The 72,089-nt window shown below is 37.2% G+C and overlaps 1 pseudogene; it reads right to left on the minus strand.

Moving 5' to 3' along the window:
* Positions 1 to 22,879: 22,879 nt before the first annotated feature.
* Positions 22,880 to 51,827, minus strand: LOC118009657 (annotated as a pseudogene).
* Between the last annotated feature and the right edge of the window lie 20,262 nt (positions 51,828 to 72,089).

Genomic DNA, 72,089 nt, shown 5'->3' on the forward strand with positions numbered 1-72,089 from the left:
GTTAGCAAGTTGGGTAGCAAGTGTTGACACTCTCAGGTGACCAAGTGTTTAAAATGGGGGGCAGGAAAGAGAAATGTTGCCCGCCAGCTCCTTTGTTCCTGGAGAATTTTCCCAATGATTCCTGCATCTCCAGTACAAACTTCTGTATACCTCAGGCATTTTTCAAACTGTTGCTTCTGTGCTGTATCTCAGTGGGGCTGTTGGTTGTGCTGTTTCTTTAAGGGTGGCTCATTTCCTCTCACCCTGCCAGCTCTCCCAGATTGAGGCTGCTGATTTTTCAAGTTCCAGATTTTAAGTTGGGGATTATAAAAACTTGAAAAATTAGGCCCCTCTGGTTTTCATAGCCAAGTGTTATGGGGATTATTTTTTCCTGTGTGGGCTTACCAGTGTGAGAGTCTGTTTCTTTCCCCTCTCTGGGTCTGCAGCACCCTCCCCACTGTGGAGGGCCCACAGGTCTGTTTGCTCCTGACCACAACTCCATCCTTCCTAGCCTCTTTTGTGTGGCCTCTTCTCTACATTTAGTTGTGGAGTTTATTCTGCCAGTCTTTGGGTCATTTTCTGGGTTAGTTACACTGATTTGGGTGTTATCTAGTTGTGTCTGTGGCATGAGGTGAGTTTAGGATCTTCATGCTCTGCCATCTTCCCCTTACGTCTCCTAATTTGCAAGTCTTTTATCATAATCCCAAACCACTCAAGGTGACAGTAGTTGCCACTTTTGCTAAATTCACATAAGCACATTTTTGTGATGAATTATGCAGTACTTTATGTCATCTTCCATGGGTGTAAGCAGACATTTCTTTTCTTCCTTGCTGGTAAAATCTCAATTTTCTTTAGGCATCTAGCCCTTCCCTAGCAATGATGGTTATCATAGTTCCCTTATCAGGGTTTAATTTAGGATGTGTTACCTGATCCAGTTTTGGTCAGTGAGATGCAAAGGGAAGTCTGTTGGGTGCTTCTGGGAGTGGTTTCTTTGCTGTTAAAAAAGAGACACACAGGAAGAGAAATGCTTTTCTTCCACTGGATATTCTTATGTCTGATTACTGGAGTAATGTCAGCTACCTTATAATCCTGAGGGAGCTATTCTGAGAAGAGCAGAGCAGAGTAGAAAGACAAACTGTTGGGTCCTTGATGACCTACTTAAATGTCCAATCCTGAAACCAACAGACTTACTAATATATGAAATATATCCTTGCTGTGAATTGTACGTTCCATTTTTCTGTTATTTGCTGCTCAAAGCATCCTGATATAGTTATCTATTCCTTTTATCATTTAAACACATTTATATCATAGAATAAACTTGTATTTGTTTTATATTGCCCTTCAAAAATGAGTCCAAGTTTATTATTGTTTTTCATTCTGTGAATTATGCATTCCTTTAGGTAGGTAGATGATAAGATTACATGACCACATTTCTGCTAAGAACAGAAGAAGAAATTAAAATGAGTTAGAGAAATAGGCAAAAATCAAAACATAAGATCTGACATTAAAGGATAGTATAAACTTTATAGTAGTTCATACATTTAGAAAAAGTTAAGTGATATTTGCTCTTTGCAACGATTGGGAAAATTTTCTTAGTAAAATCATTTATTCAATCACTGCCAATTAGCATTTACTGCACATTAGCATTTCTTGTGAATTATCATTTACACTTGGCACTGTGCTCACACCTAGTTTTGTATTTGGTGTCTGCCTGGCAGAGACTGTATAGTTAAGCAGGTGAGGCAAGAGACATGTATTTTGTTCACTTATGTGCAACAAATTACAGCCCCCCCCCCCCCCGCACACACACACAAACTTAGCAGCTTAAAGTAGTTATCTCATAGTTTCTGTGGCTCAGGAATCCAGGCAGAGTTTAGCTAGGTCTTGTGCTTCAGAGTCTCTCACAAGGCTGAAATCAAGGTGTCAGCCAAAGCTTGGTCTCATATGAAGGCTTGTTGGGGAAGGTTCCACTTCCCAGCTTACTCACGTAACTGTTGGCAGGATTCAGTTCCTCTGAGGCTATTGAATTGAAGGCTTCAGTTCCTTGCTGGAGTTGAGCACATCAAAGTGTATAAGCTGAGACGGCAGTAGAGAGATTCTGCTAGCAAGGTGGAAGTCACAGTTCTTTATAATTGAATCAAGAATGGCACCCCTTTATTTTTATTGTATTCTATTTTTAAAAGCAAATCACTATATCTATCCCATACTCAAGGGGAGGGGATTTTACAAGGTCATGTATATTAGGGAGTAGGAATCATTGGAGGCCATTTTCTGATTCTGCCTACCACAATACATATATAAATACTTTCAATATACAGTAATTGGTGATGTGTTCCAAGTGAGTAAGACAAAATAGAAAAACACAAGGGAGAGGAAGCAGTTCTGGCTGGAGGTGTAGAGAGAAGGTAATATTTGAAGAACAGAGTTCTAGTTCCAGACTACGTATTTATTTATGCTCTAGCTTGGATGGCACACACATATGTCACAGTGGAAAATCAATTTGGAAAATCACTGTTCTTGGCCAGAGGGACTCATTGAATCATATGAATAGGGGGGTAACCCCTAGCAGAAGTTCTGTGTGGGATTCATAAGGCAGAATGGAGGGAAGTGTAGAGGTGGAGAGGCCAAGTGAAAAGGGACTGCAGAGTTGAGAATGGAGAATAATAAGTGAAATTGTCTTTGGGTTGAGGGAGTATAAGAAAAGGGTGTGTGAGATGGACAATGAGAAGAAAGAACTGGTCTTGGTAATAACTGAATTGTGAGCTCACTGAAAAGAATAACTTGAAGATAACTCATTTTGACCCTGTAAGCTTGGGCTAATGCTAGTCCTATTAATGAAATAGAGAAATCAGCCAGTTGATTTGGGGTGGGAGGGGGTGAGGTGGGAGGGCTAGGTGGCAATTGGAGTTTGAGGTGCTGCTAGAGAACCTACCAAGTTGCTACTCAGGGTAGGTTTATTTCTTGACCAAACTAATATTAGTGAAAGCTTATTTTAGGCAGATGGGCAAAGACAAACCTAGGAAACCACACCAATATCTGCTCTTCTCGAGGACTGTGAAATGTATTACCATCATCATTGCAGTGCTGAGATTTTGTTTCTCAAATTCCCCAGACTGAATTTCTGCCTAAATAAATAACCATCAGATGACATTATGGGTCAATTTATCATAGGGTATTATAGATAATCAATTTACAAAGCATTTGGGAAAATTTTCCTGTAGCTGTTTTATTGGCTGCTATTAGTGTCACATGTCAACCATCTATTACTTTGGATTTGCAACGGCAGCTACTCTTTTACAAGAAATCTAATCAATTTGATGCATGGAGGTTTATTTTTGAGGTAAAATTCACACAACGAAGAATGCTTCTTTTGTTCCAATGAGACTATACCATGGTTTTAGGTTCCATTAGTGTAGCAATATATAGTTACAGTTGTACATAAGTAGGCAGAATGATTCTGATCGATAAACTATGATGGTTTAATTCAAGAGTACGGTAGAAAATGAAAAAAATAGAGTTTTGGAAAATTGCATTTTGTCCTTACAGTTGTAATACTATACATGGAAACAATCATCTCAGCTTTTTATAAAAGGCAAAACTGTCAGCCAAACTAAATAAACTCCCCAGACTCCAGAGCAGAACCTATGCCAGGGCTAATGTTGAGAGCAAATGTATCCATCTTGTTCCCAGACTGGTAACAGAGTCCATGTGTTTATTGGAACTTTGCCTCAGTCAAAGCCAGGAGTCTCTGGAATCTATAACATGGGCAGTTCTTAAGAGAAGCTTAACAGAATGAAATAAAATGAAACTAATAGGATGACATTTAATTTGTAGTTCTTGTTTTGCTTTTAGTTATGTGAATTAATTGGCATGCAAATAACAAATGGAGGCCAAAAACGTAGGAACAGTCTGGAAAAGTCTCAATCAAGACCTTGGATATAGATGCAGATATGGCTGAAGACAAAGGTTTTTTTTCAGTGTCCTAGGTAAAGAGCCCATACTGTGGCAGTTACTTGGAAGGCTGAAGAAAGCTGACTGGAAACTATTTGCCCGATCAGTTGTGAGGAGACAGGAATTGAGGAGGTGGATATGTGGGGTTACTTGTTGGGGTGATGCAGGGAAGATATGAAACAGTGGAGGGCACTGTGTACACTTGAAGAGTAGATTAGCCTGCGAGGAAGAAGGAAGTGGCTGTGAATACCCATGAGTGTGGGTTGCTGCTTGGAGTCTAGTGTTGACATACTTTTTGCATAAAGCAATGCTCTTTATTCACTTTTGTTCTTGGTTCTCATTTGACCACCCTGGCTCCATCCAGTTCTTGTGAAATTTTCTCTGAAGATGGAAGGATTAGTATTCACCATTTTCTAAAACTTTTCTTAAGGAGAGTGTTTAACAAAATGTGACATCTGGTAGATTTATATTTTCATGCGAGTTTTGCTAAAATATTATCTTACAATTATTTTCTTACAAATAGATCTCACTATTTTTTCTTTCTTCAGAAACTCCCAATTTTTTATAGAATTTGAACTGGTGAAATAGATGTGGAAACAAATGTGTCTAGTGGGTTTGCTGACTATAGTCTTATGTGAGGAGAATCATACATTGAGGTGGCTGGGAGAAACCCCGATGACTAGGAAGTCTCACAACTGTGAACCTTATGCCATATTTTCGTTAAATTTCAGTCCACCCGCCCTCATCCCTGCCATGACATGACATATTTAAAGTACAGCTTCTAGAAATCAAGGACATGTTAAGTTCCAACTGTAAATTGAGACAAAATCCTTAATCCACCAAAATATATTTATACATTTTCAAACTAGAGAGAAAGAGTAAGTTTTTTTCCTTAGAATATTACTTTCACTTTTGAATGATAATTTTTGGTTTATTTTTAATAGGTCTAAGAAATGTAGTCTCACTGTAGAATATTTGAAAAGTATAGAGTGCTGGAAAGAGGATTAAATTTAATCATCCCACCCCTCCTTCATCAGAGATACAGTGTTAGGGCTCTTATGTGTTTTTTCCTAGTCCCTTCTCTGTTACATCAAGTTTCTCAAGAGTTTACAAAGTTAGCTCCATATTTTATAAACATCTTTGTGTCTTACTTGTTTTTCTATAACTTGAAAAAATTCCAATGTCATTATAAAGCTTTAGAATAACCTATTGTATAGAGGTAATATAACTTATTTAATTGTGCCCCTTTTGTTGGGTACTAATTATTTTCCGATTTTTGACACTTAATTTGTAAGTGTAATAAATAATAAATAATAAATAATAAATAAATAAATAAATAAAGCTGCCTATTTTTTCCTCATTGCTAATGTTTCTGATCATAAATTGGAGACAGCATTCTTTCTTTTAGATTTTTTTTTTTTAAATTTGAGTATAGTGGACACACAATGTGAAGTTGATTTTAAGTGTACAACATAGTGATTCAGCGTCTCTATACGTTATGCTCACTCACTTCAAGTGTAACTAACACTTGGCACCATACAGTGCTATTATAATATCATTGACTATATTCCCTATGCTGTGCATTTTATCCCTGTGACTGTACTCATTCCATAAGTGGAAGCCTGTATTTCCCACTTCTTTTCATCCATTTTGCCCAACTTCCTCCCACTCCCCTCCCCTTTGGCAACCATCAGTTTGTTCTCTGTATTTATAGGTCTGATTCTACTTTTTGTTTGTTTATTCATTTGGTTTTTTTCTTTTTTTTTTTTTAGATTCTACATATGAGTAAAATCATATGGTATTTGTATTTCTCAGTCTGACTTATTTCACTTGAGCATAATAGACCGCATTATTTAAGTTAGATTCCTAAAAGTAGATTACTGTACCAAAGGATGGAATCATTTTTAAGGTTCTAGATACCTATTGCCAAATCACTGTCTAGATAAGTTTTATCTATTCTCTTTTGTAGTGCATGAGAATTTTCATCTCACTGCACTTTTCTCAGAATTTGTCATTAAATATTCAAAGAAAATTATATTTATTTGGGTTTTAATTGGTATTTCTTTAATAGCAAGTAAAATTGAACATTTTCTTCTCATAAAAATGTACCATTCGGGTGCCTGGGTGGCTCAGTCAGTTAAGGAGCTGCCTTCGGCTCAGGTCATGATCCCAGGGTCCTGGGATCGAGTCCCACATCAGGCTCCATGCTCAGCAGGGAGCCTGCTTCTCCCTCTCCCTCTGTCTGCCTGCCTGCCTGCCTACTTGTGATCTCTCTCTGTCAAATAAATAAATAAATCTTAAAAAAAAAAATGTACCACTCATATTTCTTCTTTAGCAACTGTTGGTCTTATATACTTATGAAGGCTCTTTCAATCTCCATTTTACTTTTCTGTTCAGAATAGTTGGGAAGCTAAAATCTGTATTTTTCCTAGTCCCTAAATGTGAGTTAGGTTGTACCAATTAGATACAGGGGCATGAGTTTTGAAAGGTGGAAGTGGGGGCTGATGCCACCTTCCTGTAACAAGGCTGGTGAATTAGAGGCCTCCAGGAGGAAGGAATCCAGGAGATCCCACATTCCATTGTTGTTACCACTTTCATGAATGTGGGGCACTTGTGATGTCAGCAGCAAAGTTCCTAGCAGAGCAAAACTTGGATCCTGGCCTCACTAATATGATCTTCAAGGCAGAAGCTGTATTGTGGCTCCCTGTTTCCAATTTCCCTAGCCCTTTAAAATATTTTGAAAGTATCTAGTATCCTCTTAAATTTTTTCTGCTGGAGATATCTCAGATGGTTTCTGTTTCCTGCATTGAGACATGGTTGATACATTGCCTGTTCCTCAAGTCTTCAAGATTCTCTCTTTGTGGCATGTTTATATGGGTCTATGTTCATATTTTACTGAAGACTTTTAGTGAAAGTCTTTTGCAAAATGCTTTTTGCATAGCAATGCAAAAAAAATTGAAATTAAGTATTTAATAACTCTTCATTTTAAGGGTTTTTAGCCACTATACCCTACTGCTAGTATTAGTATATCTATTAGTATTCTTTATTCATTCCCAATTTATTTCTATTTTCTGGATTCCATCTCTTCTTTTTAGGCTGCTCATTAATTCCCTTTATTACTTTTCAAAATTATGAAACAGTGCTTGGCTTTGGCAGCACATATACAAAATTATGAAACATATTTTTGCTTCTGACACATTTAGAAAACATAAAAGTTATAGTCATTTAGATTTTAAATAGTTTTTACTTTTGTCATTATTATGTTTTTATACCTGTCAGAAAAGAGGTCCTTATTTTTCTTTTACTTCTTTTTTAACTCCTTATTTTTCTTTAAAAGTTTTTTTTTTGTATTCATATAATTTATTTTTTTCAGATGAACCTGAGAAATATGTTTTTAAGTTCTCAAAAGTAAGTCATAAGTTAGTTTTAGAATCATTGACCTCTTTATATTGCTGAATCCTTCCATCCATGAATATGGTCCACTTGTCACTTATTCAAATCTTTTCTTCCTGCCTCTCCATAAAATATCATGGTTATAATTTTCTTAAGATATTTGCCTTTCTTAGGATTATTCACAATCTTTTTAACATTATATTTTAAATCAGTTTATTTCTGGCATCTGGGAAAGATTGGCTTTAGTGTATTTACTTACATCTGACTACATTTTTTTCCAGTTGATTCTCTTTATTAGATTAACTTTTTAAAATCTTTAACAAACTTTTTCTGCCTCACACTGGAAAGCCAATTCTTCACATCAAAATGTAGGTATTCTAATAATTTTCCTAAAGAAAAAAGAACCTGAATCCACACTCATTTAAATAAAACCAATGCATACTTACTAAAGTCTACATATGCATGGTTCATTCACTAGTAAATGCTAATGGGAATATAATGAGAATTTTCCAGTCTATACAGGGAAGCAGGGCACAAGTGCATGGACTTTGGAATGGTAGTAGGATATTTAAAAATAGCTGAGGAAAACATCCTAGTAGAGGAAAAACTATGGAGATAGTAAAAAGATCAGTGGTTGCGAGGAGTTTCAGGGGAGGGTAGAGAGGGATGAACAGATGAAGGACAGGGGATTTTTAGGGCAGTAAAGCTCATCTGTATGATAGTGTAATAGTGTTTACATGGCATTATGCAAAACTCATAGAACTGGCTAACAAAGGGTGAGCCTTAATGTAATCTATGGACTTTATTCAATAGTTATGGATCAATATTGTTTCATCACTTGTAACAAATGTACCACACAAATGCAAGATGTTAATAATAAGGGAAACTGAGGGCAGAGGAGACAGAGAGTATATGGGAACTCTCTACTTTCTGCTCAGTTTTTCTCTGGACCTAAAACTGCTCTAAAACGTAAAGTCTGTTAATTAAAAGTAAATTGAAGAAGAACACAGTAGGAAAGATTTCACAGAATAGTGTTGCCAAATGCATAGTTTAGACAAAACTTCAGTAGAAACTCAGAGGAAGGAAGTATTACTTCAAGTGAATGTGGTCAGAAAGGATTGTACAAAATATGTAGTCTGAGTGAGATTTTTGGAAGATTGAGTTAGATTGATGGAGATTTGCTGATGTGGCAGTGCTTGGTATGAGAAAAACATGAAGGTAGAAAGGTGTGAAATTTGAGACAGATGGCTACCAATTTGCCTCAAATACATTTTTTTCTGAGGTGGAAAGTAGGCCTTGTGTGGAGTTTAGGATAATATTTTTGAAGGTCTTAGATGTCAGACTGAAGTGTTTAGACTTGAATCTCTAAGTAACAGGAGCCACAACAGGAAAATAACATGATCAAGGTGACATTTGAGTGTTTAAAAGTAGAATTCTGTAAGGTAATTGCAAAAATTCTATGGAAGTACAAAAGGGGAAAATATCCTTCTCCCATCTCCTGCAACAGGATGATACTTATGGAGTTAGAGACAGAACACCCAGAAATACCGTTGATGCTGGGCCTGGATTTCTTCAGGTCTTTTTTCCTTCTGTGCACACTGGCCCCCAGCTCCTGTGTGCTTTCATTCTGATAGCCTGCCCCTTCAGACCACCTGTAGCCAGCAGCCTGGGGGCTCCTGGAGCTGCTTTGCCTGCACATGTGCAGAGAGCCAGAAGCCTCTGTGAGGTGCTGATTCCTTCTGACCCTCACCAGCCAGACCTTAGTTACACCCCTTACCAGCTTCTGGGAGCATTTCTTTATCACTTGTATATGAAACCTTGTCTCAGAATCTGCTTTTGGGGTCTCTGACCCTGGAAAACTCTCTAGTAACAACTTTTGTGAGAGTTTTCTTTACAACTCTGGAAAAACCTCTCCATCTTTCTGGGCATCCATCTTATCTGCATGATGAGATGGCTGGTCTGTGATTATGATTTCTAAATTTCCCTTCGGCTTTAACATTCTAAGATCCCAGCTCTAACTCTTCTTCTGGGGTTCAGGATGGGGACTGCAGGCCTGAGAAGATAAATCTCCAATCATCCTTTTCCAAGGTTGGCTCCAATTCCAACACCCAATTTTTAGGAATCATCTTTAATACCAGCAGAAATGAGAACAGTCAGTGTGCCAGTGATTAATAATACATTGGCTTTATTAAAACCATTTGTTTAAGCAGTAAAGGTAATTTGTGTGAGAGAAAAAAATATATACAAGTAAATAGGGGATTGTTAAATTAGAGGAGAAGAAGGTGAAGGTGCAGAATTTTCATCATGAGGTGAGGAAAAAGACATCTGAGCAAAATAAATGGAAGCTGGCCTGAAAGATCAAAAGACACATTTAAAACTTAAGCAATAGGGCGCCTGGGTGGCTCAGTTGGTTAAGCGACTGCCTTCGGCTCAGGTCATGATCCCGGAGTCCTGGGATCGAGTCCCACATCGGGCTCCCAGCTCGGCGGGGAGCCTGCTTCTCCCTCTGACCCTATCCCCTCTCATGCTGTTTCTCTCTCTCTCTCTCTCAAATAAATAAATAAAAATTAAAAAAAATAAAATAAAACTTAAGCAATAAACGTTTCAATGGGAAAAGGATGATTGGAGGTCAGTTTTAGTCAACAAATACAACCTACTTTACTGTCACTTTATTTTCCTCAAAAAATGCATTATAAAGTTTCTTAGGATGTAGTTTCTATCAGAACTTAATCTTACTGGAGCTTAGTGACAATAGAAGTGAAAGGAAAAGATAAGGTCCAACATTTGAGAAGCAGGATTACTCTTGGAGAAAAGTGTGAAGAAAGCTGAGAGCCCTGGGTATCCTCCTACCACTTCTTGCAATATTTCTCCTTCACATTCCTTCATGGTATCTGCTCCTCAGATGCCATGGCCAACCAAACATTCTCTCTAAGTGACAGTTTCTCCTTCATACCCCAATGTGGCCTCATCCTATTAGGGTTCTTCCTCTCTCACACACTGTTTTTCCTTCCTCTGGGCCCCACTTTCTGATACGTATTAGTGGGTGGCAGTGGCTTATTAATTACCTTAAGAAATCTATGCTAATGTGTTAGCTAGGTAACTAATTATCTTCTTGCAGAGCAAGTTTTAATCCTTAAAAGTGGATGGTTAGCAATTTAGTCAATTATAGACATGGTTAGGGGAGGGGAATATTTTTGAACAAAAGTGGTATTTTTTTTCTGGCCTTTTTCCCTAAGAGGGACAATGACACAAATCTGTTCAAATAAATTAATGTTGCCTTTTTGATGACTGCCCCATATGGCAGGAAGAGAATTCTATGCCAACATGTAGGCTGACTGATGTGCCCCACCAATCCCTTCATTGTATATTTGTATTAACAGGCATAGAATGGAGTGAATTCATTTTTCTGTTTTTCAGGGTGATATTCACTGACCTATATATCTGCTAATCTGTGTAATACGTTTGTTTAGGAAATTGCAATTGTAGAAGGACCTGCCCCATAGGAAAAGGGGACATTCCAGAAAGGTAACTTCCGATTTACCAAGATGGCCAATGGATTCTTTCAAAGTTCCTCAAATCACACAAATGACTTATTTATTGGTAAGGATGCTCCCCAAAGCTTTGGACAGTATGATGGAAAGCATAGGTGGCAGCACTAAGAACAGTTTTTGTGAAGTTGTGGAAGCAAAGCTCTGATTACAGGAGGCTTAAAAGCAAATAGGAGAATTAGAGGCAATGAGTTTGACAACTTTTTGGAGGAATTCTGCTGTAAATGGGAGGAAAGAAATGGTCACTAGCTGGAGAGTAAAGTGAGATCATGAGGGAATTGTCTTTATTTTATTGTGGGAAAAATAAAAGTATTTTGTATGTTAGTGGGAGAAATCAGTGAGAATGATAGGTTCACGATGTAAGAGAAAGAGGGGAGAATTGCTGGAGTGCTAATACTGGATAGATGAGAATGGGATCTGGCATGTAAGTCACTGGGAGATTGACTGGCCAATTTAGGGCCATGGAAAGAGCACAGAAATGGGGCAGGAACTGAGGATCTGGGCCCGCATGCAGGAGGGTAAGTAGATGTAATGGCAGGAGGTTGTGGAGTTCTCTAAAATTGCTTCCATTAACAGGGAAATCAAGGTCATTGCAGAGAATAAGGGTGGGGGAAGATCTGGGAAGTATGAGTGGAAGACAAGGTAGGGAAGAACCTTATGTTGATTAGAGTCTTGGGGGATGGACTGGGTATCCTGGGACTGGCATAATATGACTGTCCTGATGATCAGTTAGTGACGTTCAGGTCATTAACTGTGGCCAGGCTGTGAATGTTGGGCATGAGGGTTTTCTAGAGTTTTACATGTCTATCATGATCTTTGCTAATGGAGTCTTGAGGGTGTCAGACAGATGGATTACATTCAGTGCACAGACTCCTCCTGACTCGTGATCATATGTTACATACAATATCATTTCCCACCAGAATGAGATTAGGTTTGTTGTCCTAATGATTTTTGTTTAGACATACACTGATTCTAGGCTGGTTGTTCTTTGGCTCTTAGAATAGTGATGCAGTTGGGGTTAAATTGAACTTTGAAAAAAGATCTTCCTATTAAATCAGGGCATAGCCACTAAACATATTTTCATTACTTTCAGAAAACTGTAAATATAGATAATTATTTTCATTAATTAGAAAAATAAATTCCATCATCCCAATGGGGGCATATTTGTGGGTACCAGAGGTGGTTCTTCAAGTCATAAATACTCAGTGATTTATGTCCTTAGACTATGTCTTTGATGAAAATCTTTTAGCAGTTTCTTAGCCCATATTGGAAGTACCTTCAGATGAAGGTTGGATGTTTTTTTAAGCTATATGCTTGTGGATTGAGAATGGTCATGGGGAGAACATTTTGAGAGCACTCTTAGACCTGAGAGAATTCAAACCAGAAACAAAGGTAAATAACAACTTTCTCTTAGAAGAGTATCATGGTTTTGTCTTTAAACAGACAGATAACTTCAATCAAGGGTGACTTTTTGGTTGGCTGAGGAATGTCAGTAGCCACTGATTTCACAGAATCCTGAGGAAACTCAGCCTTTGGCTAGAGTAGATGTGAAAGAGTCATGAAAACAAATGCCTTTAGGATGACTTTTCAACACGTGCAGAATTCTTCAAGTGAAGCTGATGTTATTAAACCATCTGCTGTAGGTCATTTAACACATAATCCATCCACTAAAGGAAAGTACTGCCTTTCTAAGCCAAAAACAGGGAGAAATTATGTCTTTATAAGACCATTTCAAATTAATGCTGGCCGCTCCTGTCACTCTGAAGATAAGACAGGATCTAAAATGAACAAACAGGCAAATGCCTCAGAGATAAATTTCCTGAGTTCTCCTAAAAGATAGGGAAGAAAGAAAGATAGAAGTAGCATTAAAAAGGAGTAATGAAGTATGTTCACCCGTTTTGAAACATGGTCAGTCTCTGGGAGCATTTTTGACCTGTTTGTAGGTGAAGAGACTCTGGCAGTGAACATGGGCTGTGTTTACAGCTGCTTTGGAGGCACACAGCCAGGGACTGGGACATGTCATGAGTCTAAAAGATTCTGTACTTTTGTGGAAGGCTTTCCATTTTAACGGGGCTGCCAATATTAATTTTTTGCCTTTCTGAACTTGTGGAAACAAAGTACTACTAGTTGAAATTTTCCAGAGATGTAATAAAATGTTCATGAAACAACTCTTATTAAGAAAGTACTAAGTTACAACTTAGTCTTCATGTATGGTTCTTTCTGGAGTATATTTTAAAGATAAAATAAATGGAAAGTTTAGTCGAAAAAGAACTATACCCTTCCAATTTTAACTTTAAATTACTAGAACTTCAAGTTGATATAAAGCAAAGTAAATATTTGTAAACTATATGTAGGCATTAAGATTTATTTATCACAATAGTTTAGTGTTTTATACTTATTTTACCTGATAGGTAGATGAGTTTAAAGAATCAGCATATGAAGGATGATTGTATCAATTCAGTGGCACATTATCTAATTATATACCCTCAAAATCAAATGATTGTAGTGAAGCAAAAAATTGATTCAAGCACCCTGAATATCTGTGATGGTGATCAGCAAATCATTGTGTGTTTCTTTGTTTCAGTTGCTTATCAAATAGTATTGCACTTGTGCCATTTATTAGGAAGAGTGTAGCAGGAACCAAGGTAGACGTGGTTTCCATGCTCAAAGGTCAGACTAGAGTCAGGTAGACAAATATTAAACAAGAAATTATAACAAAGTATGATGGATCCTGTAATAAAACAGGTATAGTTGTTAGAGGAACATATAGGAAAAAACATATAGGAACATGTAAGGAATAGTCTAGGGGTGGTGGATGGTCACGGAAGCCTTCTCTAGGGAAATAAACATAGGCGACTAGACTGAAGACGGCAGCAGGTACAAAGGACTGCAACCCACACCCTCTCTTTCTATCTTACTGGAGACATTTCTACTCAGAGGCCATTAATGAGTAGTATCACCTAGGGACCAGAGATTTATAACCCTCTGTTCTTTAAATTATAGTCTTTTACCAGAGCTTATTTTTCTTATCTCTGCACATATTGGGGTATATGGCATATAGACATCTTGAAATTCCTGTTCTCTGTCTTGCCAAGTAGAGGAGGAAGTTGGGGTCATTATGGCATCAGCTCGTATTAATGATGGTTTGAGGAAAATGAATCATTATACTGCACTCTATGCATATGAACTCTGGCACTAGATCTTTTGCATATTACAACCATCATAAATTCCTATGTAAGATCAAGATTATCTTCATCTAGCTGCATCCCGAAGAATTGAAGTGTATTTTAATTTCTTTTATTTTGTTGTTTAATGTTAGTGCTGCCTAGGAAGAGCTGTATGCACAGATAAGATGTCTGGAGTAGTGGCTTCTTGAGGGTGTGTGTGATCATCCTGGAGAGGTCAATGGGAGCCTGTGATAAAGATGCTGAAGAAGGTAGTTGGAAAATAAAGGTTTTTCTCTGCAGAAGTGAACAGAGCTTGGGAACAATCAGGAAGACTTGTTCCTGATTGGCAGGATTTGAGCAATCAGCCTATTAGAAAAAATTCTAAAGCAGGAACAGATGTGTAGTGTTCAAGGGACAAAGTCATGAAATGTGGGAATTTGGCTATGATCCCAGAATAGGAGAGGTCAAAGAATTTCATAAGGGGTATCCAGAGAATATTACAGTTTTGGGGTTTGAATGGCTACAGAGGAAATTTCAAATTGAATCTCTTGTGTGAATTTGGGCCTGGGTAGCAAAGGGCATGAAGTCTCACAATGAAAATGGCTGCAAGAAATAGTTCAGCCTTTGACTGTTGGTAGAATTTTAAGGGGACTTATAAGTTAGTCTCATAGACCGAAATGTCACTATAGTTGTTAGTACAGCCATTTTACCAGCTGCATGAGAAAAAGAGTGGCTCAACAAGGCATTTTTTTTTTTTTTTAACTTCTACTAAGCTGAGTAATGTGAAATGGGAAGTTCTAGGAATCCTTGGTCCATGGAGGAGAATTATTTATGAAAATCTAGGTCGTGGCACCAAATAGTTATCCATGTAAGCAGTTTCTCTCTCTGTTATGTTCTGGGACCATATTTCATCTCGACCACCAAGTCCGGTCAGTAGCCACAGTCATTCTAGTTAGCATGGTGCCATGATGACTCCATGGGGTATTTTGAGTCTTTTTGTGCCATGTGAGGAGGCATGTTGGATGGAGGCTTAATGATCCACACTCCATCCTCAAGCCTTGTCTGTTTCTACCAATAGATAGCTGAAAAGTAGAAAATAGAACTTTTTCAAAAAATATTTTATTTATTTGAGAGAGAGAAAGAGTGAGAAAGTGAGAGAGAGAGAGAGAGTGTACACACAGGAGTGGAGGGGAGGGAAGGGGCAGAGGGCAAGGGAAGGGAAGAGGGAAAGAATCCCAAGCACACTCCACGTTGAGCACAGAGCTGGATGCAGGGCTGGATCCCATGACCCTGAGATCATGACCTGAGCTGAAACCAAGAGTCAGACACTTAACCAACTGAGCCACCCAGGTGCCCTGAAAGTACAAATTTTTGATAGCAGGAGACTTTTATAGGAAGGAATCGAGAGTGAGGCCCAGAGGTGTACATTGCTTATGTCTTCCTGAATTTGAATGAGTGAATCTGTGTCACAAATTAAACAAGATGTAAGCTTTCTACTTAATTGAACTTAATTGGGAACAAATTCCCAGGAAGAGGTTTTCATTCCACCAATTCATCTCTTAGGGTAACTTTATAAATTGAGAAGTGCTTTGGGCTCATGGTATCCTCTCTTTGAAGGTGTGTGAGAAGTACCATCTTGGCTTAGTGGAAGGGGATGCTACCTTATATTCTCAGCCAAATGAACGGGGCTTTAAGAGGATCCCCTTTGAGCCTTGAATGCCATACCTTGTGGTTAGGAGATGCAAAGGACTAATGGTAGGCTTAGGACCAAGAAGGCTCAAGTAAGATTGTAGAGTTGGGTGGGTCTGACTGTAGGTTATAGAGTTGGATGGGTCTGTCTGTAGGAGGCAATTGGAGGGTGCCACCAAGAAAAGCTCTGCAGTTAGAGGGTCTCAGTTTGCCCAGAACTGTGGAGAGTCCTGATTTATGGCACTTTCAGTAATAGAACTGGGGTAGTCATGGGCAAACTAGGATGGTTGGTCACCCTGATATTGTGTTAAGATTGATCAGCAACCCTAGAATTTGTGAAGGAAGGGAGACCTGTTTCCTGTAGTCTAGATATGAACCACATGGGAAAGAGCAGGCATGGGGCCATCTTGAGTCTTATCCAGTACGGCCATCTGGAGGGGCAGGAAAATATCAGTAGAAAGCATTTTGGAGCATAGCAAGACCTGAGAAAGGAGCCCAAATGACCTCTTGGAATAGATATTTATTTGGCCTGGGGCAGTACAACGGTAGGCTAGCACAATCTATCGGGGAACCTCTGAAGATCCAGTGAAAGCATATCCTTGGAGAGAAAAAGTCACCTTTATTGATCTGCCACTTGGGGATGCAGCTTTCACCATCTGGCAGGCCCAGAGCATGGGAAGCCACCTCGTCAGGGAAGAACTGGCCCATCTTCATACTCCCTCCTTCATCTCTGGCCAAGAATGAAATAGCAGCTGGAAGTAGGAGCAGAAGTTTGCTGGATGAAATTGAAGAGAAGTACCATGTTCCTTTCCCTTGTAGGAAGGGAAGAAGACATAATAGTAAGTCAAGTGAGGATATAATACTAAGTCAAGTCTGGTGTTTTGATACCTTGGATGGTACATTCTTATTTACTGTGTTTTAAAGTAACCATAGTATACTTATTCCCCAGGAATCAACAATAGTGCCTTGCAACAGACAGAATTTTTTTCCAGAGGTAAAGGAGGATTATGTCCACTGAATGTAGTTAAAAGGGCCCTGGGAGACAACAATCAGGTTATATAATATTTGTAAAACAAAGCAGCTACAGAAGGTAGGCTATTGATGTCCTAATGAAAACACACACACAGTAAATAACAGAAAATGCCAGGCCTATTCTGAGATAGAAAGTCCTAACCATGTCAGCAAGTAACGTATGTTTAGATATCATATGTTTTAGAGCTCTCCTTTCCCAGTTACATGCCAATGAGGAATAAGTATCATATGTTTAGATACTTCTACTTTAGTTTTCTTTTTCCATTTTGGAAGATTCCAGAGTTGATGTCAGTGTGCACTGCTATTTGGGTTCCTTACATTGAGAGAATCTGATACTTTCAAGGCCACGCTTAAACGCAGTCTGTAGGCTTTTAACTTGCCATGGAAGTAAATATGTAGGTATCTGGAAGGCCCACACTATAAGAACAACGCTAAAAATCTTTGCTCTTTCCCAAAAAGAGTCTAGACCATTTATCACAGCCAGAGGCAACGCATGAAAGGATGGTAACAAATAAATGAATGAGTGCCCAATAAATCACAGTAGCCTGATTAATCAATGAAGATATTGATTTTTTTAGTGATATTTCCCATCCCCTCCCCCTCTCTCAACCAAGGGATTTACACAGGCCACTGAAAGATAAATTTCTCTTCCATTCTTGGAGCTTGTATTTGACCTGGTATAATAGGAATTGATCATTATCTAAATGTTGTTTTGGCTGGAACGTTGTAATTCGCTGTATTACAACGTCTAAAGTTGCGGGTACAGGTGCCACCGACTCTAGTTACATCTTTTTATAATACAGACTAATGATTCTTATCAGGAATCCCCTCGGAGCTCTCCTTCCTGAATTATATGCCAATGAGGGATAATAATAATAATAATAATAATAATAATAATAATAGTAATAATGGTAACTTTCTCAACATGTCAGAGAAGACTATTGTTACCAGTGGCTGGTGCTCTCTGTCAGAATCTTATGGAATGAAAAGGCCCATTGCTGGGCTGTGATGCCCAGGGCTTTATCTTCTTCCTGAGGGAGAAAGGTTCCCAGTTCCACAGTGGGAAGCAGGGATTCCTTCTCACACCCCTAGTACTGGGGGTCATGGTTAGGTAGAATGTTGTGCACTTCTCTTGGGGTAGAAGAAAATGGGAGGGCAGTTTGTCATCACTGACACATTCTTAGCACAAATCCCAGCTCCCTTCTGTCTCCACTCTGGCTTCCCTATGAGGAGTATATAGCCTACCTCATAGGACTGAGGCAGCCTCCTCATTTTCTCCTTTGTCCACAGAAACCTTGAAGGACCTAGTAGCAATTCGTCCAAAGTTTGAAGCAGTAAAATGTAAAAGACAAACAACCTAACTATATGATTGTGCTTTTTTTGTGTGGAAAATGGTACTGGATATTTCCTAATGAATACTGATCCCTTATAATGCTGGTTAACATACTTTACATTTTTTTGTTAAATTTTTTTTTATAGTAATTAGTTGGTCTTTTATCTTTGACTATAGATCTACATTCTGGTGTGCCTTTTTTTTTTTTTTTTTAAATTTAAGAACATTTCTTAAATCTCTCCTCAATGTATATTCATTCCTTAGATGGGTGTATCCAATTGCATGATTTAAGTACCATGCATATGCTGGGGACTCCCAATTATATAACAGTTCTTTTATCTAAGCCCCAGACTTACATATCCAGCTGCTAATGTTGCATCTCCACTTAGCTATCTCATAGGCATCTCTACCTTAACATGTACAAGATGGAATAGTTGGTATTCATCTCCTCTAAAACCTGTTCTCACCCATACTTCCCCATTTCAGTAAGTGGCATCACTACTGACTCAGTTTTCTAAGCCAAGAATTACCCAAGTCATCTTCATAGAGTTAACAGTGGGACGTTTTAAAGGGTAAATCTAATTATATCAAATTTAAATTGCTTCAGTGTCTTCCCACAGATCTTAAAAGATAATTAACAATCTTTATTGAGGTTGTCAATGCTGTGCATGGTCTGGGGCCTACCTCTTTTCATTTTGCTGCACTTCAGCTATACTGGACTCCTTTCTTTCCCTGAACACATAATGTTTTTCCTGCCTTGGAATCTTTGCCTTTGTCTTCCTTCTGCCTGGAACTATTACTTCATATTTCTTATCTCAGGTTCAATATCACTTCTTCGGAGATGCAATTTCTAACTCTCCCCACCAAATTATGTCCCTCCGCTGTTATTCACAAAGTATCTTTATTTCCTGCAGTCCAATAATCTCAATATTTAATTATTTTCTTCATGTATTTATTTGTTCATTTAGTGTCTTTGCTTCTCTCAAAAAAAGTTTTTTGAGGCCAGTGACCACATTTCTCTTGTTAATTAATAAATTCTCAGTGCCTAGGCCTATCTCAGCTTCTGGCATCTATAGACATTTAATATATTATTTGTTAAATAACTGAATGCCCAAAATGGTGAGTAAACTTACTGGACAACTGGCCTTCCCTTTTATCAAATCATTACCTATTACTAAATGACTACAATACCTTGTGCTGGTGAAGGTGTGAGGCAATTGCGCTCTCAAGCGTAGTTGATAGAATTATAAATAGTGGAAATTTTCTGGAAGGCAATCTGGTAATAGAAAATATAAAATGTATGTGCTATATAATCCAGCAATCCTACTTTTAGAAAGTAATCACAAAATGGGAAGAGATTTATGCCCAAGGAATAATAGTATAGAGCTATTCATAATAGCACCAAATTGGAAACAGCCCAAACATCCATTAAACAGGTTAAGTAAATTATGGTACATAAGTACAATTGAATAATAGGTGACCATTACAAATGGTATAGATCTATATTATTGACATGGATGAATGTCCTTGACATATTGTTGAATGAAACTCTCAGATTACATATATTATGTACATATATTATGATTTATTTATACGAAGTTGTTAACATTGAACTATATGTATGTGTGTGTGCCTCTTTAGAGAGAAAATGGAAGCATGTTTATCCAAATGTTAGTAGTGGTTATATCTTGGTAATGGAAATTAGAGGGATTTTTGCTTTTCCTGCTATTCTTCAAGGAGAATGTATACCTTTTATACTAACAATAAAACTTGTTATTTATCAGTCAGTACACCAAACTTGCTGCTGGGCTCAAATGGTAATATTTTATTTGGAAATATTTAATATGTATTCACAAATAGGGTTTCTCTGTAGTTCTGTTTTATGGCTGTTTTGTTGGTTTTGGTAGCAGGTTAACTAGTTAAATTAAAAAAAAATTAAAATTATTTTTTTTTGGGGGGGTGCTTCCGAACAGTAACACTATAGGGATGATCACATTTTTAAACCATGAGAATATCCAGGTTAGATGAACAGAAGTGGGGGAGGTGGTAATTCTTTGGCAACTTTTAAAATATCTTCTGTGAATATTGGACTATTCTGAATTACTGCCTGTTTGATTAGTTTTGGTGTTTTATATTTTCCTAGAAGATTTTTTATTTTCAAAGATATTGAGATATGATTTAAATGATTTTATTTCAAAAATAATATAATTCTGATTATATTTCTATTTTCGCACTTTTGCTCAATTAGCCTTACCAAGATTTTATCTATTGTATTGTTTCAAATAACAGCTTTTTGATTAATTGATTTTTACTGAATTCCTACTTTCTAACTAATTTAGTTGTTTTTAATCTTTATTAATGACATCATTTTAGTTTTCTTTTTTTTTTTAAAGATTTTATTTATTTATTTGAGAGAGAGAATGAGAGAGAGCAAGCACATGAGAGGGGGGAGGGTCAAAGGGAGAAGCAGACTCCCCGCCGAGCAGGGAGCCCGATGCGGGACTCGATCCAGGGACTCCAGGATCATGACCTGAGCCGAAGGCAGTCGCCCAACCAACTGAGCCACCCAGGCGCCCTCATTTTAGTTTTCTCAAGTTCCTTTCTACATTTTTGAAGTAAATATTTTGTTCATTTATCTTCATCTTTATTTAATATCAAAAGAGCAATTGAATCTAATTTGGGGAAGTAAAAGTCAGTAAATCTCATTTCCCATTTTCCATTACATGAACTCTCATTGGTAAGGGTGATCAAACAGAGGAAAACAAAGAGGCAAATGAAGATTTTGTAACTTAAAACACAGGGGTCTGATAAAATTTGGATAAATGATAATTTATTAATAAAGAAATGAGAATAAACATTTATAATACTTTATTTTCTCAGTGAGATTTAAGAAGACATTGTTCTCCTAAAACTATAGCTGATGACATAACAAGGGAGCAATGTAAGACCAAGAAAGATTTCTTAGTGTGTTTGTCCATTTAAAAGAGCAACAGTGAATTGTAGATTCCATCCAATGAAAAGCAAATTGCTTTATTAAAAGTTATACTCAAAACCAGTACATGGAAATTCAAGAAAATAGACATGATGAATATATATCAACTATGCCTATAATAAAATTTGTATGAGTGAACAGGAAAAATGAAATAGAAATTGTCAAAGAAATTAAAAACAATGCTGAAGGTTCAAATATAAAGCAGAATGATGAAACCTAACTTACATTTAGATAAAGGTTGTTGACATTTTTGGGTTATAAGGATAAATAAGAAATCTGTAGTTATTTAGGCAGAACAATCAGATGGCTTATGAAGGTTGAAGCAGAAAGGCAAAATTTCTCCCTGTATCTCTTATCAGTTGAGGGCCCTTCCTAACTCTTTTGTGGGTAACTTCCTTCTCCAATAGGTAAAAACACCCGTATTAAGGAATAGTAATGTTCCCTGCTTGCTCAACTCACTATTACGCTCATGCCACGTTGGAAGTCAGCGATGTTCAGCAGGATCTGTGTGAATTCTGGAATCTGGCCACTTCCTGAGTATTAGTGTGACTGATTAAATTATTAATCCCTTCTAGGACCTGATAGCCCTCTTTCTCTGCTGTTTGAGTTGAGGAGTGGGGAGGGGGGTTCATTAAGTTACATTGGAAAATTCTTTCAAGTACTTCTTAGACAGCCTTTTTCATTGTCTCTAGTGGTTGTAGTTTGGGAGGTCTTTACCTCAATCTTGTTTAATCTTCATTGTATCTTATGGGAAGTCCTTAAAGTTTTCTAGAATGTGGGTGGCACTCTTATCTAATTTCCAATGATAATTGCTGATTATATTTCTTTAGATATTTAAATGGGATAATTTGAGAGGGGCTAGAATTAAAGATGTGGATTTAGATTGTTATCTTGGACCAAAAGTCTTCAAGATTACTTCATGTGAGACACTTGTTCCTGTCTATCTGGGCCCCATCTGTCTTACTTGGGAGACGTTTGGAGAGGGAAAGGGCAGCTTTTGATTTGGAAGTATGTCCCTGAGATTTTTTTTTTTCAGTGATATTACCTACTGATTTAGTTTCTACAATAAGTGCTATAAAATATAATTTATGTATTTAAGAATTTAGGAAAACTAAGTACTTTCTAGAACTTAAAAATAGTTCATTAATCAATGTTTATTTAATTGTGGATCATTTATAAACTATCCTTACTTAAGTCACTTTTCCCCCTTAATCCCAAGTTTTTCACTGTGTGTGTGTGTGTGTGTGTGTGTGTGGTACTATTTAGTTTTTGTTAAAAAATAGAGGTGAGGTTTATGTAGCAAAGTCAGCAGAAATTTTCATGCTTCACAATTTCGTCACTGGAAGATCCCCAAATTTCTTGAACCCTTGGGAGGATTTCTCAATGTGCATATTAAAGAGCAAGAAAAGAAAACAGTATTTTTTTTTTAATGCTAAAAAGCATTACTGTGTCTTTAGAATACCATTTGTAAAACAACAACATGCTTATCTATGCCCTCAATGTAGATTTGGAACGGTTTGAGAAGACACAAATTGTTTTCTTTCATACAGTTTGAGGCATGAAATCTACCATGATATTGGGCAAATATATGTTGTATTTTGGGAGAGAAATATTAGAAACTGTAAATAAGAGACACAGGTGCTGTATTTAGTATTCTAAAGATGTGCTTCAGGTGGTACAATAATGATTCTGATGAGACCAACTGTTTACACACATCACACACACGGATTCTAGTGGTTTTAGAAAAGCAAATTTGTGACTTTGCAGAAGTGAATGTGGTACATTTTCAGCATCATTATGACCATTGACTCTGATTGCTCAGTCCACACATCTGTTGCAGTTGCCTTCTATGGTGATACTGCTTTTCTGTCCCTCCAAACTGAAAAATACTGGGACAGTTAAGTAAAGTCTGAATTGTTGCACAAAGGACCATTTGCTCATCAGATCCCATTGATTTCTTCTGTGTCTGTGTTCTGGGAAAACTTCTGGTTGAAACTTTATCAATCTGATTCAAAGTTTTATGAGGAATGAATTCCCATTAACATTACACTGGTTTGATGTATCCATTTCTATTTTCTGTGTGAATCTCTTTTGATTTCTAGATTATAGGAATTAATAAAATCCAATAGCTAGTAGCTCAAAACCAGCAAGAAACATATGTAAAGATTGTTTCTTCATCGAACCTACTCTTTTTCATTAATTGTAACTGTTTGATCAAAGGTAGCATCTTGGAATACATTGCCATTCAAATATTTGAATTTAGGTTTATGAGTAGATCACAGGGTCAACCACCCATGGACTCTCAAAGAGGAATGAAGGGGTCTCTCAGTTGCCTGTTTCTGAAATGGCCCTACAGTGTTTAGATGAAGAATTGTGATATTCTGGATATAAAACTGGTGATCCTGAGGATAATGAAACAAAACGTCTCATTAACAACAAAAGTTCTGTACCCTGTGTATCAAGTCTATAAGGAACTTCACAATGCCAGTCTCTTTTCTCCTTTTATAAATATGGTAGAAGAAGAGGGAAAGAATCCCAAGCAGATTACTTCATGTGAGACACTTGTTCCTGTCTAGCTGGTTCCCCAAATACATCTTCTTCCTTCAAAAAATCTGTGGCTTCATCTCTTTTAACCCTCCACTTCTTCATTTTTATTATTGAATCTTTCACTTGTTCTTCATCCACTCTAAGATATTGAACCACTGGCAACTACTTTCCAGGCCCCTCTCCAAGCAAGAGGGTGGCACACAAGACTACCAAGAGTGGTAGAAGAAGGTGAAAGAAGAGTCTCACTGTGTGGCCAGTTGAGTGTCCAGTCCCTGTCCATGGTTTGGGGGTTCTGGCAATGTTAGCAGCATTATACTTCATCTAGGCTTTGTGGTTATAGTTCTCTGTGTAAGAGTTAAACTATGAGGTGCCTGGGTGGCTCAGTTGGTTAAGCGACTGACTCTTGATTTCCACTCAGGTTATGATCTCATGGTTATGAGATGGAGGTTCACACTTGGCGTGGAATCTGCTTGGGATTCTTTCCCTCTTCCTCTTCCTCCCCCTCTGTCCCTTGCCCAGCTTGCACTGTTTCTCTCTCTCTCAAAATAAATAAATAAAATCTTTTTTTCAAAAAGGAGTTACACAATGATCAGCTTGGAAGGAATAAAAATCATGGTCATTTGGGACTCTACTGATTAAATAACATGTCTTTTGTACCTATAGACCAAATCATTTATATTACAACCATTTTGTTTTGGTGGAGTTTTAAGTTACATTTAGCTACTCTTTTATTCAAAAATATTTTTTAATCACTTCTAAAGTGGGAGTGAAGTAAAGTAGTCTTTAGAATTCCTACTATTCACAACAAACCGCAATGATTTTTCTTCCAAATGCTAATATTTAATTCATTTATTAAGTACCTTTTTATCAGAAAGTGTTTGTTCCTTAGGCTTTGCCCAAGGGTTTGGCACTCTTTGGATCTTGATATCATGGCCAGTGAAATACAGACCACGAAAGCCAAACATCCTAAGTTTCAAAGTTTTGGGAGCATGGACTGAATTCCCTGCAGAGACTTTGGACTAGATGTGACACTAATTTGGTCTCTCACATAAGCAAGTTGATTTCCTGGCCATAAAGTCAGTGGGATGTCAAATGGAACCAAGCTTTGCCTTCCTTAATCCCATCTGCCTCAACTATAGCTTAAGTATCTCTAGAGAAAAAGAGGAGTCTCCAAACATAACGTTGACTTTTATGACACTATTAATCCAAACCAGGGTAAGATGCATTAGATTCTTCCCACCCAATTAAAACAAATACATCTTTTTGTTTCTTTTTTTATTAAGTTTTTAGATTTTAATTCCAGTATAATTAACATACAGTGTTATTTAGTTTCAGGTGTACAATATAGTGATTCAACACTTCCATACATCACCCTACACTCATCACAACAAGTGCACTCCTTAATTTCCATCACCTGTTTCCCCCATCTCCCTCCCACCTCCCCTCTGGTAACCATCAGTTGTTTTCTATAGTTAAGAGTCTGTTTCTTGGTTTGTCTCTCTCTCTTTTTTTCCCTTTGTTTGTTTTGTTTCTTAAATTCCACATATGAGTAAAATCATATGGTATTTGTCTTTCTCTGATTTAGTTTACTTAGCATAATACTCTCTAGCTCCATCCATGTCATTGCAAATGACAAGATTTCATTCTATTTTATGGTTAAATATTATTCCATTATATATATATTATTCCATTATATATATTATATACAATTCCATGATATATATATATCCTTTTCTTTATCCATTCATTCATCAGTGGACACTTGGGTTGCTTCCATAATTTGGCTATTATAAATAATGCTGCTGTAAACATAGAGGTGCATGTATCCCTTTGAATTAATGTTTTTGACAAATGCATTCTTTATTTCCATTTGTAAACTATAAATCTCTAATTGAAAAACCTGGTTAAAGTTCCAAAATCTTGGAATGAATCTTGCAGAGTTAAAGCCTGGTTGAGTTAATGCACAGTGAGTTAATTCTAGAATGATTTCCCAGTCTCCGGGATCAGCCCTTATGGTGGGTGTTGAAATGAACCTTACTTCTCTGCATTCAGGCTGCTTGGTTGGTTTTTTTTAAGCCATGGTAATCTGATCGATATCTCCTCAGTCTCTTGCAGAAGTCCTCATTCTTACATATGGCCTCAGAACTGTTGTCAGTTTCCTTCCAGTGCCCATTTGCTTTTAGTCTTCATCTGATTCTTGAGACCACTGGTCAGCTTTCTCTGTCATCCTCTGAGTGCTAGCAGGCTGACCTTTATGGATGGATGGTCTGGCCTCCCATTTGAGGTTGGACTGTGGGATTCCATTGGAGGTTGGACTGTGGGAGGCACTGGCAGAAATTGGAGGGTGGGATAAGAGAGAGGTTGGGGTACTTATTTCCCAGACTCTCTTTTTGTTTGGTCATCTCTTGGTAGTGGCCATGTTCTACTACCGTATGTGGTAAGTGGTTATAAACCACATATTCTGTCAGATGTTTTTTCCCTATTGCTTTAGGTCTCCCTGGGTTCTCGTTACAGCTCCAGACGCTCCTTGTGGCAGGGTGAATAGTGGCCCCCCATGATATTTAGATCCTAATCCCTGGAACACATGAATATTACCTCATATGAAAAAGGGTCTTTGCAGATGTGATTAAGTTAAGGATCTTGAGATGGAGAGATTATCCTGGGTTATCCAAGGGGGCCCTAAATATAGTTAAAAGTATTTTTTTTTAAGAAAAGATTTTATTTATTTATTTGAGAGAGAGAATGCCAGCAAGCACGGTGAGGGGAAGGGCAAAGAGAGAGAAAGAATCCTAAGCAGACTCCTTGCTGAGCACAGAGCTCAGTTTCATGACCCATGAGATCATGACCTGAGCAGAAACCAAGAGTCAGATGCTTAACTGACTGAGCCACCCAGGCGCACCCCCCCATTAAAAGATTTTATTTAGTTATTTATTTGAGAGAGAGAGAGTTTGCATGTGTGCAAATGGGGGAGGGGTAGAGAGGGAGAGAGTGGGAGAGGGAGAGAATCTCAAGCAGACTCCCCCGCTGAACCACAAAGCCTGACATGGGGCTCCATCTCATGACCCAGAGGTCATGACCTCAGCTGAAACCAAGAATTCGACGCTTAACCAACTGAGCCACCCAGGTGCCCCTAGTTAAAAATATTCTTAAAAGAGGAAGATATAGGGAGATTTGACTACATATAGATAGGGGGGAAAACTGTGATAGAAGCAAAGTCAGAAGGAGTAAATGCTACACTCTTAGCTTGAAAGATGAAGGGACCACAAGCCTAGGAATGCAAGGAATGCAGATCGAGATCCTGGAAAACACAAGAAAATAGATTCTTCAGTACTGCCTCGTGAGGAAGAGTGGCTCTGCCAGCCAACACCTTGATTTTAGCTCAGTAGGACTGATTTTGGACTTTTGGCCTCCAGAAGTATAAGAGAAAAATTTCTGTTGTTTTAAGTCACTAAGTTTGTGGTAAATTTTTTCAGCAGCAATAGGAAATTAACACACTCCCCTTGGCATTGTAAGCATAGTGGAAATTGTTCTTGCTGTTGCCAGCTCCAGGTTGCTGCACCACCCCGTCCCTTGGTCTCCTTTAACCTGCCCCCACCTTCATAAGATGTCCCATTCCTTACACTCTGTTGAGTTACCTTTGAGACAATGCCACTTATTTCTTTCTGGGTCCCTGACTGATAGACTTTGCTTCCTCTGCCTAAGGCCAAAAGAACTAAGACCCATGACAGGGAATTCTCATTTAATTTTCAATGAGTTCCATGAGGAAAGGACAATAGGTTTTGCTTTGTTATGCTTGTTTTAATAAGTGGATTAATTAGTTTAGGAACACTGTCAGCCTGTATTTGGGAAGAGTACCAGTGGAGCAAGAAACAAAGGATCCTAAAATGATGTCATTTACATTTATGCAAATATACCATATGATGTGAGCTACACATGATGTTATTAGTCTTTCATAAATAGTCTTTTTATTGTCAAAGCAAGGGTTTACCTTGCCAACCACAATATGAAATGAAGTAACTCTTATTGAAAGAATTCATTTTTAAAATGTTTCAAATGTTATGTATACTTTTGAACACAGGCTTTCTGAAAAATCTCTTCTTTTTTGTTGCTGGCTCATAAGTATTCGTCCGGAAAGTGAGGATTGTCAGATGTTATTACATACACACACAAAGTCTAACAGTTTATTTTGTGGTATTTTATTCCCACTGAAGACATTAAAAGTAAATTTGTGGTTTGCAACTGTAGAACATAAATATATTAAGTGAAAGTAAGCTGAGGTCCAGAATTAGTCTGTAAGCTGGAGAACTTTTACACTTATGCCCTTATAGAATAACAAAACATATTATTCTCTAGAGAACTGATTTAATAGCTTTTTATAGATCTGAACCAAGCAATTATTCCAAATCCTCAGTTATTTGACCTTTCCCATCATTGTTGTTACTGCTATAAAAAGCATTATGTATGTAGTGCTGGGCACTGAGCAGGAATCTTGAGCATGCACTATCCCTAACTCTAAGCTTTAATCTTTTGCTATAGCTCTTCTGTTCCAAAGAGAAATGTTTGCTCAGAGAAACTAAAAGCAGCAGACAGGCCTTTGAAAGCATGTAAAAGGGTGCTTTATAAGTGTTCAGTGAAATACTTATCTTTTTTTTTTTATGGACCCCCAATTGATCGATTGTCTGCAGTCCTCCAAATAACCTAATTTCCACTCCTTACATGAGCAGTTGACTTCCATTCAACACTCTTCCTGGATATATTTTTTTCTTTATAACACTCATTACTTGCAAAATTATTCTGTTTAATGGATGTGTTTAATGTATTTTATCCTGTTTAATATATATATCCCGTGTAATGTTTTATGTACTTAATGTATCCTGTTTAATGTAATACAATAATGTATTAATGTAAAATTATTTGTTTTTTGAAGGCTGCCTTCTCCACAAGATTATAAACCCCATGAGGATTGGTACCCACTAGATCCCTAGATCTTTGCACATACTTAACATGTATTAGGGATACAAAAAAATATTTGTTAAATGAATGATGATGCTATCAGCTTTGAGCCTTTAGGTGGTCAAGTTGACTGTGTCACAGGTTACGTGGTGCAGCTATGTTTATAACACTACGTATTTTCTCTGAAAAGAAATTCATTGGAAAAAAACCACCTTAGTATGTTGGACCAAGAAGTATGTCCCATACAGATTTCATCATCAAAGTAGGCCTAGAGTTCAAGCCATGCCCCATCCATCCAGAGATGTTCCATTGCTCAGGAGTCAGGGAGAAGCCCTTGTTACCATTGATGCTTTACTTTAAACAATTTAAAAACATGCTGTAACTCCCACTCCTGTACTCCCAGAGTAGGAACAAGGATTAAAAGGCTCCAAGAGTTTCCAATCTCAGTGGAAAATTGGCTGTCACATGGAACGAGATATATACTAACTGATTTTGCCATGCAATTGGGTTCTTAATGAAAGCAGCGTAAAACAAAACTGCACCCCTCTGTATTTCATTTATGCATCTTGTACCTGGAATAAAATGTAACTTCTGTAAATCTTTAAGTTGGATTCAGTAAAGCAATAATACTCTACTGTGCAAACTGACCATTTAGCTTAATGACTGATTTGTTACACCATTAACTTGTCCCATGCCTTGTCTTAGGGCTCTTTGCTAACTGAGTAGTTGTTAACTATTGTAATGAACAGATTCTTCCAAGGGGAAAAACCTCTTAAACTGGGCAGTTAGTGATATCATTGGCTGATGTATTAAAGGTGGCCATGGAATAATGAATAGATTTTAAGGTTATTAAAGTTTAATCATAGAGGCATTGTAGGATCCTAAAAAATAATTTAGAAATAAAATCAGGGAAAGAAAAAGGCATGTAAAATCTTGTCCAGGTTTTGCAATTTGCACGTTACATGTCAGATTTCTTAGCTGCTACTTTAAAAAATCTCTGTAGTCAAATTACATGGTTTGAAAGTGTAGTACTATTATTAGGAATAGCAGCCATGGTATGCATTCTCTCTTTTTGACGAGTGTACTCTGATGTAAAAATCTCTCTCATGTCCTCTAAAGAAATAGATGAAGTCATGGAGGCAGTCCATTTGGAATTAGAATAAGCTGGTGGGAAGGTGTAGATCTTCAGAAAAGAGTCCTTACAAATGGAGCAGGGAATGGATATGCTTATTAATCACAGGTAGCCTGGCCTGGATATCTACACTGAAGATTATATCTTCTTGTCTTTATAGCAGTCTTAACAACTTTTATAGAAATGTAATCAAATCATTTACTTCACTTCTCCAGTGTCTTCTACTTTGAGTTTTTGTAATATACAAGGGCCCCTTTCTCCTGTGAAGCAGAGTCATCTCAATATTCTTTTACAAAGCAAGCTATCTGGAAGTTTTTGATATGTGATTTTCCAGGACTATGTTAGTATCTATTCTTTCAAAAACATATTAAATGAAAAATAATGAAACCATAAAAGTGTTGGTGGAACCCATGAATATACACATATCACAGGGTAGGAGGGGTATTCTTCATTCTTGAAAGAAAGGCTTTCTCAGCATGGCATCAAAAGCAGAATTCACAGTTGAAATGTTCATACACTTCTACATAAAAATTAAAAATACACTTTTGAATGCAAACTACTATGAAGTTGAAAGGAAAACTAGGAACAGTACTTCTACGTAACAGATTAAATGTTAATTTGCGAAGTGTAAGAAGCAGTCTTATAAATAAATAAGAAGAATTGGAAATAACATAAATACCCAATAATGGGGAATTGACAAAATAAATTATGGGCACTCATAAAGCAAAATAAAAACATGTAGTCATAAAAAATGTTATTTTGTATAGGACTTGACAAGGTATTCATAATATAGCTAAATGAGAGAGGCAGTTACACAGGATATATAGTGTGACAAATGTATTTTTACTTTTACTAAATGTTAAATGACTAGGACAGAATTCTGGAAGGCTTAACAATAAAATATTTATAATGATCATCTCTGGTGGTAATATCTCAGGTGATTTTTAAATGATGTTATTCTAAGTTATCTAAAATGAGCATAAATTGCTTAAGTAAAAGTAAAAAAATACATCAAAACATATTAAATACACTGTGGATATATCATAGGTGTCAGTCTGCTGTTTAAAATATTCTTTCACATTTATTTTATTTTTGATGAATTATCATTGAAAGCTTTTTGAGTCGATGCCTTTGCAAACCATATTGAATCTTCCAGATCCTTGGGGGCATAAGTTGATATTTAAAGTTTTTGTCGATAGGTTACATGATGATCTCATATATAGAATTCTATCATTTTGGAATTTACAAATCAGAGGGAAAATGATGCAGTTACTGCTTGTTTCTGTGCACAACAGAGGAGCACAACCCAGAAGGATGCTGGTCATTACAGCACCATTGCTCATGCTGGTAATAAAGGCTCTGGCCATAAACCCTGCTCCTGCCATGGCTGTGCTAACATAGCTCCGTGCCAGGAACATAGTTAGGGAAATAATTATTGGAAAAATTACATTAAAAATGTGCTGCCACAGTTTGACTACTTTTTCTACGTATCTCATTGTGGTCTACCACTGGTATTCTAAACAGGTACTAAATGGACCAATTCTTGCTTTTACATATTTTTCTCTATCCACGCCCCCCCGCCACCATAGTAGAAGTATGATGCTATGTGTAACTAAACTATTAGTGGGGGCTCCTGAGTCTCTGTTCAAATCCTGCTACTGCCACTTGCTAATGTGTAACCTTGGACAAGTCACTTCACTTCCCTGTTCTTTGGTTTTCAAGTCTTGCTGAACTCGTTTTTGCTCCCTCCACCATACCATATCCATTAAGACTCCCTGCCCAAATCTATACCTATTGTGTACCTATTTCCTTCTCCTCCTCCACGCTCTGTTTTGTCCACTGTAGGACATCCATTGACAGAAACCACCTGCTTACTTGAGCCTCTGCCTAATGGCCATTGGCTCTTTCAATGTACTACTGGCCAAGGCAGATTTTGTTCCTGCTGGAGAATCATTGGATCAACAGCATGCTGTCTGTATTAGCTCTGTTAGGTCTATGGGTCCTTCCAAATCTATCCATCTTGCCAAAAATGAAGCTCCATTTATGGGATCTGTAATCTGTTCATGTCAGAATCCTCTTCTCAATTCCTTTTGTGGCCATTGATGCCAGCAATAAATTAACTCCTCTTCCCCATTCTATGAAGACAGAGGCAGGTGACATCAAATTGGCCTGATTTACCTCCATGTGGGGAGCCTGGGAAATTATTCATACAGAAGATGCTTCTTGCTTTTGAATGGAGGAAGAGGTCAACTGACCATCTCAACTCATGCTCAAAAAGCCAAAATGAGCTCATTTAATCTGAAATAATAAAATTGTTTATAAAATTGTATTGATGTCTTAAGTCTTTAGTGTTTAAACATTTTTCGTCAGCTGTCAAGAGATAAAGATGTCCACAGAAAGCAGAAAATATAAAAGTCAATTCTCTGACTAGAGTGGAAAACTGCTTTATTTGAAATTCTCTTGCTGTCTCCTATAAAACTGAAGACACGTAAAAATAACCTCTTATTTGCATATAAAATAGCTATATAAAATTGGTCTACAGCTTATCTCATGCTGTAAACACAAGGAAAGGAGAAAACACACATTTGTATGTACAGCTTATATTGAAAAGTCTTATTAAACCTAAATTATGCATTTCCATTCAGGAAAAACTTCTCCACTAATAGAAAACTGCAGCCATTTTGCTTGGCAAAACACTCCAAAAGTTCACATGGTAGGAAGTATTTTGCTATGTTTATATAAGCTGTTGGTTTTATTCCAAGGCAAACTATTTGATTAAAATACCATTTGTTAGCCTCCTGTGGAAAATGGCTGCACTACTGAGAAAGTGTCATCATTTTTGAGGTTAGTAAATGTGAGTCATAGGGTAGAGAGAGTAGGAGTAGGCAGAGAGACTGCAATGCAGACCTGATGCCTGGGAGAGCAGAGGAGGAAGGAGATAGGAGGACTGGATAGGAAGACTCTCAGACTAGTGCAGTTCTGAGATAGGCTCAGCTAGGCTGATAAGGAGCTGGAGAGTAGACTGCTCATTAGAAGAGTTCTCTGTTGGGCAAGAGCAGCCTGGAGAGTACATGGCTTCGGCATGAGTGCCTCAGCACATTCTGAAGTGTGAGGGCTGTTAGCTGAGTGCAATCTTTGCAGCATGTTCTCTCTTGAATGGAGACTGGAATGTGTACCTCCATGCTTGTCCTGCTACCATGGTAGCCATTTGCTGCCTCCAAGCAGATGTTCTTACATGCTACCCAGCTTTTCTAGTTGGTACTGGCAGGAAGATTAATCTGATATACTATAATTTCCACAGCCATAAGCAGACTCTTGAATCTTATTTGTTTTAATAAAAAATTTAATTTAGTTTTGGTATCAAGGATTGGTAATCATGAGACATTTCTCTCTGGAAGTTCTTCACAAAATGATATAAACTTAAAGAAGGAGTAAAGACAGTCTTTTATCTGATAAATTGGTTTTCTTCTCTTCTCCCTTACCGGGACAGAGCATTCTCGGTGCCTGCTACCTGACATGTCCTAGTGACTGACTAGAAATGAAACTCCTATGGGGAGAAATAATTGCTATATCATCAAGTCTTTGGTCCTCAAGTATCTTCTTCATTAATTTTTCCTACTTCTGGCCTTCCTATTCCAGTTTGATTTTGCCACTATTGAAGTTACTAATGGCTTTCTAATGACTTGATGGGGTGGGCTGGATGTAAGAAGGTGACGGGCATGTAAGTAATCTCTACTGATAGTAGATTGAATCACTCGAGGCCAAGAATTAATTTTTTAAAATCATTTTTGTTTATAGGGTGAAACACATAACAGGTACTCAATTCTTGAATGACTGAATAATGATGTAGATGTTGGATAGGAGCCGAATGCGGTTCACTTGGAATGCATTTGGTAGTGATAGAAAGATCTTGTGGTGCTCTCGAGACTGTCATTGTCTTCCTCTTGTGAGTTTCTAAGCAGGGAAATTTTGTTATGGTGGCTAGATGCTACCTGAAAGATGCAGAAAGACAATATTAAGTGACAAGAAATAGGGAGGCAAGTTTATAATAACTTTTTTTTTTAAGATTTTATTTATTTATTTATTTATTTGAGAGAGAGAGAATGAGAGAGAGCACATGAGAGGGGGGAGGGGCAGAGGGAGAAGCAGACTTCCTGCCGAGCAGGGAGCCCGATGCGGGACTCGATCCAGGGACTCCAGGATCATGACTTGAGCCGAAGGCAGTCGCTTAACCAACTGAGCCACCCAGGCGCCCCAGGGAGGCAAGTTTAAAGACAGGGAGCATAACTGTAAAAATTATGGAGAGTCAGAGTTGAGTAGTTGCTAAAGCCAAAAACTTTTATTATCAGGCCCTTTACAGAAAATATGATCACTGAAATATAAGCCAAGAGTGGACATGATGAAGACCAACATCATCAATTTAACAATTTTGTCTGGAAGCAGGAAGACTTTTTTAGAGATTTCCATTAATATATTCTCAATATTTTGGCAGCATTGGATCTTACCTCTATTACCTATCTCCTAGATATCTCTCCTTTTCCACACTCTTCACTTTTTCCTTTTTCCTTCTTCATCTCCCCCTTCCACTGCATTTGCTTTCCTCTTCATCTTCTTGTCTCATTTCTTTTCCTTTCCCTTACTATCTTTTCCTTCTTTTCTACCTCAAGAAACTTAATTCCCCAAATTTTCTGCCAAGTTGTTAATAATATATAAATAGGGTTTAAATTATATATTTGATGTACTTAGACTTTAATTTGTCTTCTTTCAGAGGTGGCATTTCTAGTACCATGTTCTCCTAAGGCAGAGCACACCTGTACTCTTCCATGAAGTACAGAATTCCACAGTGGATTTCACACTAAATCCACTCACATCACTGGCTTTAGATGCATCTTGCTTTACCAGTTTATGTGAGTGTCACCACCTGCAGTTTAAATAATGGACAATTTCACTGGCTCCGTATAGCCTCTGGCTCTTATGTCATATTTCTTCCCTACCACCTCTAAAGAAATGCCTATTTTTTTTTCTTCCCCAGTTATTACAAATCTAGTCACTACTACAGAAGCACAGTTTTCTAGTCCCTTCAGTTTTGCTTGTATTGATTTTTAGCTCTATTTTATTTACATTGCTTTTAAAGTAGTATGTGGGCATTTGCATTCATACAGGTGGCTCAATGAAAGAACACTGTGCTCTTTGTACTCAGCAAGCAATTTTTCTCATTTGAGATCCCTTTTTTAAAAATTAAGTAATATAGTAATTTAAGTAGTAAGTGCTTCCTGTAAGAGATTTTATTATTGCATACCTTCTACCATGAATACTATCATTTACCATGAGCAAACCAAAATAAAGAGGATTTGTGAACTATCAATTAAGTTGACCCCAAATCAGTAATACACAACTCCAAATTCCCACACATCTTCGATCTACATTCTATTCAATGGACATCTACCTCCTGCTTAACAAATAGTCAAGAAACCACACAGTATCACAAGATTTTCCTAAATCATTTTTGAAAGGTTAACTTATGAACAAATGAAAGGTAAAAGACATAAAGACATAGTATAAGCAATTAAGTTTTTTTTGCAATTAAGAATTTTAATGCAATTTAAAGTAATGATAACGTAATTATCTGTAGTAGCATGCTCCTGTTAAAATCGCAGAGTAAGCCACATTAAAATGTTAAAGGGGAAATTTTAACTACTTAGGCAACAATGATAGGCAAGATGACTTAATTATTTTTTTGGAAACTGATTTTGAAGATCTTTATGAAGATTTAAATGATGGTGACTCTGATGAGTAAGGAGGCATTAGTTTAGGGTTGTTGCTATTGTGAAGATAGAATTTCATGCAGATTCCAGTTTGAAGGCGGATGGCCCAGAATGGCAATTCAAGATTTCTTCCTTCCTTTTTCTGTGACTTTATGGACCTGCTTTGACTAATTCCCCAAAAAGTGATTTCCACAAAAGAGAAGGTGACAAGAGAGCTTCAGACATCCAGTGTAAACCACTCTTGACCCTGAAAACCCCTTGAAGTCCCTTGAATTAAACAAGGTCACAAAAATATTATTAATATTTATGATTTCTTTCTTTTTTATTTATTTGAGAGAGAGAGAGAGAGAGAGAGCAGGAGCAGTGGGGGGAGGGGCGGGCAGAGAGAGAGAGGGAGAAGCACACTCTTCGCTGAGCAGGTAGCCTGATGTAGGCTTGATCCCAGGACCCTGGGATTGTGACCTGAGCCGAAGGCAAATGCTTAGCCAACTGAGCCACCCAGGCGCCCCAATATTTATGATTTCTAATTTTATATTTAAGTAAGTTTAATGGACATCCTTACATACATTTTTCCTTAGAAAAAATTAATAGAAATGGAAGTTTGGGTCAGACAATAAATATATTTTTGAAGCTTTTGATACTTACTGCAAAAATGCACAGTAGAAAATGTGTAACAATTTACAGTCCACTGACATTGTATGAGCAATCCTATTTCCCACTCCTTACTCTTCATCCAGCCCTCTAAAATTGATTCCTTTTCAAAAGTATTTGTCAGCTTGATAGATAAAAATGGCAATTTATTTTATTAATTTGTGTCTTTTTGACAATAGAAATGTAGACAATTTTTCATATTTTTATAGCACGTAAATATTCCCTACCTCTCTTGTGGTATTTGTTCAATTTGTTTAACTTTTCCATCTTTCTCACATCATTACTCTGTGTCTTCCTGGTCTTAATCTATGTTTAGATAGAAGAACTTATTCCAGCAGATAAGGATAACAGAGCTGTTCAGACCAGCAAAGAAATTTCTAACAGGATACTCATATGTAGAATAGCTTGCCTTTTGAGGCAATGGACTTCTTGCTGGAAGCATCTGTCTTTGGGGATTTCTTCAGTTGCTAGAAGTTTGAAATAGATGAATTTGGCTGTCTATTCAACCTCTGAAACCCTAGGATCCCTTTGAATTTTTGCACTATGGTTCCTAGAGAAATTTTAAAAACCCACAAAACTTTTGTCCCAATAGTTGAGTAGTTAGAAAACACCTGCTCCTTATAGAAAGAGCCAGTAAGGTAACTTTTGAAACTTAAGTGAGCCTCAACTCAACTGTCTACCCACAAAGGACAGGAGGGGCATGTTCTTCTGCAATGAAATCTCAGACAGTGACTCAGCACGTGCAAACTAGGTGTTCATTACACACTGTTTTGAAGGAATACAGTCAGGAAACACCAATAGCAATAATCATCTTGACACAAAATATGACATTAGGTTTTTTTCCGGTTTCAATGTAAACAGTGCATTTATAGTCCACTTAACACTAAAAGGTAATTTTCTCCTAATGAACAGAAGAGTTGTTAAAAAAAAATTATGATATACCAAGAGAGGTGACTATTTTTAATGGAATTATGCATGCTTGATTCTTATTACCATAATTAGCTTTTCCCCTGTTATGTGTTTTGTGGGTTTGTATTCTAGGAGAGTGCTAAATCAATAGCAGCCTCATCAGTGTCTGAAAAAAAGTTCAAGCCAAATGAACTTTCCCATATGGTTGTAAAATAAACTGCCATAAATTAACATGAGGGTTTTTTTTCGTGCTCTTGTAGAGCCTGAAATCACCAAGAATACATCTTTTTTAGACATACAATTATATCACATTTGGGGTGGGGGAAAGGTACCAAAGTAAAAATATGAAAGAATATGCTGTTGTGTCACCTTTTCTTATTTCTTCGCCTATTATTCCTATTTCCTATGAAGTAATCTGGAATCCTTGCTATAATAAGATGAATTATCTTACAAGTTGAGGCAATAAAAAAAGGAAAAAGAAAAGGATACAATACACAGAAACAAAAGATGAGGGCCAGGCTTTGCCTATAACTCTCATTATGTACAGAACCATTGTGAATTATTTTGCAATTATATTTTTAAAAAATTCTCTTAAGGCATTTTCTCCAGTTGGTTAGTTCTTGTAACATCATCATCTCGTACCATTAATATCATCAAACATCACATAAGGTCCCATTCTGCATAAAATACATTAGAATTACTGCAATTTGGAGCTCACGATTTGATGCTGATCCCAATGTTGGTGATAAATGTTTGGCACTTACAGTGTACCAGGGTCCTGGGCTGTGCCCTTTGGAGGTGTTACATTACCTCATTTAATTCTCTTAACAATCTAATGAGGCAGACGCTGTTATTAAAGCCCATTTTAAGATGAGGAAACTGAACCTCAGAAAACTTAAATAACGTAACCAAAGTTGTCTACCTAATAAAAAACAGAACTGAGGAGTTCTGACTCCAGAGCCTACACTCTTCAGCAGTATGATTTGTTAGCTACCCACCAACCATCCCAGAGAGGAAAACTTGAAAATTGACAGACTTAAAGGATATGTGGACAATATAAACTGTGTAGGCTTTTAGAAAGCCAGTGACTAGAACGTGGTGGGGAGCTCTGAGTAGTGAGATGAGGGTGATGATATATTATCACATGGAGTGAGACTCACCACTGGCAGTATTGGGAAGCAGGCTCAGTTTCAGTTTGGATTCCTCCAAAGTTTTCTTTTCCATCTTTTCCCACCTGTTACACTGCTTTGCTTTCATTCTCTATTCTCTTCCTCAGTGAAATGTCTACTAGAGTTCAAAGGTCTTTGCTGAGTTTTAGTGATAAGATTTCAGGTTTGCCTTATGGTAATAACCTTGTTTGTGTATTATTCTTATGGTATATACACAAACTGTAAAGGTTTAGATATGGTAAAACTCAGCTACAATTTTTCAGTCACTTCCTCATGGAAGACTCATGGAAGCTAATTCAAATTTTATAAAATGAGAGAAGTAAGGAACTTGATCAAGGAAGTTTTTAAGAACTCATTAGAGCTCGGGCGCCTGGGTGGCTCAGTTGGTTAAGCGACTGCCTTCGGCTCAGGTCATGATCCCAGGGTCCTGGGATCGAGTCCCACATCGGGCTCCCGGCTCAGCAGGAAGCCTGCTTCTCCCTCTCCCACTCCCCCTGCTTGTGTTCCTGCTCTCGCTGTCTCTGTCTCTGTCAAATAAATAAATAAAATCTTAAAAAAAAAAAAAAAGAACTCATTAGAGCTCAAAGGCATCAACTTTTAGTTCCCTGAAAATGGGCTGTGAACTATACAGGACCCTAAGACCAAAGTAAGAGCTGGAGAGTGAGATTGCAGGGGATGACTTGGGTTAAACGAGGAGAAAGGTTGTTGACAGTTGTTCTTCCAGTAGAGGCCCTGGAATGTGGACAAGGGAGCCCACTTAGGTCTAATTCTGGGTCTGTTAGTGACCACCTGAATTATCTACAGCAAGGTAGTTAAGCTCAGTTTTCTCGTTTGTATCATGGAGTTGAAAGAGCCTTCCTCACTGTAATTGCCTGAGGATTTGATGTTTGAATATCTGTAGAACTTTTAGGACTAAACCATACCTAGCAGATAGTAGATGTTCTACCGAAATGGTAGTTTCCACCTTCCTCCACTCTTCATTCCTTCCTGGTGGTGAAAGTACGATGTTCCCCACAATTGGAGCCTGGTAACTGCTTGTGCCTCAAAGGATTAACCAATTTGTAAAAGATCATTAATAAAATTATAGCTACTATGGACTGAACACATTGTATCCTTCCTGAGCGGATTCTGTGCTAGCTGTTCTTGTGTTATTTCGCAGTTCAACCTTACGATATGCTTGTGAGGTAGATGCAATTATTCTCGTTTATGGAGGAGGAAGCTGAATGTGTAGCTCTTGCCCAAACTCTTGCCACATACTTGCGATTCCCTGGGCCAAATATTATTAAACTCAAAAAACAGTGTTCTTTCCACTCAAATATGTGCTTGCATTAAAGGTCATTTTACTGAAATGATTACTAGGAAATTTATATTGCAAGTCTACATTTTATTCTTTATTCTTAATTGTCCCCTTAACGTTTAATTTTTTAGAAATTTGATTTTGTAATATTTGATTCATATAAGGAAGGATCATATGCATGATACATGAAGGTTATAAAGCAAGATAACATAAACACTTTGAATCCATTCCCAATTTAAGAACTAAGAAGTTTCTAGGCTTTTTGGACTTTCCTATGTGTTCCTTCCAGATCTTTCGTCCTGTTTGCTTTTCCCTTATTTTAGACCAGGAAGGACAAATACCATATGATTTCACTCCTATGTGGAATCTATAAAACAAAACAAATGAATAAACAAATGAACACAAAGCAGAATTAGACCTATAAATACAGGGGACAAACTGATGGTTGCTAGAGGGAAGAGGGATAGGGAGATGAACAAAATAGGTGAAAGGGAAGGGGGGTAGGCTCCCAGTTATGGGATGAATAAGCCATTAGAATAAAGGGTATAGCATAAGGAATATAGTCAATGGTATTATAATAACATTGTATGGTGACAGAGGGCAGCTATACTTGTGGTAAGCATAGCATAACATATAGAGAAGTTGAATCACTATGTTGTACACCTGAAACTAATGTAACATTAATGTAATTAAAAAATTAGTTTCATAACATATGTAAGTATCTCTAGGCAATTCTTAACTTTACTTGTTTTTTAGTTTTTTCAAAATGATTATTAGTTTCATCACATATGTAAGTATCTCTAGGCAATTCTTGTTTTTTAGCTTTTTCAAAATGATTTCATACTATGTTCAGTCTTCTGTTTGATGTTTTGACTTGACATTATGTTTCTAGGATCCTTTCATGTGATAGCTTCTAGTCCTATTCATTTTCATCGTTATATCATATTCCACTGCATTTTTCAAAATTTATTTATCTATTTTCTTTTAGATGGATATGGAAGCTATTTTTTTTAATTTAAAAAATTAGCTGTAAAGCACACTGTTTTTACTGATATTCATGGAAATACCTTCTGATGTACATGGGCAAGAGTTTCTTCCAAGTGTATGCCCAAAAGTGGAAATGCAAAGACAAAGGGTATGCACATATTTATCCATACTAAAATGTGCCAAATTTATTTTTGAAGAGGCTGTATTAATTCATACCCTTACCAGCTGTGTATAAGAATATCCTTTGCTTCATGTTGTCTCCAAGCCTTGTTGGTATCAGACATAACTTTTTCCCAATCTAATGAATGTTAAATACTATCTTGTTGTGGTATCATGTTCATTTCCCTTATTATTAACCAAGTTAGACTTCTTTCTCAGTTTATTGGGCTTTTAGTATTTTCTCTTCCATAAAATTACCTCTTCATAGTTTTGACCATTTTATTTTGAGTTGCCTGACTTAGAAATTTCATTTGAATTAGTTCTTAATATATTTTGGATATTAATGTGTATAAATATCTTTTCCCAGTATTTGATTTACCTTTTCACTTTCTTTAGGATGTTTTGTAATGTATCATTATTCATTTTTATGTAGTAGAATTTATCAACCTTTTATTGTATGGTTAGCATTTTTTAGTTTGATGAAGTCCAATTTATCAATTTTCCCTTTTACGGATTGTGCTTTCCTGTCAAGTTTAAGAAATCTTTGCTTTGTCCTAGATCTTGAAGATTTTCTCTTTTTTCCCTTTAAAGTTTTATAGTTTTATATTTACACAAGTCCAATGGGTCACAATTAAGTTTATGATCCATTTTAAGTTATTTTTTTTTATAAGAAGTAAAGTTTAGGTTGAGATTCACATTTTGTGATTGGAGGCACCATTATTTTCAGCCCCATTTATTGAAAAGGCTCTTCTTCCTCCACTGAATTACTTCTGTACCTTTGTTAAAAATCAGTTGAGCATATTTGTGTGAGTCTATCTCTGGGTTCTCTATTTTATTCCATTGATCTATGATTCTGTCCCTCCACTGACTGTGCTGTCTTGATTATTATAGCTATATAATAAACACTAATATCAGAGTGATTTTTTCCACTATGTTCTTTGTTGTCAAGTTGTTTTAGCTATTCTAAGACCTGTGCCTTTTTTATATGAATTTTTTAAGAAACTTGCTATGCCTACAAAAAATTTTCAATAGGATTTTGATAGGCATAGACATTACATTAAATCTATAGATCTAGTGAAGAATTGATATCTTTACCATGTGGAGTCTTCCAATTTATGAAGACAGTATGTCTCCCCATTTATTTAGGACATGATTCATTTCATCAGTATTTTGTGATTTTCGGTATATAGATCCTGTACATGCTGTGTTTTGAATATACCTAAGTACTTAATTTCCTTTGGAACAATTTTAATCTTGGTTTCTGCATGTTTGTTGTTAGTATGTGGAAATGTGATTGATATTTTATGTTGATTTGTTATCTTTTGACCTTATTGAACAAACTCATTTGTTAGTTCTAGGATTATTTTTGTAGATTTCTTGGGATTCTCTTTGTAGATAACCATGTTACATGCAAAGGGAGACAGTTTTATTTCTTTCTTTCCAATTTATATGCCTTTTATTTTTTTTGCCTTATTGCAGTGGCTAGAATTTCCAGTAGTATATTGAATAAGAGTGGTGAGAGTAGAGGTCAAACATCCTTACCTTGCTGATGTTACAGGGAAAGCATTCAGCCTTTCATCATTAAGTATGATGTTAGCATAGGTTTTTTGTGGATGTTCTTTATCAAGTTGAGGTTAACAACTCTCTATTCCTAACTTACTGAGAGTTTCTATTATGAGTGGTATTGGATTCTGTCAAATGCTTTTTCTATGCCAAATGACACGACCATATAATTTAATTAGCACTTTTTTTTTTTTTTTGTCTTAAGAAGCAAAGGAAAAGAAACAGACTCTGCACTAGGTTCTGGGCTTTTCAGCTGACAATAGTAGTGGTTTATTACAGTTTTTGAACACATTAGGAAGTAAATCTCTATTGTAGATAGCCCTGTAAATCCAAAGCTATAGGAGGTTTAGAAAAATACAGGTTTTAGCAGCAGCTGTAAAATGATGATAGCACTAAAAGTCTAATGTTGGATTTTTCTAAGTCCTTAAACATAACATTGGGCATGAGTCAGTCATACGTTTCAGTCTTCAAAGACATAGAGAAGATATTTTGTCCCTAAATTCTTTCCTATTACTTTGTTTGTACTATGGAATCACGTAGTTGGTAGACTGAGTAAAAAGTAGCATAGACTTTCGTTGCCATCAACTGCTTATAATTCCAATTCACATTCTTAGAAAGATAAGATGCAAAGCAAACTGTTAGCAAAAATCCTCTCAAGTTTGACATGAAATGGGCTGTCCTGTTGGAATTAGACAATGCATGCCAAAGCATTGTCTTCCAGATCAACTTCAAGCCATGAAAGAGCTGCACACAAAGGTCTTCATTTACATTTTCTCTGTGTTATTCATCCCTCTTGTGGACAGGGCTAGGGCTGAGAAGTAGAGAGGATGCAAAGGGAAATGGGTAACGGACCTTGGTACTAAGGAGAAAGACAGACTCATAAACAATTCTGAGGTTATTACGTAAGTATAGCTAAGATATGGATGAAAAGTGACAAAGAAAAGCATCCAAATGCTTCATTTATGTGACAACATAAGCCCATATGTTTGAAATAATTGGTGTGACAATCAGAACCTTTCAGTTTCCATCTGGATATATGTTATATTGTCAACACTGCCCAATTTTGAAGCTAAAGCCTTCATTTGGTTTTGTAGCATGATAGGTTCTTTTTAGCTCATTTGTTTCCTTTCTTATAAAATGTGTTGTTGCAGCTTCAATAATACACTTTTTTTTTTTAATTTTTTTTTTAAAGATTTTATTTATTTATTTGACAGAGAGAGAGACACAGCGAGAGAGGGAACACAAGCAGGGGGAGTGGGAGAGGGAGAAGCAGGCTTCCCGCGGAGCAGGGAGCCCGATGCGGGGCTCGATCCCAGGACCTGGAATCATGACCTGAGCTGAAGGCAGACGCTCAACGACTGAGCCACCCAGGCGCCCCTCAATAATACACTTTTGATGACATCACAGATGATTCATCTGTTAGTCTCATCACTCAACACACTAGGCTACACTGGCAGAAATCCTTCTTGCATTTATGCTACCTAAATTGAAAACTACTGTCAAATACTTCAAGAAAGAGAAAGAAACCCCAAGAGAAATAGGTGATAATATTATTCAGTGATATCTATTGAGAGCATTTACTTAATCAAAATAAAAGATGTGACACCTGCTATAAATCTATCACTCTCCCCAGCTGGTGCAGAGGGAGGCAGACGGCTGGGGCTATGAAATACCTTCCATTGGGTACCTGGTGGCCCAGATGGTTAAGCATCTGCCTTCGGCTCAGGTCATGATCCCAGGGTCCTGGGATCGAGTCCCGCATCGGGCTCCCTGCTCCTTGGGAGCCTGCTTCTCCCTCTGCCTCTCTCTCTCTCTCTCTCTGTCTCTCATGAATAAATAAATAAAATCTTAAAAAAAAAAAAAAAAAAGAAATACCTTCCATTGTGGAGTCTTCCCCTGAGTGGTGGTTTGAGCAAGGAGGTGAGAGGAGAAGGAAGCTGCCCCAGCTTAGTTCAGCAACATCTCCTGACTTCCTGGCAAGTCACTTTGATGTGCTATGCCTTTGAAGTTAAGTCCTTTCATATATTGTACCCCTCTTCCCAATCTCTTTATTAGCCCCTGCAGTTTATCAGAGGGAGAAAAGTCCTCTGATAATTACTTCTTTTAGGGAGTCTGAGAGAAGCAAGGCATAGAAGAAAACAAAGACAGGAAGAGAGAGAGAGAGGGAGCACGAATGCTAGAAGGGGAAATGGGTAGTGAGTGTAAAGCTATTTGTCATTTGAATCTACCTTACCAAATTTTAGTTGAAAAGTATGCCATTAAAATAACCAGGACTTGGGGGCACCTGGGTGGCTCAGTTGGTTAAGCAACTGCCTTCGGCTCAGGCCATGATCCTGGAGTCCCGGGATCGAGTCCCACATCGGGCTCCCTGCTCAGCTGGGGGTCTGCTTCTCCCTCTGACCCTCTTCCCTTTCATGCTCTCTCTCATTCTCTCTCTCTCAAATAAATAAATAAAATCTTTAAAAAAAAAAAAAAACCAGGACTTGGCATTATAACAGCTTTTCTGGGGTATTTTATACTCTGGGCTTCAGATTCTTGGGCCTGTTTTATGCTGATAAGAATGCTGTTTTCCTTTTTGCATTTTAGAATGTTAATTTTTAGAGAAATCAAGAGTCTTCTTGAGTATTTTTATTTCACTGATTTTAGAAACTCTTTTAGAAACTCAAACCACACCACTGCCAATACCCTCATATGTAAAATGAAGTTAATAAGGGTATCTATTTCTTAAAGTTATTAAAGGAGGAAATGAGCTAATATTTGTAAAGGGCTTAGAAATACCTGGCAAAGTAAATGCTATGTAAATGTTTATTAAATAGAACAATAAAAATAGTTTAAAAATAAAATCTATAAAAGGGAATAATGAAATATTGAATAAAATACACTTTTGTAAGTGAGATTGTCAGTCATCATTGTACTTAATCTATGTTAAATTATTTCCAAAATTAGACTGGTAACTCCAGAGAAGTTAATGTTTCTGCCCCCTCTTGCTATATTGGATGATGCTGAAGTTCCATATTGGTGTTACCTTTTATAGGTGACACAGAAAACACTAGTTTTAATTATTTCTAAACTCTTCTGTGATGCTAAGGAGGACACTTGTTCTTAGTTTACTTAGGTTTTGGCAAGATTATTGCACCATTTGGTGGTCTGACTGAGATGTGGCCCAGGGTAGCCAGATGGTAACTGCCTTTATCCAGTAAAAACTTTCTCTGGCTTGAGATGTGATGAGCAACATCATTTGGCCCCTCTTTCAGGAAGAAATTCAAAGTTGTTTCTGCTTCCATGTTTTCCTTCCATGTTTCTGTTGAATCTCTTACCATGTATTTCAGAAGAATTGCCAGAATAAAGCACTTACTTCCTTGACTGATATATTTACATTAATCATCAGCCTTTCAGCAGATGAACCTGACCTAGCATGTCCCAATGACAGATTTCTTGCTGCTGTTTTTGCAACAGGCTCAGAATATTAAGGCTGGAAATCTACCAGGACTGGGGCTATTGATCACACAGTGCTAGTCCCTGGCTATTGCCTGGCATTTTAGTTTATGGCTTGTATTCAGGCTTTAAGGATTGGTGCACTAACCATTCACTATTGTAGATGGGCATTGGCCGAAAGCCTGACTTAAGGTTTGCAAAATAATCACCGTTTCCTGGTTACCAAGCCAACCAGTTTTTAAAGTTTCCAGACAAGATATCTACAGACTCAATTAGGGCCTCAGTGCTGAAGAAACTGTACCAGCTCTGTGCATTCAAAATACCAAGAGTCTGTCCACCTAAAAAATACCTGTGGCCATTTACATTCTTTAGACTCTTATCTTAGGAGCAGAGACAACAGTTGCTTTTTATTTGTAATAGTGAATGGTTAGAGCACCAGTTAAGAGTACCTAGGGACTTAGATTCTCTCCTCTATTCCATGGATGTGTTAACTAAATTGTATTATACCTTTACGGTCTACCTGCTATTTCAAGAACTTGTGGTTGAGAATTACCATAAAATGGGTTTCTGGATTTCAAACCTGGCTAGATGACTGATTCCCCACTTATCCCATTATCTTCTATGAACAATTAAAAGAACAGCTGGAACTACTGCAATGTGTTGAGCGATGGCCATGTGCCTAATAGTGTGCTAAGTATAATCAGTAAGTGTGAAATGAGAGAACACTTACCCCCATGAGCTTGCTATCATTATGTCCATTTTATTGCTGAAGAAATCAGTACTCAGTTGACTTACTTAATCATATAGATAGTAAAGAGATAGAGATGAGATTTGAATCTAGGGTAATCTGAAGACAAAGCCCATACTTTTAGTCATTATGCAAAATTTGCTTCCTCAATGGCAAGATTGCTCATTCTCTTTATTGAAGAGTTAACCAAATCTGTTGGGACATATGACAAGATTAGTGCATCAGTATGTCTGCCGTGACAAGGAATACTGGCCAAGAAGTTAAAAGGAACCTAAATTCCATCTGTCTAGAACTCTTTTAAAATATCCACATCAACATATCAACATTTGCACCTCTGCTTTCTCAAGAACTTGTTAAAACCATTGATTTTCTATGTATATGAATATGTCCATTAATGAAAAGAATCTATTCCAATGACATAACATACACGCAGCATTAATTTTTAACAGACGTGAGAGCAAATAGTCCACACATCAGAAACTTGGCATCATCTTTCAGAAACCAAAGCTTGGCCATGCCTTTCTCCCAACTGTCCTCAGGAAAGCCCCTCATTTTCCCCATCTTATCTTCTCTAGGAGACCATGTGTCATAAATATGTCATTATAATGAGCAATATTAGGGGCACAAAGAATTAAAGACAGTTGAAAAAGAAGTTTTTCCATTAATCTACTATTCATGAATATGTAGCTGGAAAGAGTTAAAAATTATTCAGAACAGGCAGGTATATTAGAAAAAGATGGGGAGAATATAGTAATAGTAATGCAACTATTTAAATGAGAATCTTCTATGTACCTGGGAGAGAATAAAAATGGTAGTAGCAACTATTTAAAGAGAACTTTTATGCACCTTTCTTTTTTTATAGGCACATTATTTCTTTAAATTCTTATCACAACCTTTTGAGCTGGATCTCATTTTGGTAATTTTTTCAAATGGAGGAAATGGAAGTTAAGGGGTTTTTTTTGTATTTTGCCCAATGATAACAAAGCCAGAATTCAATTCTAGGTGTGTCTAACTCAGAAGTTCGGGTTCTTTCAACTAAAGCCTCCATAGTCACATTTAGCTGAACATATAGCACAGTGGTACAGTGATGGTGTTGGGGAGCTCTTGGCTTGATTCAACTGTTCTGTGTGGTCAGTTTGAAAATAATTTTGTTTTATTAATTTTTTTTTAATTTATGAAATTTTTTTTTTTTTTTACCTTTTTTAAGTTTTTATTTTCATTCCAGTTAGTTAACACATAGTGTTATATTAGTTTCCGGTGTACAATATAGAGATTCAACAATTCTATACATCACCTGCTGCTCATCACAAGTGTGCTTCTTAATCCCTGTCACTTGTTTAACTCAAACCATAGGCATAGGAGACAAGCCAAAAGAGTACTGTTGTCCACATTTTAAAAAAAAGATTAACGTATATTTTATATTATTTTAATTTTTCTCCACAATCCCTTTCTCCTTAATCTCTTTCCTTAAGAAAGAGACCATGAAGGAAGACTACTATTAACCTGATGAGAAATGAAGGCTGAAAATTATTTTGTCTAGATGTGAATTTTTCCATAATGAATCTGTAATAGGACTTCCCTGGACATAAAGAAAATTCAATATACAGGAGGAATGTAGTGGAAAGTGGAATTTAAGATTTAATAATGAGGGGAATTAAATTATATTCTCTTCATTCCTAGCATAGAGCATTACAGCCTCAAATACTTAATATGCATTTTCTATTAACAAGAACATTATTCAACATAATATAATAATATAAATATAAATTTATATTCATATATAATATAATATAAATATCAAAATTGAGAAATTAAGATTGGTATTACTATCTAATGCTCAGATCTCATTCAAATTTTGCCAGAATTGCTAATTATAGCCTTTTTAGAAAAGGGATCCAGTTAAGAATCACAGATTACATTTGCTTGTTATGTCCCTTTAGTCTCCTTTAATCTGGAATAGTTTCTCCTCCCTTTTTTAAATTAAATTTTATTTATTTTTTTCTTTTGTGACCCTGACACTTTTGAAGATTACAGAATACCACTCTTTTGAAGAATGCCACTCACTGCAGGATTCTCAGATGTTTCATTATAATCAGATTTGGTGATACAGGTGGTACACAATTTTGCTCACTTTCATCATTTGACTAAAGGTATTATCTGTTAAACTTCTCCATTCTGAAGGTACTTTCTGCACACCTTTGTAATTAATAAGTATTTTGTGGAGAAGTATGTTGAAACTATGCAAATATCCCATTTGTTGTTAAATTTCAAAAAAATTTTTATTTATCTATTTATATCTATATGGACTCATGGTTTCCTATTTAATAAGTTATATTCAATTATTATTATTTTTTTATTTTTATGCTAAGATATTCCTAGATTTTCCAAGGGGGCTTCTGTGTCATTTTGACATGTCCCTATCATTCTATAAGCATATCTTTGCTTTCTGGACAAAATGTTACACATTCATCTTCACTTTCCCTACCTCAGCCTTGTTATCAACTATTTTTCCAAGGATCCCTGGTTCCTTTATTGAGGAATAGTATTTAGAAAGCAAGATCTCGCACTAGGTGTGCTCATTGCTATTGGGATATCACTGTTCTCAGGCCCTCTCAGTGGACATACACACACACAGACACATACATACACACACACATGCATGTATGTTTCTTACTATGTCTCTATCTAGTTAGCCAGCTGTTGAAAACCTGGCCCGATTCTACCTATTTTGATTCAACCCTGTAGATTATATTCTAGTTTTCTCACATTCTGTATTTATAACTCTCTTTTCTTATACTGAAGAAGTTGGCTCCCATTATCTTTGATGTGTTTGTTTGATCACTTCCCCCATATGTAATAAATTTCCAATGGCTCTGTAGCCCCCTTCCCCCCACCCACATGTCCTTCTCACTCTACCCAGGCTCCAACTCCTTGTGCCAGGCTGTTCTCCAATGTGCGTGACCTCCCCCACCCTTCTTGGGTTCTGGTGCCCCATTCCTGGCCAGCTCCTACCCCTCATGGCTGTCTTCCTCAAATTGCCTAGTTCTGTCACACTGTGCTAGGCAGCCTCCCTGGCAGATGTCCTCCTCACCCTGCTTGGTGTTTAATTCACCACACTGGACTTCCTTTCTTTCTGCTTTGCCTCACCTCATCTTGTTTGAACTATGACATCCTATACCAGGTCACCTTCCAGCATGGATGCCCTTCTCACCCTGTTTGTTTCTGAAACTCTAATCTTATCCCTCATCACCCTCCTTAGGCCTTGTCACTCCATGCATTCTACCCCTTTTCCCCAAGTGGATGTTCATCTTGCCTGCCCCATCTAATGTCTTTATGGTTGAATTACTCAGGATGGCAAAGGAAGGAAATGGAGGGAAAAGGAAGGAGAAGAGGAAGTCAAGGAGAAGAATAATGAATACTTTTGAAAGAATATTATTGTCTTAGTCAGTTTGGGCTACTATAACAAATCTCCATAGACTGGGTGACTTAGACAACAAACACATATTTCTCACATTTCTGGAGGCTGAGAAGTCCAAGATCAAGACTCCTGTGGATCTAGTGTTTGGTGAGATACTGCTTGCTGGTTTGCAGATGGCCATCTTCTTGTTATATTCTCACATAGTGGAGAGCAGAGAGCTCTGGTCTCTGAATATCCTTGTAGGGTCACTAATAGTATTCCTGAAGGCTCCACCCTCATGATCACCTCCTGAAGGCCCCACCTCCAAATGCCATGATATAGGGGATTTAAGCTTAAACATATGAATTTTGAAGAAATACAGACATTCAGTCCATAGAAATCATTAAGATTATGCCCTATTTTCTAGTTAAATTTTTCCTTTCTGAAGTGTTTTACTAGAATAGAGTAGCAGGGGCATTTTTTACTCAATTGTCTTTACTAATTAAAATTCCAAAAGATCACAAATAAATGACTGTTATAATACTTTTTAATAATACTTATATAATAATAATTACAAACACATGGGTGGTCTATACAAATGTTAAATATCTGTTAAAAGCCTCAGATTATAATCAAACAGTAATATATGGCTCTGTTTTCTTGTATTTATGTATGTATAAAATGGTGTCGTTAAAATATTTAAAAGTAAGACATCTTGTAATGGGTATCATATCTCTAAGCTGATTGGAGTTTTAATTGGAATCCAGTTAAATTCAAGGCAAAACTTATAGTGCCAACTAAATGAGTTCTTAATTTTTCATTGCCTTTATTTGAAAGGAGACTTCAGAGTCTTGCAAAATTTATCTACAAATGAATGAATGTATTAATTTAAACAAAATAAACACAAGGTTCTACTCCATGCCCATTATGGGTGGTGATATCATCATTGTTTGAAGAGACACTTGTAAGGATGACAAAAGTTGTCTAGGTTTATAACCAGCCTTGAAATTTTACTGCTTTGTACTCAGATAAGTATCTCCTTGGCCTTTAATTTATATATTTTCTTTTCCATATTTTATGATAACTGGGAAACTAAACATAGAAAACTTATTTAATTTTCTCTAGGAAAAAAAATATAAAAATATATTCCTAGATATAGAACAGATGCACAGGACATGCATTGAAAATAGTATGAAAACTGTCATGTCAGCCCTCACCAGCACATTTTTTCACCTGCTTGGGGAATTGTACATCTCTGGCTTGTTGAACACATTCTTGACTGTAAAATTGAAGACTGCCAGATCAAAAATGCTGCCTTAAGCATGTTATTTCTTAGCTTATATTTTATACTGGGAAGGAAAAACCATTAAACTACATACTAAAGCATAATGGAATGGTGTTAAAGAATGGAACTGATTTTAAGGAGACATAAGTTGCAGAGATACCTTTGTAGATCAATCAAGATTAATTTATATAGCACTCTTTAATGTCTAGATTTACTGAACTTGGGCAATCTAAGCCAAACTGCAATACTTAGTCACTTAGACCACAGGCCCCTATAATCCTAAGAATATTTCTAAATTTGAGAAAATACCCACATTAAAATGGTGCAATTTATACTTTAATCCTCAGCCCCTTGAAAAAAAATTTTTGCTAAAAGATGTAATTACCCTTTGTCTCTAAAATTCTGCTTTATTATTACATTAAATGATCAGTAAAATATTTTATAAAATAAAAATAAATATGTTCTATATTCATATATGAAGATAAGCAACCTAAGTTTTTAGATTCTAAAAATGGTTTTTTAGTAAAGCAATCTATAGCTGGCTTTTATTAAGTGCTCATTCTAAGCCAGATATGCTTTATATACATTATCTCATTGAACGATCACCTCCATCCTATGAGGTCGACATTTTTATCATCCCCATTTTTCAGATGAGGAAACTAAGACCTAGAGAGCTTACCTAAAGTCACACAGGTGGCAAATGATGCAGTAGGGATTTGAATTCGGTAGTCTGATGCTATGGTCATGCTTTTAACCTTCATGCAGTAATATATGAGTGAGGGACCAAAAGAAAATGGAATCCATATTTTCAAAATTTTGTTACTTTGTTTATGCTACACTGATTATTCTCTATCAGAGTATGATAAAAAAAAAGTGGCATTTTCCCAAGTTCACTCTTCTATGGAATTCTAGAAGGCAATTAAAGAGACTATAGATGAGATTAGGCTTGAGCAATTCAGAAAAGGGGAGAATGCAAGGGAGAACCCAGTGTTGGTGGCCCCTGCTTCTACCCTGGCTCCAGAGCTGTGCCTGCCCCTCCCACTGACCAGTTCCAGGAAATGCTCACTATAGTTAAGGGTACAGAGTCTGGAGCAGACACAGCTGAATCCTATTCCACCCGCACCATTTATTACCAAGACATTTTGGAAAAATGACAACCTCTCTGAGCTCCACTTTTTCATTTGTGAAAAAAAGGAACAGGATACAATAACACCTTGTAGTCTTGTTTGGGGATTAAAATGAGCTAAAAGTGGCCCAAAAAGTGGCCCATAATATGGTCAGTCTTTCTCGTCCTGCCTCAAATTCCTATTTACATTGCCCTGTTGCTGACCACTGGCTGTCTGAAGACCTTATTTTCTTAGTATTCTACAATGAGGTCTTGCTTGCTGCAAAATCCATTCTCTTCTTCCCATATTCATAGTCATATTTTGTGTGTGAAGGTTGATCTCAGTTTGACTTTGGAAACAAAGCAATTGAATGAGCCTACTGGGCATATTGGCATCTTAAAAGCAAATGTGTTAACTCAGATGGATCTAGCTTGTAGACTGTCGAGCTATGTGACAATATGAAAGTGATTTCAGGCAAGGTAGGAGAGACATTTTTGGTAAGCCTTCTCAAACCAAAACATATTAACCATGATCTATTCTTTCAGAGAAAAGGCTGGCCTCCTCCATATCTGTCCCCCACCTCACCTATGGGTCCTCTTAAAAGCCTGCATATTTTCTTCTCCAGTGCTGGAAAAAGGGGGGTCTGAAGATTAACTGACCTGGTTGTTTTGAAAGGTTCCTGACCTCACTTTAGAGGCACACATGGGGGAATTTTATAGTTTGTTAGTATGCACAGGTGACTCAATAATTATAATAAAATGCTCTTCTGGTTGAGGTGTATAGATGTAATGAAAAATAAAGCAGCAAATCGCTAATGAGTAAAAAAATAATTTCAAAGAAAGGCAGGGCATGGATGGCTTTCTGAAGATGAGAGGCTAAAGGTAGGAGTCCTAAGAATAGGATTCATTTAGCTCAGGTCATGGGATTTATACATGACAGAGTAGTTTATAGTAGCATGAGTGTTGTTACTAGAATCTCAGTGTTAGTCATAATATGAAATATATGATATTATCCCTTCTTGAAGACTCAGCTCTGAAGTACCACTCACAGATACCCATATTTCCAGTGGCATGCATATTGACCATTGACAGCTAACACGGGAGGCTAGGGGAAAAGAGAATCCATCAGCTTCTTCCCACGTATCATTCTTCAGAAAGAAGAATTAGCAGAGCTGAAGCAGAAACCCTCCCTTTTTTTTTCTGGCTAGGACTTATTTCTTTATATTGTTCTCTTTGGTTTTACAAAAAATAACTTAAAGGATAGTTGTCTTAGTTGCCAGACCAGACAGAACTATAACTTCTGAAAATGCAGTGATCATTAGCACATATTGGCCTTTCTCGTAAATTCATCAAAAGCCCCTTCACAATGTAGATTTCCTTGAAGTTTCAGAATTGACTGGGAAGGACCAGCTCCTCCCTGGCCAAGGCTGACAAGGCTGTGACTTGAACCACCAGGTGACGCACCTGATTAGGTCCCTGAAAGAGCAGAGGATAAAGAGATTTTGAAAACCTAAACCCATTGTGGAGAAAGAAGTGCCCCTTTGAGCATGACTGTAGTAAAATAGGGAATAAAGGAATACAAATACTTCAAAAAGTAGTATGAGATCATGCCCTTTTATTTATTTTATTTTTTTAAAGATTTTATTTATTTATTTGACAGAGAGAGGGAGAGAGCACAAGCAGGGGGAGCGGCAAGCAGAGGGAGAGGGAGAAACAAGCTTCTCCCCGAGCGGGGAGCCTGATGTGGGCCTCAATCCCAGGACCCTGGGATCATGACCTGAGCCCAAGGCAGACACTTAACAACTGAGCGCCCCCCACCCCCCGCCCCAGGTGCCCCGAGATCATGCCCTTTTAAAAAACATTTTAAACCTGAAACTTTGTTAATGGACTGTGAGATCAACTACCAGGCCATAACTTCAGTAGGAATAATAAGCATTCAGAAGCAAAAATGAGGAAGAGTCTAGGTACTAGATAGTCTAGGTACTAGATAGTAGTTAAATGAACTACTTTAAACTTATATGAGCATTGTCTTTTTGGAAAGGCTCTGTTGGGGGCATGATCTTTGGCTTTTCTCTATAAGATTTTTTTCTTATTAAAACCTTAGTGAGGGGACAGTTATTTCACATGTGGTTTCAGATTTTGCTTCTCTTATTCCTGATTTGGTCTCTGCTTTGTATGGTCAAGGATTTTATTGTTTAGGATGAGGCATGTTAGTTTGTAGAATTATCTGTCTAATATCCCCATCATTATTCCCTCCTTAGTATTCCTGGCCTTCCTCCCTGTGTTCTGTGAATCATTATCTGATTCTGTTTATGTCACTATCATCTGCACCTCATAATTGTATTTTTGACCTTGGTCATATCACTCATTCTTTCTGTCTCAGTACCCTCCTTTGATAAAGAAGAATGACAGTTACTTTTAAGCTCTTTAGAGAAAGATGTATATCCTTAGTTATTTGTAAAACATTAGAGTCCTAGGAAATGTAAAACTGAGAAGGTACTTAAACAAAAAAATATGGATTTTGGAAAATCTGTTTTTTTGTTATTGTTTCCTTTTCAAAAACTAGGCAGTTAACCCAAGTGTAACACCATTGTAAACAGTCGCTGTATATTTGAACATGTTACTGTGCTAGATCCTACACACTGTAAATAAATCATGGTTCCCTTCCACTTGGATAGTGAGCATGATTTGCTCAGAATATTGATGACATATAAACAAATAAGCTAGATAAAATGCAAGTATTGTCCTAATCACTCCAAATCCAGGGAAGTTAACATATCTTTGAATAAAACATATAGTCAAATCCCAAGATCCATTCAGTAATTTCAACCAATATTTAAGCAAATCCAACCAATATAAATGGGGATCAAATATTTGGGTGCTAGACTCTTTGCTGACCACTAGGATTATAAGAAGATTAAGCTCTCTCTCTTTTTTTTAAAGATTTAATTTATTTATTTGAGAGAGAGAGTGCGAGAGCACATGAGTCAGAGGAGATGGGTAAAGGGAGAGGGGCAGAGGGAGAGGGACAAGCAGACTCCTTGCTGAGCAGGGAGCCCAAGGCGGGGTTCAATCCCAGGACCCCGAGATCATTACCAAGATCATGACCTGAGCTGAAGGCAGATGCTTAACGTACTGAGCCACCCAGGTGCCCCAAGAAGATTAAGCTCTTATTGAGTTTATAGACTAATAGGAGAGATAGATATTGTCCTAAAGGAAAAGAGGAGTCGTTAAACATCTTAAAGCAGTTAATGGTTTATATAGCTTTGTATTTTAGAAATATTACTCTGAGTTTCCTGTGAAGAACAATTGGCGAGTGGGGAATCAAAGCAAAACTGGAAAGAAGACCAATTTGTAGGCCATGGCAATATGAAATGCTGACAACATGCAAGATTCTCTGTTAAGCACTGAAAATTCTAGAATAATATATATGACAGATGGGTTTGCCTCCAAGGTAATTAGAGTATAATTAGAGATATATGGCTTAAAACCAAATGAAAATAAATAATAATACTGGCCTTGTTTTTCTTGGAAGCATGGGGTATTTTTATTTGTCTTTGTATTTCATATCTGAAACAGAGCTCTTGTTCAGTAGATGTTTGAAGGAATGAATGAGTTGAAAGACTATCTAACAAACATATGACATATAATTTTAAAAAGACTGAGAATTTCATATAAGGAAATAATTACTGTGGAGTGTGATGAGTTCAGGTACAGGGACAAACAGCAGAGAAGACAAAGTAATTAACTCCCTTCACATCAGACAGGACATCTGATCTGAAATAGATTTTCAGAGGTAAAATTGTTTTCCAGGAGGGTACAAGGGTGAAGGATAATTTACAGAGAAAAGCACGTGCAAAGGTATGAGAGTTGTGAAAGTATTTGAAATTCTCTGCCATCCTGTGTATTAATCTGTTTGGAGTATAAAGAGGAAGGGATTGAGGCTAAAAAAGAAGAGGAATTAGGTTGACAGAGAACACATCTTAAGAAACTTCAAATATCACACAAAGTAACTAAGATCATACCTTGTAGCCTTTTAAGAAATTTTGAGCCAAGGGCCGAACTGATCCATTGTTTTGCTAGTTTATCCCAGCAGCATTATGGAGGATGCATTGGGGGACCTGGGTCTAAATCAGGAAGGTCAGTTAAATAGTTAGTGGGAAGCTTCCACTGAAGTCAAGTTAAGATAATCGTTTTTTCTTTCTCCTTTCAAAATTCACTTGAAACAACTTAGATTCTACTCTTGACAAAGAAACTAGAAGGTCTGTAACTCTGAGCCACCATGTATGAGGGCAATGAATACTGTTATGGAAGACACCAAGAAAGGATCCCCTTGACTGAATATTTCAGACACCACAGCAGAACACTGCCAAAGAAGTGGAACACTCTGAGAAAATGTTACAGATAGCTCTCAAGAAAAAAAATGTACTCTGGACTCCAGTGGTCATTTCACCTCCTCCAGGGCAGAATGAATAAATGTCCAAGAGAACCTAAGAGTTACGCAAATGGAATTCTCTCCAAAAGCAAAGGAACATGAGTGATGGGTAAAATGGTTCTTCTGACAAATACGGATGAAAAAGGACTTCCACTGTACCACAGAATTGTAAAAATTTATATTGCAAGGAAAAAAAGAATTACTTAAAAATTGATATATAATATAAAATTCACCCTTTTAAAGTGTACAATTCGGGGTTTTAGTATATTCACAGACTTATGCGATAATCACAGTTACCTCATTTTAGAAAATTTTTATCAACTTTCAAATATTTATTTATTTATTTATTTATTTATTTATTTATTTATTTATTTATTTTAGAGAGAGAGAGCAGACAAGCAGGGGGAGGGAAAGGGACAAGGAAACTCTGCACTGAGCACTGAGCCTGACACGGGGCTTGATCTTATGACCCTGAGATGATGACCTGAGCCAAAACCAAGAGTGGATAGATAACCAGCTGAGCCATTCAGGTTCCCCGGTTTTTATCAACTTTAAAAGAAGTGCTGTACACATTAACAGTTACTTTCCATTCTTCTTTCCTCTAACTCCTAGCTACTACTGGTCAACTTTCTATCTCTGTGGATTGTTCATTCTGCGTATTTTATAAAAATTGAATCATACAATAAGTGGCTTATTTTGTCTGGCTTCTTTCACTTAACATATTTTCAAGGTTTATCCATGCATGTATCAGAAATCTACTCCTTTAAGTGGCTGAATATTCTTTTGTATTGGTATACCACATTTTTTGTTTCTTTGTTTAGTCATTCATCAATTGATGGACCTTTGGGTTATTTCCACTTTCTGGCTATTGTGAAACATGCTGCCATGAACATTAATGTACAATCTTATGTGTGAACATATTTGTTTTACTTCTATTCATTATATATTTAATAATAGAAATGCTAGGTTATATGGTAACTCTATGTTTAATTTTTGAGTAACTGCAAACTGCTTTTGAAGTGGCTGCCCTGTTTTACATTCCCACTGGCAAAGTATGATGAGGATTCCAATTTCTCCACCTTTATTTACCCAAAATTTGTTTAAAAATGTTTACAATATATAAAGACTGAGGGAAAATTTGATGGTAAGAAAATTTGAGAGAATAAGGCTTGAGTGCTTTGCAAAGATGCTTCTTTCTCTGAGACTGGAAGGAGGGCTGTAAGGCTGGGAATGCATGTAAATAGATTTCTATGAAGAGAGATGAGAAGCTGAGGATATGGTTTTTCTGGCAAACCTCTAGGCTGTGAATGAACCAGGGTTATCTACCATAAAACAAATTGAGTGATTCTTGAGGAGGGAGGTGAAGATTTGGAATAGCTGCTTGTGGGATTGGAAATTAGACCAACAGATATAAAATTAACAAGTGGTGCTGAAGAGTCAAACAATATTTAAGTCACTATGAATTATGGTTATGCCCACCATCCCTGAAATCACTATCAGGGAATCCTCCTTTCTGAACAGAACAGTAGCACTTAGTGGTCTGGGTGGGAGAGTGGCAAAGAGGGTTATTTATTAGGATCAGGGCTGAGAAGTTTAGAGTTGATTTGGATGAAAGGACACTGTTGAAGGTGTTAGAAAAAGACGAGCCTAAGTGGCTATGATTGGAGAGGGAAGGAAATGAGGTTGGGAAAATAGAGTGTTCAGGACAATAAAATAGTATCCATGAGATTGAAGAAAAGTTTTAGTGAGAAAAAGGGATTTTGAAAATTTATAAACAAAAAATGTTGATATGTAAATTTTTAGTCAAGCAAATATTGCCTTGTCCAGTCCCTCAAGCTTTGTTGTGTCTTTATTTAAATAATTATATCATCTGTAAAGACAAGGTATAAACATATTTAGAATGGGGAATGATGTATTGTAAGTTGAATATGAGGACAAATGGCCTTTCTGTCTTTAAAGGTGAGGGAGAATTTCTTAAGGAAATGTGGTTTTAGGAGATTTTGAAAGATGGCAAAGGAAGAACTTCTGAAAAGGTGAGGTAAAGAGGGCATTACAATTATTGTGCAGGAGGAGCTGACTGAGAGTAGATGAAGAGGATGGTGGGTTTTAATTCTTAACATCCAGGAATGTCTTTCCAAGGAAAATGAGATCCGGATGAGTCTTAACTAGTTATTCAGCATATGCTGAATCTCCCCTTGGGTTAAAGGTCTTCCATGTCACCTCTCCAAGTAAAGTCTGTGAGGTTGTAAGCCCTTGAATGACATATTCATACAGCTAATCAGTTTTATTTCACTCTCTCCTTCCTGCTCAGCTTTCTCAGCCACACCTGCTGCTTTTAGCCACTTCCATTCCCAAAAGGAAGCTGGAGAGTGAGGTGGGGCAGGAAGCAGAGAAAGCATAGCAATGAAAAGGAAAATATAAAGGGATGGAAGATGAACATTTAAAATAAAAAGTGTTCAAGTGGGGATGAGGGATTTGGAAAGAAATGGAGTTTGTGAAAGGAATAAAAATGACATTATAAGAAGAGGAAAAGGTGAGGGCAAACATGAATAGAAAGGATGATAATGCCAGAGAGTTTCTTAATCATTGTGATTGCTTTTTTGCTGGTTTGTTATGAGGAGTAGTAAATATGGAGCCTTTATTAGATCATCAGTTCTTATTATCTTTTTTTTTTTTTCACTGTGAACACACGTGGGAATGGTGGTCACATGCAAGGCACACTCTCATGGATATACCCAGGTTTATTAGCAATTTACAGCATACTAATTTTAATTTCATTCCTTTTTCTTTCAGCTAAGAATGTATATTATAAGCAAATAGGTAAATGTGATCTTGTTACAGAAATAACTAATTTATCCTAAAAATTAAAAACCCTTCAAACATTTTTTTTTTAAGATTTTATTTATTTGACAGAGAGAGACACAGCGAGAGAGGGAACACAAGCAGGGTGAATGGGAGAGGGAGAAGCAGACTCCCCACTGAGCAGGGAGCCCAGTGCGGGGCTCTATCCCAGGACGCTGGGATCATGACCCGAGCCGAAGGCAGACGCTTAACGACTGAGCCACCCAGGCGCCCCCAAAACCCTTCAAACATTTAATTATTATTATACTTTTTAGAATTCTCACAACCAATTAGAGTCCCTAGGTTGAGGACAACTGCAAGTTATTTATGAAGTTTTGTATGCCAGTTTGCTGCAAAATAGAGAATAGTAGCTGGGGTAGTGCAATCAATTCAACATATAAGTTTTGAGTGTCTCTAATGTGCTAGACATATTGATCTTGATCACTTATCATAAGCTCTCCAGGAGCAATATCCTTCTTGATCCTGTTTCTTCTATCCTTCTTCCTCCTCCTCTCCCTTGTACCTCAGTTTCTATTATTTCAGGATGTATACTGCGTGTTCTACAAATAAATGCATGAGTTATGGGTGCTTTGGTGCTTTATAATGAAAATGACATAGAGACTCCCTCTATGTACCATTTTAAACTAAGGGGATGAAAACATGCAATTGAAATTGTGATGTTGTGATTTCTTCATACATGAGCGTTATTAGTTTTTTCCTTGTCCCGTTGCAAAAAATAAAAATCAGACTGGTGAGAAACCAAGTGGCACTTGGAGAAGTAGGAAAACTCGGGTTTATTTTATGCTGGCGGACCTAGACAAGCTTGCAGTCAAAATTCTGGGCCCTGGGTAGCGGGGTTACAGAACTTTTATAGGGTAGTGCGGGGGGAGGTTCCAAGGGCTGTGCTGACTGCTGGTAGGTGGGTTAAAATTGGGGGTGGGGGGAGGTCGATTTAGGTGAGAACAGCAGTTAGGGCAGTGTAGGAAGCTCATGGTGGGAAGCCTGTCTGCAGAAGCAGAAACGGCTTCTTATCTCTTGCTCCTAGCAGGGCTTCTGGTTATCTCTTGCTATTGCTAGTAACTTTCCATCTTCTGGGGCCTGCCAGCCTGGGCCTGCTCTGGGTAATTTTCCTCTTCAGTCCCACGTCTGTATCACTCAACTCCTAGGATGTTTAAGAGTTCTGTCTTTTCCAGGGAAGTTCCAAGTTTTGGGAGACACAGAAATGGGAATATCTGAATACTGATGCAAAAAACAGACAACAGATAAATAAGAGGCTAATTCAATCTAGAAGGTGAAGCAAAAAAAAAAAAAAAAATGCCATGGGTGATGTGTTTTTGAAGTAGTGTTGCTGGGGTCTGGAGCCAAGGGCCAAGAAAGAATTCTCAAGACATCTTTGGTGCAAAAACATGGTTTTATTAAAGCATGGGACAGGACCCATGGGCAGAAAGAGTTGCTGTCCCGGGATTGTGAGGAGCAACTGATGATATACTTTGAGGTTGGAGAAGTAAAGGTAAGGGAAGTTCCAAAAGGATTTTGATATGCTAAAGAAGACCCACAGGATACCAGAGGCCTTGCTATTTGTCAAACCAAGGTTATTTTTAACTCTAGCAAGGCATTAGCATTAAGACAGTTGGGAGCTTCCTGGAGGAACATTATACTCTGCCTGCCTCAAGTATTTGTAAATGGGCTGCAGGTTATAAGGACATTTAATTTTATCTACATTTCCTTCTGCCTTTGTTTCCCACATCATGGGTACTGGGTGAGTGGGAGAGGGTTTAACATGCGAATTATTCTAGAGCAGTTGAAGGTAATGAGAAAGAATTGAGAAATGGCAAAAGAACTTTTTGAGAAGGTTTATTGTGGGTTATAAATTGGATAGCAGATACAAATGGAGAGATGGAATTATATTGTAAATATTTTAATTGTTGGACTGCCTTTTGAATGTACTTCATATAGAGACATGGGATCCCAGCTTTTTGACAGGCTACATTATTATTGAAGACATAAGGCAATTAGTTTTAATGGAGGTAACAATATGATCTGGGGGCCCAGAGCAGAATTCTGATGGGATATTGATATTTAAACAGGTTTTTGAAGGCTATAAGTCCTTAGAGTTGTGTAATGTTTAAACCATGTAAATATCTAAAAGCTTTTTATTTTTCTGTACTTTCTTTTCTTAAAGTAATTTGATTTAAAAAATGCTCTTTACAAACACTTATTGAAAAGGATATATGCACCCCTATGTTTATTGCAGCATTATTTACAGTAGCCAAGATACAGAAGCAATCCAATGTCCATTGATAGATGAATGGATAAAAAAGATATGACACACACACACACATATATATGTAATATATTTTATGCACACACATACAATATTACTCAGCCATAAAAAAAGAATGATATTTTGCCATTCATAATAGTATGAATGGGTCTAGAGGGTATTATACTAAGTTGAAGTAAGTCAGAGGAAGACAAATAACATATGATTTTACTTATACATGAAATCTAAAAAACAAAACACATGAATAAACAAACAAACAAAAAGCAGAAACAGACCCATAAATGCAGAGAACAAACTGATGGTTGACAGAAGGGAGGAGTGGGGGAGAATGGTCAAAATGGGTGGAAGGAAGTGGGAGTACAGGCTTTCAGTTATGGAATGAATAAGTCATGGGAATAAATGGCACAGCATAGGAAATATAGTTAATGGTATTGTAATAGTGATGCATAGTGACAGATGGTAGCTACATTTGTGGTAAGCATACTATAACATATAGACACTGAATCACTCTGTTGTACACCTGAAACTAATGTAACATCACATGTCAACTGCACTTCAATAAAAAAAAGTGTTCTTTACAACAACAACAACAACAACAAGTCCTTAGGGGAAAGGGCAAGACATTCCATGATGAAGATAATGTCTGAAAAAATACCAAGTTGTTTTTTGAAAGTATAAAATCTTATGTGTATTGAAATGTAGATTTTTATAGTAAAATGTGTTAGGAAATGAAGTAAAAAAATTTGTTATAACTACTGTTAATATTGAATGCTTAGTAAACACCAGGTATTGAACAATTATCTTAACCTTTGCAACCAAGTTGTGACTACATTCATCATCATAGTCAAGGTAAATAGTTAGAAGAGGACTGAGAATAGAATCCTAGTGAGTGCTGACACTTAAAGAGAAATATAAGCCTAAAATATGAATGGTTAAGAATAGTAGAGAAAAAAAGAATAGTAGAGACTCAACAGAAATCAGTGTCTCAAATCAGAGGAGAAATGTTCCAAGAAGATGAGTGTGGGCAACAGTGCCGAATTTCAGTAGTATGAGGCCTGAGAGAAAAGAGTAGGAACTAATGTGTAGGCATCACTGTTAACATTTTGGGAGAGCATTTTCAGTAGACTATTGGAAATGGAAATTATATTAGAGGAGGCTTCAATGAATGTATGAGGAAGTAGAAGCAGCAGAGAACCCACTGTTCTTAGGGATTAATGGCCCTCCAATGGTCACAAATGGGAGACTGACGCATGGTATCAACAAGAGCTGAGAATCTTCTATAGATGAAGAAGGAGGAACAACAAAGACAGCAGGCTTGATCTATGGGAGATAAAACATCCCTGATGTGAGCAATAGGAGGGAATGGCTCCAAAGCCAGATGGAAGAGAAGAGTTGTGCTTGGCAGGGAGAGATACCACAGCAAGGCAGAGCTGGATGGAGGGCTTAAATATTGATCTGACTCTACACTGAGTTTTTTTTTTTTTTTTTTTTTACTGTTTTGTACCATATCTCCCTATTTCTATAGGAGCAATTAAGCCAAACCTGATAAGAGGACCACTGTAATAATCACAGTAGCTAGGCACTGTAGGATGCCGAGATTGTTCCCAATGTTTGGTCAGAATCAATGTTTCAGGACTTCTTCATAAAGTAGCTATGGCTTTTCTGAATATAGGAAGTTTTCAAAGCAATGGAGAAGTGGAACCTGTATATCAGGTCAGATTTATTTATATCTAGGTTCAGCATGGACCAGACAGGGCATAGTGTGAAATACAGGCTATGCAGGGACTTAGCTTCCAAACTCTCACCCCCTCTCAGAGAAAACCTTCCTCAGTGGATTCTGTAATTATAATACCAATTACATCCAATGAGATGTTTAGCCATTCAACTATCCCATAATATTTCTGGGGTGTGCAGTTGCTCAGGAGCACAGAATCCTGTCCAAGTACGTTCATGCTGCAGGCAGTGTTAGCTGCACACAATTTATGTTGGACCCGGTTTTGACTTGCTGCCCTTAATATTTTTTTGTTGTTGTTTTTTTAGAGGATAATTTTTTCCTTACTTAATTGACATCTACTCTTTAGGCAAGGTAAAAAGACCCACTAATTTTCAGAACAGATGCTCCGTTAGGTCTGGCTTCATGAATTAGAAACCAAATATAATCACATGGTATGAATCTGAATGCCTTGCTAAGCAGTAGACTGTCTTCTCACACTTACCTGTTGATGTCTAGGGCCTCAAAAATTAGATATTCTAATTTTTTTCTTTGTAGATTTATTTTCTTATTTACCCTATAAGACTGTAAACATTTCTGAGGTGATGGTGACAAAGGAGTCTTAATTATAGTTAACTCTATAGAGGGATTCTTTTACATATGACATTTCTCAAAATATTTCATGTTATGTAATCTGACCTTAAAAAACTCCAAGGAGATAGGAAAGATAACCCCTTCATTTTATAGATGAGGAAACTGAGGTTCAGAGATTAAGTTACAAGCCAATCTTAGGAAGACGTTAAGCTGGAAGGAGAAGGCAGGTCATTGCAGTACTTAGAACCGTCTTATAGAACCCCTTACTTAAGGAAGAAATTAATTGCCTAAGAATCAGGGCATCATGGTCCTAGGAACAAAGACTTTAGCCAGGTTTGAAGCCATGTGCCAAATGTGTCACTGTGTCATATTAAGAATTACCATTTCTCAGGGTGCTTGGGTGGCTCAGTCAGTTAAGCATCCAACTCTTAATTTCAGCTCAGGTCATGATCTCCAGGTCGTGAGATTGAGCCCTGTGTCAGGAGTGTGGAATCTGCTTGAGATTCTCTCTCTCCCTCTCTTTCTGTCCCTCATCCTGCTTACACAGACACACACTCTCTCTCTAAATAAATAAATAAAATCTTTTTAAAAAAGTTACCATTTCTTGAGCACCTACTGTGTGCCAGTCACTTATCAATCATACCCATTACTGCAAGGTTAGTAGTATTATCCACATTTTAATAAATACAAAGCTGTCACTTAAAATGATTAATTGGCTGGTGATGGGCCAGATAATAATATGTGATAGAGTCAGGATTTGAACCCTAGTCTGTCTGGTTTACTCTGTGCTGTCTCATTGGAGTTCACAGCTTATATGCCATGTGACCATTGCAGTTTCAGTTTCCTTATCTTTAAAAATGGATAGACTGTACATACCTTGCAGGGTGTTTTGACAATCACATCAGAACACAAGGGAAATATCTAATAAAATACCGTTGGCTGTTTCAACAGCAGTGATGGGTGCTATTTGTCACTCTAAGTTAGTCGGTTACTGTTGGAGCTGGAGCTGTGCTCTACATTTTCTGATTTCCAGCTCTCTCTCACAAGCCATGTGATGCTGAGGGAAGGGTCTTGTGAGGCAGACAAAGAAACACGAGGAGGAAGAGGAAATAGGACAGAGAGTGGAGACAATCAGCAGTGACAGTCCGAAATATAATGATGGGCAAGTGGCTAATCAAGAAGGGACCCTCAGGGAGGATTCAGTCATGTGTGCAGAGGAATGGCTGTGAAGCAAAAATAGTCCCAGTGGAAAGAGAGGCATTGATGGATGTGAAAGCAAGCAGAGACATCTTTTGGCTTAATTTACCATTTATTTGACTTGAGGTAAACTAGGAGAAAAGATCCATTTAAAATGGATTTCAAATTATGAAATTAAAGAAGCTGCAAATTGAGGCGCCTGGGTGGCTCAGTCGTTAAGCGTCTGCCTTCGGCTCAGGTCATGATCCCAGGGTCCTGGGATCTAGCCCCACATCGGGCTCTCTGCTCAGCGGGAAGCCTGCTTCTCCCTCTCCCACTCCCCCTGCTTGTGTTCCCTTTCTCGCTGTGTCTCTCTCTGTTAAATAAATAAAATCTTTAAACAAAAAAAAAGAAGCTGCAAATTGCAGGTATAGAAATTACAGATGATCTGACCACATCCAACTGCAGAAAGGATCAAATAAATACAATTAAGATATAACTGGAGTTAAAGATGGATACAGAGGTTTTAAAAAAGGACCAGACTATTTTGAATGAGTTTGCTCATCTGTTTACTTGTTTATTAAGTACTGCTCAACTCTGGCCATGAGGGAGGTACTATGATAGTAGTTAGAGATACAAAGGTGAAAAAAGAATGGCCCTTTCCTCAAGGAGTTCAGATTCTGTTAGGGAAACATATAAACATATATAAGAAAGTAACTAATATGACATGATAAGCCCCATCAAAGAGCTTTGTATAGAGTATGATTAAAGAACAGAACAGGAACACTTAATATAACCTTGAAGAGCACGTTAGGAACTACTTAACTAATGGGTTAAAATGATCATTTTTATGGAGGTTCAACAGCAGTTGTTCTGAAGGAAAAGTGAGGATTGTTCCAGAAAGAAGTAAGTACAAAGATACAGAAACATCCTGCGCTCAAGGATATGCAATGTGTTATGGCTGGAGTGTTGAGCGGAAGATAACAGAGAACAATGTGTTAAGAAGTTTGGAATTATACTTGTGGGTGATGGGGAAGCTTGGGAGGATTTGAAGCACTGAGAAACCTCTTTTGGGGGGCAGTGTGCAGACGAAGGTGGATTCAGAGATCATTGCCTTCATCCAGGTGAGAGATGGAAGCCTGAAATAAGGTAGCAGAATGGAGAATGGGGTCAGAATATGCCATCTTCAGATTTTTTTTAAAAGTTTTCTTATGACTTGTAATTTGAAAGTAGCTGGCAACAACTCAGGACCTCACCTCTCCCCAGTCACGTTTCTGACTCCAAACATAGAAGGAAAGGTTAAGCAGGAAACTCGAAGGAGACATCTTTTGACATGTGTGGATATTTCTGTTGGGGAAAATGTAGACTAAGCCCAGGACAGGCCCCATGGGTTGGTGGGAAGATGGACAATAATTGCAGTACGGTGGCCCCACTTTACAGAGCAGACTTACTGCTCTGAGCCAGCACTCCTGAAATCTGTTGAGGGAATTAGCTTAGCTTAAAGGTTCTGGAGCCCGTGAATGGAAGACCAACATTAGAGGCAGGAACTCTAAGAGCTGCTTGGTTTAAAGGGAGTTAGGTAGAGAGAAGTGTCAGAACTGGGAACAGCTAGTGATTTATATAAAAACTATAAAGTATGTTTAACATACAAATGTTATAAATTTACTGTTTTGTTTCATAACATTTAGAAATTTTTGTATTTGCTATAAAATGTACTAATTAGTTTGTTGATAGTTCAAAAATTGTTCAAAATTAATACTATCAAATAAATTATTCAAAATTCATAGTATCAAATAAATCATTCTAAAAGATAAAACACTGATGTTATTTTAGGTATCTTAGTGTTAAATAAAGGAAATACCTTAGTGGTTATTTTGTCTGGTATTACAATGGCTAAATGAAATGGCTTTCCTATTTGATTTTGGAATCCTTATACTTTATCATGGAGAATGAGAGATATTCCAGAAACGTAGGGTAGACTCAATTTCCAAAAGAATGGAAAAAAGAAATTTAAAAACTACAGATGGAGGATTACTAGCCACATTTTAGAATGGGTTAGTAAGCTGGAAAATTGCTAACTGAGGAAAGGAAGCAGTAATCACTAGGAGCCTGGGAGTGCACCAAGAAAATCCAAACAAAAATAATTTCATTTCCTCTGTGAGAATCTGTAGACTAAGAGAATGGTTTATATATATAGTTATTTTCATTTTAGCAAAATGATATTTGAAAAATGTATGACTAAAAATGGAATGATTGTACCATTAGGTCATATTTATAAATGTTTGATCCATCTGTTACTTTGGAGCAAAAGTCTGCAAACGTTTGCCAGAAAATACCAGAGAGCAAATATTTTGGGCTTTGTGGCTAATGGTCACTGTTGCAACTACTCAACTCTGCCATTGTAGCATGAGAGCAGCCATAGATATACATAAATGGATGAGTGACAGGAGTTCCAATAAAACTTTCTTTACAAAAACAGAAGGCAAGTTGAATTCTACCCACAGGCTTCAATTTGTTGATCCCTGGATTATGATTTTAAATAATGAGTCGAGATCAATCTGGACTAAAGTATATAGTGGCATGCTGTAGGATCCCAGCTGAGACTATGCTTTGTTAAAAAAATTTTATCAATATTGTCAGTGAAGTAGAAGGCAGCTTAAATCATATTCATGAATAATAAAAACTGATGCTCAATAGCTAACATTAGAAGATAGGATTCAAAATGGTTATTTGATGGATGAGCAATGAGCAAAAATAAGAAAGATGAAATTGAGTAGGGCTAAATTTCAAGTTGTGTACTAAAGTTAAAAAGGAATTCTAAAAGTGCAGAGGGAGACTTTGCTTGATAGTTATTCATGTGGAAAAAAAAATCTCTGTGCAACAGACCAAAAAAAATTTTTTTTAATTAATTTATTTATTTGAGGTGGGGGGGTGGAGGGAGAGAAACAGTCAAGCAGACTCTGTGCAGAGTACCAAGCCCAATGTGGGACTTGATCCCATGACTGTGAGATCACGACTTCAGCTGAAACCAGGAGTCAGATGCTTAACCAACTGCACCACCCAGGTGCCCTCAGACCAAAATGTGTGCAGTGAGCCAGTGATGTAAGGTGGTTACCAAGAAGGCTAAGGATACCTTAGGCTGCATTAACTAAGTAGAGTGTCCATGGCAAGATAAGTTGTGATCGCACTGGGTTTGGTGTGAACCAGAGTCCACTGGAGGGCTGTGTTCAGTTTTAGGTATCATATCTTATTAAATATTTTGCCATGTAAGCAAGGATAGATACCCATTGGTTTAGAGAAAGATATAAATATCTAAGGCATTTATACCTTGAACTGTTGAAAATATTTTACAAAAGTGTATTTAGTTGAAAAACAGTCATTTTAGGGGTTGCAAATAATTTCTGCCTTTTGGGGGAATACAGGAATGAGGGCATATCTTTCCTTTGTTTTGGAAGAAAACATTTTGATAACCATCTTTAGTCATATATGACCTGATTTTGGTTTAGATTGACTCAAATGGAGGCATTTTAGACAGATTTTAAGAATATAGTTTAAGAATGTGTTCTTGGCTATATTAGAAGAACTCTGCCACTGGAGAATTAGATGATTTCCTTATAACCCACGCCCAAACCTGGAGTTTGACTCTCCTATGCTTGAAAACTTTTCTTTCCCGTGGGAGATCTGTATGTGTATGCATGTGTGTGTTCTGATCTAAGTAAGACTTTGTTTATTGAAGGTTGGGAGATGAGCCTAGAGTAGGAAGGCTATGTTTGTTTGGAAGATAGATTTTGATTTGATCTTGAGCTGGGCTTTAACACTATTAGGCCTGCCTCCATGTGTGCTCCTCATGGTATATTATCTGATAATGCATAACCTTGGACTATTGTGATATTCTTGTCCTGGTTATGTAGGCTTATATAGCATCCATAAAGGGAGGGATGGAGTTCCCCCGCAATACAATGGATGGTTCCTCTATAAATCTTTTTTTTTTTAAAGATTTTATTTATTTATTTGACAGAGAGAGACAGCAAGAGAGGGAACACACAAGCAGGGGGAGTGGGAGAGGGAGAAGTGGGCCTCCCGCTGAGCAGAGAGCCCGATGTGGGGCTAGATCCCAGGGCCCTGGGATCATGACCTGAGCTGAAGGTAGACGCTTAATGACTGAGCCACCCAGGCGCCCTTCTAAATCATTTCTATTCTCTACTCTTGTTGGGCTGATGGAAGTTGGGCTAGAACTCTTCTGGATGATTTCTAATTCATTGGTGGAGATTGACCTGAGCCTGTGAATGCTTCACAGGAAGTAGCCAGGGACTCAGGTTGGGGTTGACCTTGGGAGCGCTAAGACCATCCACTTCTATTGGCAGTTGTTATTTCTCTGTCTTGCTATTATCCCCAGGCCTTCCATAATATCTTGCTAAAATCATAAGTTGTATGCAGCAGGACTTTGGTAATTAAAAAAGGTAACTATGGAAAGTGGCAGAAATCTGGGGACGTTAGTTATGAGTTAACAAGAAGTAAATTGCAGGAAGGTAGAAAGCAGTCTGAAGTAAGACAGTTGTCAGAGGTGACATACATTAATGAGGATAGACTTGGGGAATGTGAGGTACTTCCTCGAAATTCCCAGAATATGCTAAAGTACCAGGACAAGATTCTCATAAAAACAAACAAACAAACAAACAAAAAAACGACTTCATGTGGTCTTAAAGCACTGAACCTTAGTCTTTTGTTATTTGGTACTAAAAGGAAAAACAGACATTTGTGCCTGGTGATGGGTATTAAAGAGAGCACCTATTGAATGGAGCACTGCGTGTTATACACAAACAATGAATCATTATATTTATTATAAATATAAATATATTAAATTAAATAATTAAATTAATTAAATAATTAGTTATTATTAATATTAATTAATTAATTGATTGATTGATTTTATTAAAAAGATACAGAAGCTATGGATGGGAGACTTGGGGCATGAAGTGGTTCCTTTCCAAAGGAGGCATGGCTGAGCAGGGAATCACATAGATAAACCATACTGGCTAATGTTATCTGGTCATGGGGTAGAGATCTTTGTGGAGGAAGAAGAGTCTTTCCATGGTGAATATTTCTAGTGTGCCTGCTTATCTCAATAGGACAGGAGAACTACATGCTAAAGAACAACATAACCCTACTGCCAGTGAGAATATAAAGTGGCACAACCAGTTTGGAAAAAGTTTGTCAATTTTTTAAGTTGTTAAACATATACCAACATAGGATCCTGTCATTCTACTTCCACACATTTACCCAAGACAACTGGAAGCCCATGTGCACATAAAGACTTGGACAGTTTGTTTTGTGCCTACCCCAAACTAGAAACAACTCAAATTTCTATCAACTTGTGAATGGATGAATGAATGTGGTATATTCTTAAAATGGAATACTACTCAGCAATTAAAAAAAAATGGTACGTCTACCAGCATGGGTAAATCTCATGTTGGGATAGAGTATGGGATGTGCGGGGTAGGAAGAAAGGATTACAAGGCAACAAGAGGAAACTTTTGTGGGATGATTAATATATTCATTTTCTTGTATTTTTAGGATGGTTTCATGAGTGTATACATATGTGGAAAGTTACCAAATTGTATACTTCAAACATGCATAATTTACTATATGTAAATTATATCTCAAAACTATTAAAATAATATACAAAAAGTGTTGTGATGCCTGAAAACTCTAAAATGTGGTGACTGGTTATAATTCAAATGAAAGCAAGTAATCTAATTTTCTGTAATGTTTTAGTATAACTAACATTCATTAGAATCCCTGTAATAATGGCATTTAAATCTTTCACAAATCTCATCTTTCAGTAGGATTCCTGGTATGAGACCTATTGCAATTTCAGTTTTATTGCTTATTTGGCTGAGGAGAATAAATGGTCCTAAGAGGAAAGTGTTTTTGTTTTTGCTTGGTTTGGTTTTGATTCTGGTTTTTAATTCCCATGTCCAGCCCTGAGCCCTTCAGTATCTAGATCAATAGGGCCGTGATGATAGTGGATGTTTAATAAATATCTTGACTTAATGTATAATTGAAAGGCCTGAATAATGTTCTCTCAGTTGCTTATTAAAACATCTGCTGATGGAGAAAACCCTTGTATGGGTATAGAATACTTTAAAGATATCAGGTAGAAGACATTCAGAGTAGAAGAATATCTAAGTATTTTTAGACTTCTAAATTATTATTTCTTCCAAATAAATTCAACTCTCCAGGTGTGAGGACAAAATTTTTTCTCTTCAGTGTTTGATTAAAATAATGTAGGCTTTCATCAATTTAACCCTAGCAAAATGAGTGGTAGACAATAGAGGTTTTACTGCTAGCAAGATACTATGACTCTTTATTTTCTGCAACTGTGATTTGATAATAATAGCACTTTCCTTATAGGGTTGTTACAAGAAATAAATGAGACAATGCATGTAAAGTACCATGGTGGACGCTGTGGTAGCCCCTCCGATTCCTCTTCTGGACAGGCACTCATTCCCCCAGCTGCCTGGAGAGTCAGCTGCTGAGAGCTGTTTACAGCTGAGGGCTCTGATAGAATGAAAAAAGAAATGATGTTGAGGGACCTCTTTGTCGCATTCCTTGTTGTGGGGGGAATCTTCTATTTTACCATTAAATATATTGTCTGTAGGATTTTGTAGGTAGTCTTTATCTTATTAACAAAGATTATTTCTGTGCCTAGTTTGTGAAGAATTCTTTTTTATCATGTTGGGGCGCCTGGGTGGCTCAGTTGGTTAAGCGTCTGCCTTCAGCTCAGGGCATGATCCCGGAGTCCCAGGTCATGATCCTGGAGTCCCAGGAAGGAGCCCGTATCGGGTTCCCTGCTGAGCAG

This window comes from Mirounga leonina, unplaced genomic scaffold (assembly GCF_011800145.1).
Source record: "Mirounga leonina isolate KUSES-001 unplaced genomic scaffold, KU_Mleo_1.0 Mir_127, whole genome shotgun sequence".
In the NCBI taxonomy this organism is placed as follows: Eukaryota; Metazoa; Chordata; class Mammalia; order Carnivora; family Phocidae; genus Mirounga; species Mirounga leonina.